Raw genomic sequence first — 72,089 nt, 5'->3', positions numbered from 1 at the left:
AATAATTATTTTTAATTATAATAATAAGAATATTTTAATTATAATTGTTATTTTTTAATAATATTATTATTTTTATTATTATATATTTATTAACATGAATATTAATTTTACGATTAATATTAGATTTATACCATTAACGCTTATTGGTTTTTTTCAACAACATTTAACAATGTGGTCAGGTTTATAATGTTAAAAATCCCTAGGTTTTTTAATCTCTTGGAGTTTATATACCTTGGGTTTATAATATTTGTCTCTTTGGTTTAATATTATTCCCTTGGGTTTATAATCTTTTTGGTTTATAGTATTAATCCTTTTGGTTTATAATATCAATCGCTTAGGTTTATTCATCTAAGCAAAGTTATTCCTTGGGTACAATACTATTCATAGGGTTTTCTAATATTAATCCTTTGGTCTAATATAAATCTCATTATTTTATAATCATGGTCATCAATGGTCAAATGTCACATCGTGACAAAGATTTTATCAATATAAAAATCAGCTATGGTCCAACATCGCATTGTCACAAAGATTGTCTCCATATGAAAATCATTCATGGTCAACCATGTTGAATTGTCACATTATGACAAAGATTGTCTCAACATGCAAATCAACTAGGTCAATCATTGCCCAATGTCACTTTCTCACAAAGATTGTCTCATTACGAAATATTATTCATATGGTTTATAATATTACTCTTACGGTTTAATATAAATCCCTTAGGTTTATAATCACCGTCAATCATGTTCAAATGTCACATTGTGACAATGATTGTCTCAATATGAAAATCAATCATTGTTAACCATGGTCAACCATGGCTCAACGTCGCATTGTGACATATATTGTTTTTATATGAAAATCAACCATGGTCAACCATGATAATTGTAGGGTTTGCATTATTTATCTTAGGGTTTATATACCTTGGGTTTATAATCCTTTGGCTTTTTAGTATTAGTGATTTTTGTTTATTATTCCCTTGGGTTTATAATATCAATCCCTTGGGTTTATTAATCTAAGGGTTCTTATTCCTAGGGTATAATATTAATCATTGGGTCTAATATAAATCCCCCTCATTTATAATCATGGTCAACCGTGGCACAACATCACATTGTGACAAATATTGTCTCAATATGAGAATCGACTATGGTCAACCATGGTCCAATATCATATTTTGATAAAGATTGTCTTAGTATGAAATATTATTCTTATGGTTTATAATATTACTCCTACAACATTAATCTCTTCGGTTTACTATTCTCATAGGTTTATATTATCAATCTCTTGGGTTTATTAATTTAAGGGCTTATATTCCTCGCGTTTTATATTATTCATAATGTTTATAATATTAATACTTGGGTTTAATATAAATCCCTTAAGTGTAGTTTATATATATATATATATATATATATATATATATATATATATATATATATATATATATATATATATATATATATATATATATATATATATATATATATAAATTATTGTTAATTAATTAGTTAATATTTAAATTATTGTTAATTAATTAGTTAATATTATTATTATTTATTAATTAATAATTACCAATAAAAATATTAATATTAACCAATAATAATATTATTAGTATTATTATTTAATTAATAATAATAAATAATTAGTAATAAAAATAATTATTTTAAAATGATTACAATAACAATTTATTAACATTGTCATTATAATTAGATATTAATATAAATTAATAATTATTTTTAATTATAATAATAGTAATATTTGTACATGATAGTTATTTTTTAATATTATTTTTATATAGTTATTAATATAAATATTAATTTTATGAATATTCAGCGATCATAATTCTAGAGTTTAAAATATTAATTCCTAGGTTTATAAATCTCTCGTTTTTTTAACATTGATGCTTTGGGTTTGTTGATCGCTAGGTTTATAATATGTATCCCTTGGGTTGACTAATTCTTTAGATTTATAATATTAACCTTTTGGGTTTATTAGTCTCATTGGTTTATATTATTAATAATTCATTTAATCTCTTTAGTTTATTAAATTGTTGGGTTTAAAATATTAATTCTTAAGGGTTATTAATATCTTGAGATCAATATTTAAAACACAAGGATTAATAAACTTCAAGAATTAATAAACCCTAGAGTTTAAATTTTACAATATATGATTACATATTATATTATTAATATTAAATATTATATATATATATATATATATATATATATATATATATATATATATATATATATATAGATATATAGATATAGATATAGATATATAAATATATATATATATTCAAGTAATAGTATAGTATATTCTAGTTTTATATATAGTCTATCTATAGTTAATATTCATAATATACTCCAAGTAAATATATAACAATTATTAACAATAAAACAATGATAATATGATGGTAATATAATATACTAATACTCCAAGTAATAGTATAATATAGTGGTCGATATAAATACACATTATTAATAATAACTAAGTGTTATTATTATGTTATATGTGAATTATATTTTAGTTTTAAATATAAATATTAATATATTAGCAATTTTTTATGTAATAACTAATATTATATTAATATACAAAATAATGTTAGTATAATTATATAAATAAAAAATAATATGGCTATTATTATTTATATAGTTATTAATATTGACAAATAGTTAGCCTTTAACAAATTACACATGTAACAATTATTAATGTGGTGGGTGGTGGATATATGCCTATTGGTGTATATCAACCACATTGATAAATGTGGTTGTAGATGTGTTTCATATACGCCTATCGGCATATATCAACCACATTAGTAAATGTCCACGCCAATTTCTATTTTATTTATTTATTATTACGTTTTTCTTATTATTTTATCTTTTCTTCTTTAATTGTTATTATTATTATTATTATTATTATTATTATTATTGGATATTACAAGATGTCACTTCTCCCAATATTGATGCAGCCTTGGCTTCAACAATTGACATGGTTGTTCCTCACTCGTAGGTATTTAAATGTCCTTATTTTGTTCAACTTCAATGATAACTTGGAAAGATTTAAAAAATTGTTGTTTTAAAAACTTATCTTAAATAAATTATTGTTAATTTTGTTGTGTTTCCATAGGTGTCCATGGGAGAGTCTCAACATAAATCTACATCTAGGATTACTAAACCACCTCCCACCAAGGTAGCATATTAGCATATATTAGATTATATCTACTTTTCATTTATACCAATCAAACATATTACAAATTCCTTTGTAGGTTCCACTATTCTTGATTCCATCCCTTCCATTCTAGTTAGTTTTCACTACATGCCAATTTCAACAACTCGGCTACCCCCCAAAACTTGGAATTTTGATTTCTTCCGAGAGAGTGCTACCTCCTATTGTATAGCAAGTGAGGGTGTATCACCTTCAATTATTGGTACATTTTCCTTTACACCCTTTGATGTTTGCCACAACCATTAACCCTACACCACTCCATCATCAAACCCCTCCTCTCATAGGAACCACTATTACAAAAAAAAGCATTGCATCTATTGTAGCTACACTTATATTGGTTTCATCTCCAATTGTTACAATTACATCCTCCCAAGCCCCATCATCTCCTCAAAGTAGGTTTTTTATCCGAGTTCTCCACCTACTATTAGTGAATACACTATTAGAGCAACAAGTATTACATTTATTATGGCTACATCTGTAGTGGTTGTATCTAATATTTTTATAACTATAAGCTCCCCAACCCTGATCATTCCCTCAAAGCAGGTTATTCAAAAATGTGTTATACTTGTAAGAAAGGAAGAGAAATCATCTCCATTTCCTTGGATCTTCATAATGAGACTAATTATCTCATGAAAATATCATTGAGAACATGAGTTAAACTCACATTCCACATATTTTGATTATTTTCAATCAATATATTATTGTAATTATTCCAAGGAGGCGTAGTTGAGTGTAACAACCTTGGGTTAAAATTTCATGTAATAAAGATTAATAAAGGTAAAATAAGAGCAATGTCATCTCACACGTGTTCCAAGATGAATGTTGGGAAAAAAATCCTAGTGGGTGTTCATTTTGGTTTATTATGGCGAAGGAAATTGGGAAAGGAAAGGAGCCATTTATTCATGTTTTATTTATGAAAATAAAAGAAAATAGGAAAAAAGGGAGGTGAAAGGTCACAAATTTGCATGAGAGGAAAATTGAAGGAAAATAGGGGAAAATTATGAAAATAGAGGCCTTAATGATAAAAATGATTTTGAGGATAAGTTCACAAACTTTTGTGAGTTCAAGCTTTTTGGGGGTTTAGCCTTTTGTCAGTTTGGCTTTGAATTGATTTCAAAGAGAGAAGAGCACCAAGAGGAGAAATCAAGCAAGCAGAGAAAGGAAGGAAAGGTATAACAAGGAATGTAATGGACAAGAAAGGAAACATTTGATTTAGTAGCTTGAGCAAGAATACTTTCAGGTAACATGTTGCATGTGTGATTTCCTATCTAGTTTGCGAATACTTGGTACATGCATGTATGTATTTGTTTCTATTATTGTCATTGGCATGGGTTTTTCCACGTGTGATAGTGGTTTCAGCCTTGCCTTGCCATTTCCAGATAACCATGGTGTGATGGGGTTCTATATTTGGTTTATCTTTGGATTATCGAATGGTTTTGGAATCGAGTGAGGTGGTCTCAAGAAAATTCCCAAAGCCCTAGGAATTCCTTGACAAGTTTTGGTAGGATTATGGAAAAGCCTGATGGTGGCGACGGAAAATTTGTCAAGGTATTGGTGAATAATTTCTGACACATCCAATCCTTTTTTGGGCCTAGTAATCCGTTAAATAGTTTTAACGGGATTATGATAAAGCTTGAGAGTGGGGGTGATTTAATCTCTAGGAAGTCTTTCTTGTTTATGTATTGGTTTGATTATGTCATTTGTTGACCAATTCTGGCAGGATTGCGGAAGCATGATGGTGGAGGTGGTTTAATATTCGGGAAGCCCTCATTGCCTTTGTCTTGAGTCCCACATTAATGCTTGGGATACGGCACGGGTGTGATTGGCTGAAAGAAGGATTTGGTTGAGATCATGGTTATGTCGTATGTCGAAGTCCCTGACTTGGTTGGCTTTTGAATATGTTAATAAGAGTTCTTTCCTCTTGTATCTCATGATTACTTGTACTTATTATTAGGTGGATTTGATGGTTGTTCTATCATGGTTATTATTCTAATTATAAGTTGGTTATTAGCATGGTTTCATAGTAGGTTCTAGTTATGGTATTTAACATGTTTTGATTAGATGATGAATGATTACTGAATGTATGAGATAATAGATTTTATTACAACAATTATGAGATGGTACTAGACCTTCTTGATGATTCTTAGATAACTAACCCCTGTGTTCAGATATGCATTCGTGACCTGTAGATTGCATGTTCTCATGCATGTCATGTTCTAGGAAGTATGGGTTAAGTTTATCTTTCAAATTTGTATGTCTTGCATGGCTTTCATGTCATTATTGATTCTAAGAAGTTACAAGAAGTTAAGGGAAGGGGTCTAGAGGCTGAACTAGAACGTAGGCTCAGATATCGAGATCACATGCTCCTAATTGGAAACATTAGGTTGTAACCACATGGATGTAAGCAGGTGCATGTGGTTGGAGGCTTCAACTACATCAAGGCCTTGATATGGGTGTGGTTGAGGGACTAGGGCAGAGAAGGAGGTGTCCAACTCAGGGTTTGGCCACCAAGGATGGTTTCTTAACCTCTAAGTGTCCTGTAGTCCCTATAGATTATTCTGAAATGTCAATTTGTCATTAGTAGTCAAACCTATTTCCTTATTGGTACCTAGGAGGTCTAGTCATGTCATAGTAGCCCTCAGCTCAAGTGTACCTTGGAATGCTGGTGAAAGTTGGTAAATGTGATAGGGATGGTTATAGGATGGTATGAGAGCTTCTAGGTTCAAGCACTTAGACTAGATGGGAAGAATGCATTTCTCAAGCATGTATGTTAGTTTTATATGTGTTTGTTATGCATGCATCATGGTGGCCATTATGCAATTTGTGTCATCATGATGTTGTTGGTATGTTATGATGTTTATATGTTTGTTGAGATGGAGCAAGAGATGTAGAGAATCAAAGAAAGGTTGCAACATAATACCTTATAGTAATATGAAATCGTCATTTAGGTATTGTATGTTGGGTATACAGGTATGTTGGTTAATAGTGGTTATAAGAATTATGGTTATGTACATGTATCTCATTCTATTATTGTTGTTTTCACATGCATGGTAGATGTTAGTTAATTAGTGCAGTCATATGCACATGCGTTAGATAGTCATGAATGGTAGTAACTTATTATTGTATGCATTATGGGCATATGCATGATGATGGTCATTGCATTTAAGATCTTCATGTTATATGTATCATGTTAATTTATATTGGTTTATGTAAATGGTTATGGTTATGATATGTAGGTTTGAGTCGATATACCTGTGATATTGTGTCAAACTAGTCTGAATTGACTTGTGTAGATATGATAGATTGTCCTAAGATACATTGAGGTATGAGGTTCACTATGTCATCTAGTTGGTTTATCTAACATGATATGTTCACAGGTTGTATTAATGTCTAATTGATTGCATGATATGAGTATGTTTCTATAAGATTTCATGAAGGAATGATCTTGTTTTGAGATGGTTGTGCTAACACAATATGTGACGAGACAACTGATATATACTTGAGTGCAAGTGGGTGTTAGTTGTAGCATTATGAATAGTGATTCTGAGTTGACTGTTGATTACGATATGAATGTTAGTCTTAGTAAAGGCGTATTTCAAATTAATAGACATGATGCCTTGATATTTGGAACATGTGACTAACATGTATGACTATTTGTAGGGTAATATGCTTGGTATTAGCATGACAAGGTAACAATTGATATCTTTATATAAATAGTAGATCGGTGGTGTGATAGTTCGTGATAATACTCGATTGTAGTAAGGAAAAAGTTAAGGGAAAGAAATTGGTAGAGAATTATTTTGGCTATGTTTGGAAACCACGATTCCAAATGGATGAGTGTTTTGCATGAATACATGAAGTCACTTAACCTTGATTTTATCTGACATTATGTGGATATGTGTTATATTCATGAAAATGCATTTGCCGAGTATAACAATTGGATCTCAGTATGGTAGGATTCGTCAAGGAACTAGAGTCCCTTGATAAATAATATATGTATGTGTTCAGCTATAGGGCATTGTGCCTGACACAACAAGGTAAGGTAACTCGTACATTGTTATGTTTATTTATGTACTGAAAATTGTGTGTTTATGGCGGTATGGTGCGGTGAATTGCATGGAAAAAGAGACGATGATGAAATATTGAAGAAGCTTGGGTTGAACTTTCATTTGGAAGCATTGGGAAGCGATGAGGTTGAGTCATGGTGTTTGTTGCTAGTTTTTTTCTTTCAATGTTTTGTGATTTATTTCTACTTGTTTTTTAGTTTTTCTTATGTCTAGTGCATGGCCATGCCACTTTGTTTTTGGTGTCATATTGTTATTGGTTTTCCATGGTTTTCTTCTTGTTTTCTTTTTTTTCTTTCCTTTTGGGCTTTAAGGGTCTTCGAAATTGGTTGGTGAAAGAGAAAGTTAACAGAGCTCGGGAAGAGTTGAAAGGAATCCTTACAAGTAATATGAGACCTAGTTGAATCTTGGTGCATGAGTAAAGAGAATCTAAATGCAAGATCATGAAATAGACGGTGGTAGGACAATCATGAGAAAGGTAATAAGGGTAAGGTGAATGGATTGAGGTGTCATATTCCTTGGTTATCTTGGGAACTATTTTTTTCATTGATGTGCATGCTTTGGATGGATGAAGGAAGTTCTTGCAACCTTGACCATATGATATCTCATAGTTGTATTGTGATTATTATTATGTTGATGTCTATATATGTATATATGTATGTACATATGTTTTTGTCTGAGAAGGTCGTCAAGGATTATGATTGTTTTATGCTATTTTTTACATGTCTATATATGTATGCATGTCATTGTCTCATAGGGTCATTAGGGATCATTCTTCTGGAGGAATTATTATTTATACAGGTGAATGTCATGAAGGGGTTCTTGGTTTATGAGGAATCAAGTGAGAAGACTAGTCCTAACATATCTATGAGTTCAGTGTCATGTGGATATGAATTGATATTGTGTTTTTATACTATACCTATGTCTATGTTATGGTAGGTAACACTGAAGGATACATCAACGAAATGAAAGCAATGTTCATTGTGGAACATTGTGACAAGCATGGATAGTGGAAAGACACTAGAAGCAAGGTTGCTTGATATAGAGAGTGTGGTCTTCGGATGTACATATGGTGCTATGCACAAGTTTCATATGTGGTGTTATCTACATATGTTGTTGTGTACATGTTGTATATGTTGTGTTGTGCACATGTTATATATGTGGTGTTGTGTGCATATGTTTCTATGTACATCTTTATGTCATGTTGTGTGCATCTCGTACTGTGTACGCGTTGTGCAAATGGTGTTGTGTACACATGGTGTTATGTACACACCTTGCACGTGGTAATGTGTACATGTGGTGTTGTGTACATTTTGTGTAGGTAGTCTTTTGTACATGTGGTGTTGTGTAAATATTCTGCAAGTCATGTTGTGTAAACGTTGTGCAAGTGGCATTGTGTAAACGTTGTGCAAGTGGTGTTGCATACATATGGTGTTATGTACACGTTGTGAAGGTGGTCATGTGTACATGTGGTGATGTGCACATGTTGTGTAGGTAGTGATGTGGACATTTGGCATTTTGTAAATGTCATACATGTTGTGTTGTGTATATGTGAACTGTGTCATAGGTATTGTGTAGTCATTGTGTCATGTCATATGTATTCATTGTATTCTACGGGTGTATATATATGTATTTTATTTTACATCCGGTGTAGGTGTATGTGGTGTGTTGTACACTATGAATTTGTATGCATTGTACAATGTGATGGGACAAGAAGTTATGGGATTGACTGGTCCCTTATTGTTTCTATTAATTTTTGAGGTGGTTTAATCTCTAGATGCTCTTGTTGTTAATATTGAGGGTTGAGGTGGTTAAGTTTGTGGATTCCCTTATTGTAGCTATTGAGGGTTGAGGCGATTTAGTCTCTGGATTCCATTGTTCTTGATACTAAGGGTTAAGGAAGTTTAGTCTCCAGATGCCCTTATTACTAATATTAAGGGTTGAGGAAATTTAGTCTCGGGATACCCTTGTTGGTGATATTGAGGGAGGAGGCGGTTTAGTCTCTAGATTCCCTTGTTGCTTGAAGAGAAGAGATGACAATCGGTGCTTACATGGTTTGGAAAACCAGACTTCTATGTCTACGAGATTGAAGAGAGGAGAAGACATTGGGTGCTTGTTAGGTTTGGGAAAACCAAACTAATGTGTATATGTGGTCAAAGAGAAAAGATGGTATTGGCAGCTTTTTGGGTTTGGCAACCGATTCAGTGTCGATACTGAAAGGAAAAAGAACAAAGGAAGAAGCAAAGAACCATTTGAAATATAAGTATCAGTATTTTATTTCACCTTTAATTGTGCATGGGATCTATGAATCTGATTTATGATGGTTACATGTGATCCATTATTTTGATTTATGATGGTTGTGTTTTAAGCTAACTGGGAGTGATATGGTTATACATGATTATTTGATCAAAGATCTAGTTTGACTTGTTGTGACAGGAAGTAAATAAAATTCCAAGTGTACCTTATTAATGTCTTGGGAAAATACTTGGGGGGGGGTGAATCATTATTTATACTTTCACGATAATAATTTTCCTTTTGAAACTATATACGTGATTTTTTAAAAACCAAATGGTGTATGTCTGCGACTTTAATGAATGAAATCTCCGTATAGATAATAAACTTGTAAAACAACTAATTCATTGTCTATTGAACTTAAATGAGAGTGTGATGCATTTACTAAGAAGTAAACAAATGCATTAAGAACATAATAAATTAACACACATAAGCAACACACATGAACACCAGGATTTTTTCAGGGGGAAACCCAATGTGGGAAAAAACCCACCATTGTTGTCATCTCAGTATTCAATCTTCTTATTATTAAAAGTGATTACAATTTTTGTACTTGTGTAAACCATTTCCAATACGTAAGCATATCCCTATTGAAGGCTACAACCTTCACTCGTTTTCCAGATTCTAATGGAAGGGAGCTCTAACCCCCTAGCTCTTGTACTGGCTAATATGATTACCAGTACGTAGGCATCAACTTACATAACACTACCACCTTCACTCATTCTCCAGGGACCACGTTTCATAAATTTTTTGACTCGATACTCCTAGTACACAACAATCACCACTGCAATACAACCATCAAACACAACTACATCAACCAAACACTAAAACCCATCAACTCTGAAGAAAAAACTCAATCAATAAATCTGAACAGTCACATCACTATCACCAGAACATAGAGCTGAACCCAGAACATTGCATCAACAACCAGAACCAACTACAACCTCAAAAATCATATGTCAAAATATATGTGCTACTTTCTATAACTCAACATGTGTATACCTCTAAATATATAGAATCATAAAACTTCTAAACCAAAAATTTCACTAACCAAAGTCATTTTGAAGATATGCTATCAAATTGTAGACTTCTAAATAGATAGCAGCAAAATATCATCCTTCTTACTCAATCAATTAGTCAGCCATACTCAATCTCCTTATACAATTAGTTTAACTTTAGAACTAATGAATACATCATTGAAAAACAATAGTAAAATAGTAGCACTAATAAGGTAGATCAGTCATTTCTGAACACCAAGCCCTTCCTCTTCATATGCTACTTGGAAGTGTTGGATCCACGTGTATACGTGTCTTCACTGACACTAACCTGTGTATAGATCTAAAAATAATGACTTATAACTTTGCAGCTTTTCAAGGCATTAGATATACCCAGATCATAGCATTGAAATGATAAAACATGCGTTAGCACTCAGATCTACCCTATCCATTATCAGATAATACAATGATAAGTCATTTAAGGTCTCATGATCTTGATCCAACATTGTATCCAGGGGTGCACAAGATGTTTTGGATCTATATCATAACCATAGACCTTACAATGCAAAACATACTTCAGATAGAAGTATTCATGAAAAACCCTTTCACATCACTTTTAGCCCTTTTATCTTCTCCTCCTTATATACTTTGAGCCTTTATCAACACCATACCCCAAAACAACACTTCGAACCTATGGTATTTGATTAGCCTCAATTTTTGGTACAATTTGGGCTCATTTGGCCTACTTGCTCTGCTCAAACCATTCATTTTTTATTGCTTATGCATTCATTTCTTGGTTTATTCATGTTGTTTGTAGGAAGAAGGGTAGGCATTCTATCCACGTGACTAATACATCATGATTTCAGGTTTTGGCATTAAAAGGGAGTAAAGATCACGAAAAAGGAGACAAGGAGACAATGAGGTGGCACTGCTGGTTTTTAGGAGAGGATGTCCACAGTCTTGGGGACCTTCCTCGTGATTCCCACCATAGCTCTAAGCTCCAATCCATCTCCCCACCGAGCTTAGAGGCAGCCAACTATTCTACAGGAACATCAGTTATAACTTTTCTACAGGAACAACAGTTATGACTGTCCTACAGGATCAGCAGTTTAAACTTCAGTTGGACAGCCGAGCTCCTCAAATCAAGGACACCTGTTGGATGATCATTTTGCATAAATACTGAGGCCATAGCCTTGGATAGAAGCTTTCTGAACTTTTGTATTGCTCTTGTAATTTGGGAAATACGAGCTACAACTCGGTTTTTGTTCCTTTTGTAAGCCAATTTTGGCATGTCATCAGACTTTCGTTTATGAATAAAGGTAGGCAGATTTTGATCTCATTCTGAGTTTCTAAGGGAGCTATAGCTCTCAGGTTAGGGCCCAAGATGAGAGCAATAGATCTCCTCGATGTTGTAATGTGTTTGCATTTCGTTCCAGCACTTTGAGTTTTTACTTTCACATGCAATTCGAATTTACAGTTTGTTAATTTAGTCTTTTTCATGAGCTTAGATAGGATTAGTTTATGGTGAATTTGTTTCAGTTGCTTAGATTTGATAGGAGGATAGTTATAAATTATTGGAGCTCCAGCAAAAGGTTGTTAAGGCTCACTGCCATCTCTCTTAGGGATTGGGGTGCAGTCCATAACCAACCACCAAAAAGAAACGCAGTTCTTCTCACTCCCGTGCAAGCTGCAACATAGACATTCTCGTTGAAGATCCATCCATGCATTTTTGACATTGAACCATACTTCTACATTCCACTTCCACGCATAAGTTTCATTCCTTGGTTTTCCATTGTTGTTCATAGGTTTCATGGCATAGTTATCATAGGTTAATGAATTTCTCGTTTTTGGTGCATAAGTCATTTGTTTCATTTACGCTGCTCCTTATCAATCCACTTTCTTCTTCTTCTTCTTGATCTCTCCTCAATCCACCTACTCAGCCTCTGTCCAACCCATTTACCCTCCAACTCATCCATTAATCACTTAGCTCCATTTACTCAAACTTTCGTTGATCCCATCCTTCCAACCATCAAACCACTGCATGCACTCTTCCTCCATCTGTTTTCTCTGCTCCTAAGCCATCACCAGCTCCATCTCCATCTCACCTATCCTTCCACACCACTCCAACACTCCACCATCTCCCAAAACTTCCACGGCCAAACATCCTGTAGAATTGCACAGACTTCCTGTAGAAACCCCTGAGTTTCCTGTAGGATCCCCTGCAGACTTCCTGTAGAAACCTGCAAACTCGGTTGCTGAGCATCCGAACGTGGTAGGCTTTTGTGGACTGATGTTGGAGACCCTCTGGGACCTCCCTTAGCCATCCTAACCTTGCCCATGCTTTCCTTCCATTCCAACCGCTCCTGCACAACCAAACCCTAATCAAAAGCATCATCACAATAAATCCAACCACTTAATGAAAAAATACAAAAACATGTCTTTTCAGATGCAAGTAGCTTAGATGCATGTATTTCAGTTCACTGCAAGTAATGGCATTATTGGTAGTTGTTTCATTCACAGTTTTGCATAGTTAGGGTCTAGCTAGTTAAATTAGGGTTTACTAGGGTTTTCATGCTTTATTGGTTTTCAGTTTCTTTCTGCAGTTAGACTAGTCTCCTTTGAGTTAGCTTTCGTCCATCATTCATAAAGCTTCTTCTGTGAGCATATAGAAGTTGGCTTGAGCCCTAGCGGACTTGTGCCAGCTGACCAAGTGACAGCTGCGACAAGAGCTAGTACTTGTGCATACAGCACCGTCGCTTCCATGTTTGTACGAACTACTGGGTTGATAAAATTAGAGATAGGAAGCTCCAGGAGTTGTAGCATTATTGCTACAATACTGGATCCCACCATCTTTTTGGCGCCGTTGTCGGGGAAGCATCAGAGTATTAGTAATTGTTGCTTTTCTTCTATTTTCTTACTCTTGCCTTCTGCTAAGTAGTTTACTTCATTTCCATTCTGCAAAAGTAGCATAGACATTTCCTGCTTTCATAGATTAGCATTTCCTGCTTTCCTAGATTAACATTTCCTTTATGCAAGCGTAGACTAGCATTTCCATTCTTGCAATTTCCTTTGAGCAACGTAGATTAGTTCTTTCCTGCTTTCAGTTTAATTTCGCATCTTTCATAGTTAGTTGTAGATCAATCTGTCTCAGTTTTGCAGGTACCAAAAGAAAAGCAAATCAAAAGCAATCAAAAGAAAAAGAAAGTCTTTTCCATTTCATGCCTCGTAGGAACCGAGATAGATCAGGCAAATTCCTACCAAACACCCCCACCACATCACTGAGTCACCCTTCTCTCTTCTTTGGTGACAGTGACCCAGAAGAACCTATAGGTGAACATCCTGAGATATCCAAAGACCCTATAGTAGAAGAAGAGTTAGAGACCACTCCATCTGAAGCTATGGCTAAAAATAGAAGAGAAGATGAGAGAATAGAAGGTGCCTTCCCCATCCGAGAGACCAATGGAGAGATGAAAATGAAAAACATTAGCCCCTCCACCTTACCTCACTTCCATGGGCTGACCACTGAAGATCCAGACACCTTCCTATTTGAGTTTGTTGTCCTTTGTAGAACCTATGACTATACTGAAGATGAGCAAAAGCTGAAACTTTTCCCTTCCACTCTCAAGGATGCAGCACTACGCTGGTTCATGGGCTTACCTGGGAATAGTATCACCACTTGGGCTCAGATGCAGCAAGATTTCAACACCAAGTACCCGGATTACTGTAGGTCCAAGGAAACAAAGGGGGAAATCTTTCGGATGTCCATGGGAAATGATGAGTCCTTAGAGGATTATGAGGAGAGGTTCCAACTAAGCTATAAGCGGGCCAGGTGCACACTTGACCCTGAATCCCTCAAGTTGGTCCTGCTCCGAGGAGTCCCTGAAGACCTCTTAGATACCCTTCACATGTTAGCTGGGGGGGACATTTACCAACTGCCTTATGAGGACATCAAGACGGTGTTTAGAAACCACTCCAGGGCAGCTCGGAAACGAGGTAGAGGAAACCACCTCTCAACTAGTGTCCCTTTCTCCAAACATGAGCTTGCAAATCAATTAGAAGATCTTAAGAGTGAGGTGAGACAAACCATTGCCATGCAGCTTGACACATTCAGGATTCAGCAAAAGAAAGAAGAGGCTGAGAGAGCCTTGGCTGTCCTCTGCCCTAGGTGCACAAGGAGGCACCCTAAGAACGAATGCCAATTGCATTCGGTTGAAGTGTGTTTCGTTTGTGAGGAGGACCATCCCACAAATCAATGTCCAACCTTACCTGGGTTTAAAGCCATGTACCAAGGGACAAAAGCTCCCGCAGAGCCTCTCTATTACCTCAACCAAAGGAGGCCACAGGGATCTAGACCTTATCAGTAGGGGATGCAAGGGGCATCTCAAGCTTATTACAACCCTAACCAATCGACTCCTATTCCTTCCTGGGGTCCCCCTGCTCATCCTTCATGGTCCATGCTTCCTCCATGGTCTTATCCACCTCAGTACCCCACTCAACCTACTTCTCATTCATATCACTCACATGCCCAGCCACAGCCTCAATGGAATGCACCTCAGTCGGGGTGGAGGCCCCAATACAACACTCCTCCTGCCATCTTGCCTCCACCACCAGCTCAACCTCAGCCATTACCTCTTGCTCCTCCAAGTCAACCTCAAATGCCTGCTCAACCGAACCCGAACCCCAACAATAGACAGGCCCAGCAGGTATACACTGGGGAAACCTCATGCCCTACCTATGCTGTGGAGATCCAGGAGATCAATCTTCGATCTGGAAAGACTCTACCAGATCGCCAACCTCCTCCCCCAGAGGATGAGGAAGATAAACAGGAAAGTGAACCAAGGGCTATTCCACCCTTTCTTGAGAGACTAACAGCCACCACACAACCCAACCCAGAGGAGGAAGAGCTTCTGGGTGAGCTCAAGCAGTTGTGTGTAAAAATACCACTTCTCCAAGCCATCAAGGATGTGCCAATATACAACAAACTGGTTAAGGAGAAGTGTTTCAAACACCCAGGCAGACGAAAGAAAGATGCCTCAACTATCAATGTCATAGGACAACTATCTGACCTTATGTTAGGACAAGTCATCTGCCCAAAGTACCTAGATCCTGGAAGTCCTGTAGTAGATGTTCACATCAATGGCACCATTATACCTCACACCTTGATTGATCTGGGGGCTGCCATTAATGTGATTACCATGGATACCATGCTTAAGCTTAATCTTCAGGGTTCCTTGAGGAAGACCTCGACAGTACTGCAATTAGCAGATCGCGCCACCGTGACTTCCGAAGGGATTGTGGAGGATGTCTTGGTCTCTATTGACTCTTGGGAATACCCTGCATACTTCCTGGTTCTGCAACCAAAGGCCAAGATTACTGGATATCCTCTCATTTTGGGAAGGCCTTGGTTAGCTACTGCAGATGCTTACATAAGTTGTCGTGCAGGAAACATGACCATCAAAAATGGTCCCATGTCCAAGCAGCTAGTCCTATACCCTCCTGCCCAACCCTCCTTGGAGCATGAATTACCACTCTGGTTGGAAGAAGGAGAGGAAGACGAGGTGTACTCAGCACCTCTGTGCACCTTAGATACCACTAGAAGAGACCCCCCAACCGAGGACGACTTGATCGAGACCTTGATCCAGAATCCACCTTCCAGTGCGCTACCCTTAGAGAAATTGGTGGAGGATGCCCAAGCCAACACCTTAGTGGATCTTTGTACAACAAACCCTGTTACTCCCAGAGTCAAGAATGTGGAGTTTGGCCCTGAGAAAGCATTGAAGATCAGCTCCTCCCTATCTCCTTCCCAGGAAAAGGAGCTGTGTAGTCTGTTGGCCAACCACCTTGATGCTTTCGCTTGGAGCTATAAGGAGATGAAAGGAGTCCATCCTTCGGTCTGTACCCATCATATATACATCAAAGAGGATTGTCAACTGGTTAGGCAACCTCAGAGGAGAATGAATCCAGCCCTTAAGGACATTGTCAAGGAAGAATTGCAAAAACTGTTGGATGTCGGATTCATCTACCCCATCTCAGATAGTGAATGGGTGTCCCCTCTAGTGTTGGTTCCCAAGAAAAATGGGAAATGGAGAATCTGTGTGGACTACCGAGAACTGAACAAAGCTACCAAGAAGGACCATTTCCCTCTACCTTTCATAGATCAAGTGTTGGATGGACTAGCAGGAAAGAAGTTCTTCTCTTTCCTGGATGGGTTTAGCGGGTACAACCAAATCCAAATCAGCCCGGAAGACCAAGATAAGACCACCTTCACTTGTCCTTGGGGTACCTTTGCCTATCGAGTCCTTCCCTTTGGGCTATGCAATGCTCCTGCTACCTTTCAGAGAGCTGTCTTGAGCATCTTCTCGGAGCTGGTCCATGATGCAGTAGAAATCTATATGGATGACTTTACTCCTTATGGGGCCAACTTCCAGGAAGCATTGTCCAACCTGGGAAAAGTCCTAACCAAATGCACCGAGATGAACTTGTCCCTTAGTCCTGAAAAATGTGAATTCCTAATGACTGAAGGGACCGTGCTAGGCCATACCATTTCTTGCCAAGGATTGCAGGTGGATCCTAACAAAATTGCTCTCATCAAGAGGGTTCCACCTCCTCAAAAGGTCAGGGATGTCCGGAGTTTCTTGGGATTATCAGGATACTACCGGAGATTCATTAAATATTTCAGCAAGCTAGCCTCGCCATTGTTTGGCCTGTTGGCAAAAGATGTGGAGTTTAATTGGACTGACGATTGTCAGAGGGCATTAAATGAATTAAAGGACAAGTTGGTGTCAGCCCCAATCCTGAGAGGTCCAAACTGGGCCCTACCTTTCCACATCCACACTGATGCCTCGAACAAAGCCATAGGTGCAACTTTAGGACAAGTTGAGCAGAAACTTCCATATGCCATTTACTTTGTTAGCAAAAACTTGTCCAAAGCTGAGCTGAATTACATTGTAACCGAGAAAGAATTCTTGGCTGTGGTCCATGCATTGAACAAGTTCCGACATTATATTACTGGTTACCAGACCTTTGTACATACTGACCATGCTGCTATTAGATATTTAATGAATAAACCAGATGTGAATGCTCGTATTATTAGATGGTTACTTTTATTGCAGCAGTTTGATTTGACCATTGTTGACAAACCAGGTAGAGAAAATGTTGTTGCTGACTTTTTATCTAGATTGGATTTGTCTGCAGATGAGGATGGAACAGTGGACGACCAGATGCCTGATGAACATCTGTTTTCTATTTCAGTACTCTCTCCATGGTTTGCTGATATAGCAAACTATCTTGTTTCATCACAGTTCCCTCCACACCTATCTTCCAGAGAGAACAATAGAATCATCAGAAAAAGTGCCTCATTCACTTGGATCGGGGGCAATCTGTTCAAGCTTGGCCCCGATCAGATCTTAAGGCGTTGTGTAAGGGAGGAGGAAGTCTTTGATATCCTCCTCACTTGTCATGATGGGCCTTGTGGAGGACATTTTGCAGCAAAGAGAACTGCCTTCAAGATCCTGCAGGCGGGCTACTATTGGCCCACACTTCATCAAGATGTCAGAAGATATGTCAGTCAGTGTGACCAATGCCAAAGAATGGGGAAACTGGCCCAAAGGGATGAGATGCCTCTCCAACCTCAAGTGACTCTGGAGCCATTTGAGAAGTGGGGCATGGACTTTGTGGGCCCAATCAACCCCTCTTCGAGGCAAAGGACTTACATCATTGTGTGTACTGACTATTTGACAAAGTGGGCAGAGACCAAAGCAATCAAAGCAGCAACAGAAGAAAAGGTGGCCGAGTTCCTAAGAGAGAACATCTTCTATAAGTTTGGCTATCCAAGAGAGCTGGTCACCGATCAAAGGAGCCAGTTCACCTCCAACCTAGTTGAAGATCTCCTAGCTCATCACAAGATCAAGCATAGGACTTCCACCCCTTATCACCCTCAAGAAAATGGGCAGGTGGAAGTCACCAATAGAGCATTAGAAGGGATCTTGACTAAAGTGGTGAGCAGCAGCAGAAAGGACTAGGCAGATCGCCTAGTTGAAGCCACATGGGCTTACAACACCACTTGGAAGACCACCACCGGCTTCACACCGTATGAGCTGGTCTATGGGAAGAGAGCTTTGCTGTCCATTGAGTTTGAATACAACATTTTGAGGATGGCAGCTCAGCTGGACCTAGATCTCAGCCATGCACAACAAGAAAGGCTACTGCAGCTGAATGGCCTGGATGAGCACTGAATGCAGGCCCTCCTTCACTCAGAAGTGGTTGAACTTCAGAGAAAGGTGTGGCATGACCAACATCTCCATGACAAGCAATTTCAGCCGGGAGATTGGGTTTTGTTGTATGACTCAAGATACAAAGATTTCAAGGGGAAGCTGAGAACCAGATGGCTAGGACCATATGTAGTGGAGAAATGCCATGACAATGGATCTGTCCTCATTCGAACCATTGATGAGGAGGCCATTCCCATGCTTGTCAATGGGCATCGTTTGAAGATCTACAAGAGACCTCTCTCAAGACAAGAGTTCATCAGAACTATAGAGAAATCTGTATTGGTCATAGAGAAGGGTTCTTCCTCTGCCTCTGGCATACCCTGAAGGATAAAAAAAATGAAAAAAAAAGAAAAAAGAAAAAAGAAAAAAAATTAAAATTAAAAAATAAATAAAGATCCTTGGGTGAAAAGCTCTCTGAGGCGCCCAAGGTAGGTAGTAGGGGTGAAAACCTCATTGAGGCGCCCCTATTGTCTTTCAAAGAAAAAAAAAAAAAAGAGAAAAGGTGAAAAAGATCCTTGAGTGAAAACCTCTCTGAGGCGCTCAGGGCAGTTGGCACGGGTGAAAACCTCTTTGAGGCGCCCCTGTTATCTTTCATAAAAAAAAGAGAAAAAAGAAAGAAAAAACAATAAGCAAAATATGGTAAAATTGCATGCAGGTTGCAGATGTTCTATGGAGGAGAGGAAGCCCTTCAACTCAAAGCCAAGGGTCCTTATCATGCTCACCAGCACCTCCTCCAAGAGTACCCATGTTTTTTTCAAGGTATGAGCAATTTTATCATGGTTTGAATCTTCTACAGGAAGATGCTATCTTTCTACAGGAAGATGCAGTCTTTCTACAGGAAGGCGCAGATTTTCTACAGGAAAGTACAAACTTTCTACAGGAAGGACGAACTTTCTACAGGAAGCTCTGTGTTCTACAGGAAACTACCTGTAGGAGTTTTGGACGGCCAGAATTCATCTTAAAAGGAGATTTGGCGACTATGGATTGGTTTGGATGCATGCAAGCCTCTGTTGGCACCCTTGCACATTGCTGTCACCTTGCTCCACCATCCTTGTCGACATGCGACCAAGTTCCCTGCACCAACAAAGAAGATCGATGAGTTCTCGTGGGAAAAGCCATTTTCAAAGTTAAAAAAATGCTGGGATCTCATACCGCAGGCATCAAGAGCTCCGGGAACGCGATTGAAAGGCCAGAACCTCTGTTGTGCAGCATGCACCCAAGGAGAAAGGACTGTTACGAGACACCTCGTGGGAATCCTGTAACAGTTCAACCTACTCGAGTGGAAACCATTCACAGCACCGCCATCTGAAATGAAACGCGGGTGCATGCAAGCAAAACATCCACTCCATCGTTGGCAGCCTGTAACCATGAGCCTCCGGGTCTGTGTAAGTCGCATGCAGCAGGTAGATCCACTCACCATCGTCCAAGAACTGGAAAAATCGTGTGCAGCCACGCAGGTAAGTGTCTCAACCCTGCCTTCCATCAAATCACATGAATCTTACTTTGAAATTGTTTGCAAAGCGTAAAATTGAATGGTTGAGCGGCCGTATGGCCAGTCGACTGGCCACGTCGGCTAGTTAAAGTGTAATTGGATGTTTGGGTGGTAGCCACGACAAGGAGAATGAACGGCACGCACGTGAGAACACTCTCGTCAGAGCATGAGTTTAACAGGAAGAGGCGGCGACAAATCTGTGGGAATGGATGCGGCGGCAAGTGAATACGTAGGTGGATGATGGATGACGTCACCCAATGGTCCGGCGGGGACAGCTCATCCCCCGCGCCATGGATTGCGCCGATTCAAAATCTAATCGGCTAGATCATGCGCATGCATTTATCATCCAACACTTCAAACTCGGGTGGCTATTCTGATCTCCTCTGCACTTTGATACGCCGAGCTGTTGGCTACCAGAACGCCGGTAAAGCACACCTCGAGCGCGGGCCAACTACAGTCCTCCCCGAGAATTGCGCACTGTTTCTATAGGAACGCAGTTCTACAGGAACGCAGTTCTACAGGAGCGCAGTCTATAGGAACGCAGTCTACAGGAACGCAGTCTCTACAGGAACGCAGTCTTCTACAGGGAAGCGGGTGCCTCACGAAAAAGGTAGCCAATTAAAGAGGTAACCCTGAACTCTTCATGCAACTGGTTAGTAGAAGTGGCAAGACCATCGTCCACAGTCGGGTCATAAACATATTGGTGGAATTGTTGTTTGCTGTGCCTATGCTGTCGTTCTACAGGATGTCGGTATAACTAGACTGTGTTGAATTTTGTGGATTATGTGCATGCTCTGTTTTAATAGACCAAATCTCTTTTGCATTTGCCACCTTTAATTAAAACGACCGTGTTCATCATGCCGGGTGGGTTTATAAGACGGGAACCCACTGATTCAACTAAACTAAGGAGAAACCCGGCAGTGGTAGAGCTCTTCACCAGAGCACAATGGATGCCTTTTTGTGATAAGCTGCAGGGTTACGATGATGAAGTGGCAGAAGAATTCTTGCAGGCTCTGAAGCCTAAATCCCAGACACTGGCCACAGTAAACTTCAGAGGTCTAAGCCTCAAGCTCACCCCAGAACATATCAGTCGGATCGCAGAACTTCCTATGGGTTTGCCGTGGGATAAGGAGGAAAGAAAGCTGAGCCAGCAGGCAAAGAAAGAATTCTTTCCACCTGAGGAAGAATTCTCGAAGGACAAAAATGCGGTGCGAAGAACGAGCCTGTTGCCACCATGGAATGAAGTCAGTTTGAAAATCATGAAATATATCACTTGTGAAGGCCGTTTTAGCATCATGTATGCATATCACTTTCGGCTGCTCACTGAATTGAGGCACTGAATTGACCTTCCTGTAGAAAAAAAACTGAGCATCCCTTATTACCTCCTACAGTCTCTAATGGAGTGTGCCACCAAGCTGAAAGAGGGCATACCAGATCAGATAGCCCACCATGGGTTGATCAAGCTTCTTGTGGAGGATGCATTGCATTCATATAAGGTTCCCCTCTCATGGGAATCCTTCCAGAATTTGACAAAAGATGGGGACATTAAAATGTTGATCGAAGAAACGGGTTCCTCCAGCAGTGAGGAACATGAAGCAGTGGCCGAGGAACAGAGGGAAGAAGGCCAAGAGACCCCGACATCAGTACAGAAGAGAGAAAAAAGGAAGAAGGATGAGGGAAGGGAGGACAAAGGAAAAGGTGGCACACCTATCTTGTCAGCAAGGGAAAAGAGGATGAAGAGCAGAATGGGCAAAGCTGAGGTGCTCCACGTCAGCCCAAGTACCTCAACAGCACCTGCAACTAAAGCAAAAAGAAAAACTCAGGCAGGCAAGCAAGCAGAGGTGGAGACACCTGTGTCTACAGGAAAGCAAAAATAGGCTTCTATAGGAAGCCCAAAAGCAAAAACAAAGGCTTCTACAGGAAGCCCAAAAATCATTGAGAAAAAGGCTTCTACAGGAAGCCCAAAAACAAAGACAAAGGCTTCTACAGGAAGCCCAAAAATCATCGAGAAGCAGGCTTCTACAGGAAGCCCAAAATCAAAGACCAAGGCTTCTACAGGAAGCCCGAAAATCATTGGAGAACAGGCTTCTACAGGAAGCCCAAAAACGGAGACAAGGGCTTCTACAGGAAGCCCGAAATTGGAAAAAGGGGCTTCCACAAGAAGCCCGAAAGTCATTGAGAAACAGCCTCCTACAGGAAGCCTGAAGACAGAGAGAGGGCCTTCTACAGGAAGCCTGGGAGTGGCTAAAGCCGGGTCTTCTACAGGAAGCCCAAAATCGGGAAAGAAAGAATCTCCTACAGGAGGCCCGGAAGTGGGCAAAGCAGGGTCTTCCACAGGAAGCCCGAAATCTGAAAAGGAGGGGCCCTCTACAAGGAGCTCTGAGAGAGAAAAACGCAAGAAAGAGAAGGCTGGCATTCTCGAAAAGGAGGCAGCAGCGGCGCTGGCCGCCCTCAATACACCTCCAAAACCGAAGGAGAAAAGGGAGAGGGAGACCCCTCTACCATCTGAAGCCAGGAGAAGCAAGAGGATGACCACAGGCAAGCCACAGCCTCCACCTAGCAGCCAAACCATTTTAGGGGATGTCCCTACTTCACCCAGTGCAAGAACCTCCTCTAAAACATCAGCCACCTCTAAGAAGGGAAGCCCAAAAATAACTTCCTGGACACGAAAAATAGGCCAGTCGCCTTCTGAAGCCCGGCTCAAGGAAATAGGAAAGGGGGAAGAAGCATCACCTTCGTCACCACCAGGGGCAGCAAAGGCAGGGCCACCAAAAACGGGAAAGGAAGAAGCGCCACCCTCGGTAGAAAAGGCAAGGCCACCAAAAACAGGAAAGGAAAAGCATGCTCCGGGCTCTAGTTCTCGGCCAAAGACGAGGAGCCAGGGAAAAGTTGCTCAAGGATGAGCAAATAGTTTAGCTGGGGGGTGATGATGAGCGTCAATTTTTGGTACAATTTGGGCTCATTTGACCTACTTGCTCTGCTCAAACCATTCATTTTTTATTGCTTATGCATTCATTTCTTGGTTTATTCATGTTGTTTGTAGGAAGAAGGGTAGGCATTCTATCCACGTGACTAATACATGATGATTTCAGGTTTTGGCATTAAAAGGGAGCAAAAATCACGAAAAAGGAGACAAGGAGACAATGAGGTGGCACTGCTGGTTTTTAGGAGAGGATGTCCACAGTCTTGGGGACCTTCCTCGTGATTCCCACCATAGCTCCAAGCTCCAATCCATCTCCCCACCAAGCTTAGAGGCAGCCAACTGTTCTACAGGAACAGCAGTTATAACTGTTCTACAGGAACAACAGTTATGACTGTCCTACAGGATCAGCAGTTTAAACTTCAGTTGGACAGCCGAGCTCCTCAAATCAAGGACACCTGTTGGATGATAATTTTGCATAAATACTGAGGCCGTAGCCTTGGATAGAAGCTTTTTGAACTTTTGTATTGCTCTTGTAATTTGGGAAATACGAGCTACAGCTCGGTTTTTGTTCCTTTTGTAAGCCAATTTTGGCATGTCATCAGACTTTCGTTTATGAATAAAGGCAGGCAGATTTTGATCTCATTCTGAGTTTCTAAGGGAGCTATAGCTCTCAGGTTAGGGCCCAAGATGAGAGCAATATATCTCCTCGGTGTTGTAATGTGTTTGCATTTCGTTCCAGCACTTTGAGTTTTTACTTTCACATGCAATTCGAATTTACAGTTTGTTAATTTAGTCTTTTTCATGAGCTTAGATAGGATTAGTTTATGGTGAATTTGTTTCAGTTGCTTAGATTCAATAGGAGGATAGTTATAAATTATTGGAGCTCCAGCAAAAGGTTGTTAAGGCTCACTGCCATCTCTCTTAGGGATTGGGGTGCAGTCCATAACCAACCACCAAAAAGAAACACAGTTCTTCTCACTCCCGTGCAAGCTGCAACATAGACATTCTCGTTGAAGATCCATCCATGCATTTTTGACATTGAACCATACTTCTACATTCCACTTCCATGCATAAGTTTCATTCCTTGGTTTTCCATTGCTGTTCATAGGTTTCATGGCATAGTTATCATAGGTTAATGAATTTCTCGTTTTTGGTGCATAAGTCATTTGTTTCATTTACACTGCTCCTTATCAATCCACTTTCTTCTTCTTCTTCTTGATCTCTCCTCAATCCACCTACTCAGCCTCTGTCCAACCCATTTACCCTCCAACTCATCCTTTAATCACTTAGCTCCATTTACTCAAACTTTCGTTGATCCCATCCTTCCAGCCATCAAACCACTGCATGCACTCTTCCTCCATCTGCTTTCTCTACTCCTGAGCCATCACCAGCTCCATCTCCATCTCACCTATCCTTCCACACCACTCCAACACTCTACCATCTCCCAAAACTTCCACGGCCAAAACATCCTGTAGAATTGCACAGACTTCCTGTAGAAACCCCTGAGTTTCCTGTAGGATCCCCTGCAGACTTCCTGTAGAAACCTGCAAACTCGGTTGCTGAGCATCCGAATGTGGTAGGCTTCTGTGGACTAATGTTGGAGACCCTCTGGGACCTCCCTTAGCCATCTTGACCTTGCCCATGCTTTCCTTCCATTCCAACCGCTCCTGCACAACCAAACCCTAATCAAAAGCATCATCACAATAAATCCAACCACTTAATGAAAAAATACAAAAACATGTCTTTTCAGATGCAAGTAGCTTAGATGCATGTATTTTAGTTCACTGCAAGTAATGGCATTATTGGTAGTTGTTTCATTCACAGTTTTGCATAGTTAGGGTCTAGCTAGTTAAATTAGGGTTTACTAGGGTTTTCATGCTTTATTGGTTTTCAGTTTCTTTCTGCAGTTAGACTAGTCTCCTTTGAGTTATCTTTCATCCATCATTCATAAAGCTTCTTCTGTGAGCATATAGAAGTTTGTTTGAGCCCTAGCAGACTTGTGCCAGCTGACCAAGTGACAGCTGCGACAAGAGCTAGTACTTGTGCATACAACACCATCGCTTCCAAGTTTGTATGAACTACCGGGTTGATAAAATTAGAGATAGGAAGCTCCAGGAGTTGTAGCATTATTTCTACAATACTGGAGCCCACCAGTATTCTTAGACGGGATCAAGTAATCGTTATTCTGCTCAATATTGTGGGCTAATACCATGGTATGGACCCTTGGTATTCTTTAACCTTAATTCTCCATCCCATACTCTCTTTTCCTTCTATCAAATTATGTGCATATGTATACGCGCCTTTTATTCTATGAACATGCATGTATACGTGACTTGGACTAGGTTAAACAATGTATACAACTTAAAAATTTATCTTTCCTCAATTTCTTGATTCTAATCTATAATCCTTTGTCGCATCATCCCGTTCTTCTCTGCCATTACTCTGTTACCTCTGAATTAACCTCTTACAATGTGAGTTTCCATTATACATCACTTTCATTTTTGAACTGGCCTGTGGAACATTTGGTTATCGCATATGTGAGTTTCCATCAAGTACAATACATGTACCATAATTCCAACAATGTCCCCCTTTGGACTTGATGAAAACCATATTATTGTTTATCACCTCAAGCTATAGAAATTGTTAGATATATCAAACAACACCAAGATACTCTCCCCCTTTGAAATCAAGGGCAAAGGGCAGACCAAGTTATTCTCCCCCTTAGTACATGCTGAGATGAACTATATTGTCCATACTCCCTGTGAGCAGATGCAAAGTCTGTAGATTTTTTTTTCAAAAGAATAACATGACTCTATAACTCAACTATGGAAGTATGACCTTCCTATCACCAATGACTCATACATACATTAATCACCCTACCAAGTGGGGATACAAATTATAATTGCATCAACAATTATTACATCATCCTTCCTATGCATAATGGGGGTACAAATTACATCATGCGCCAAAAAGGACTCGTCCATAATAGAATATGAAAGAAAGAGACATATTATTACACCATAGGTCTTTACATGACCTTTTTTGTCAAATGACATTAATAACTAAGACCATAGCTTAATTTCGCAACCATAATGCCAATAATGCATAATATTTTGGAGGCTATTGCTCCCCATGAACCTGTGCTACCTGTGTATTGTCAACAATTCATTCATCAAGGTATATTCATCAACCAAATAAACATCAATGAGAAAAGAATATTAGAAAACTGTATCCATAAAAAACATGCATGTCAGAAACTGATTTTGAGTCCCACCTATTGTTCTTTTGTCAGAAAAACACACACTATTGTCGGCACAAAGCCTCACATACGTACATGACTTTACTTCATGAAATTTGAGTATAGAAAACAATCCTCTAAGTTTGTACATGTAGATTGAACAAAGTGGTTTTAACAACAGGATGAGGTAGAATCAACTCCCAGCTTTTGTCTGGGATATTCAAATGCTTCTCTAGGAAGAGGTTTGGTAAATATATCAACAACCTGATATTTGGAAGGAATATACTCTAATTTAACCTTTTGTTCAAGCACTTGTTCCCGTAGAAAGTGGTACTTAATGGGTATGTTGTTGGTCTTAGATTCCGTAACAGGATTTTTCGAAATACTAATGACACTTGTATTGTCACATCATATGGAGATGGGTGGAGAACATTTAATTTGAATGTCCTGTAATTTTTGCATCATCGAAAGAAGGTATGTGCAGCAAGATGCATCAGCCACATATTCTGATTCCACTGTAGATAAGGCAATCAAACTATGTTTCTTGTTGAACCAACATACTAATCGTGATCCCATATAAAATGCACCTCCACTAGTGCTTTTTCAATCATCAGCATTTCCAACCAAATCCACATATATATATGCATGAAGGGTGAGAGTTGTATAACATAGACCACATTATTGAGTTCCTTGGAGATATTTGAATATTCTCTTTACTGCCTGAAGATGTGATTTCTTTGGATTGGCTTGGAATCTTCCAACAATTCCTACCGCATGCATGATATATGGTCTGGTACCTGTTAGATAAAGTAGAGTTCCAATCATAGATTTGTACTCTGGTTGATTCACTATAAGAGAACCATCATTATAACTTAGACTACATCATGTTACCATTGGAGTACATACTAGTTTGGAATCTTCCATTTTGTACTTCCTCAAAATCTACTTAAGATATTTAGTTTGTGAGAGAAAGATACCATCTTTTTTTTGTTTCACTTCTAGGCAAAGAAAATAGGTTAGTTCTCCAAGTAAGGACATTTCAAATTCTTGCTGCATAACATTAGCAAAGTTTTGACTCATAGATTCTTCATTACTGCCAAAGATGATATCATCAACATAAACAACAATAATTAGCAATTTATCATTCTCAATTTTTGTATATAATTTGTTGTTTGCGGATCCTTTTGTGAAGCCTTGTTGTTGAAGATAGTTGTAAAGATGATAATACCATGCCCTTAGAGCTTGTTTCAGTCCATATAAAGCATTTTTGAGTTTGCATACAAGTTTTGCTTCATTTTTTAGAATGAATCCTTCTAGTTGTTAAACGTATACTTTTTCTTCTAGATCTCTATTTAGAAATGCAGATTTTACATCCATTTGATAAACTTTGAATTTTCGAAAACTTGAAAGAGTAAGAAACATTCTTAAGGCTTCAAGTCTAGCTACAGGTGAAAATTTTTCTTCAAATTCTATACCTTCTTGTTGTGGATACCCTTTACGAAAAAGCCTTGCTTTATTCCTAATTACCTTGCCATTTTCATTCAACTTATTCCTCAATATCCATTTTGTACCTATAACATTTTTATCATGAGTTCTAGGAACTAATTCCTAGGTATCACTCCTTTCAATTTGGTCAAGTTCTTCATCCATGGCCTTAACCCAACATTCATCTTTGACGGCTTCATTTACATTTTTTGGTCCTATGGAGGTGTTGTGGCCACAAAAACCACCCTATTAAAATTTGCCCTGGTAGCAATTTTGAATGGGTCCCCTAGAAGTTGATCTTGCACCCCTCTAAATTATTTGTTTTATCCCAGGGATTTTAACTCTTTGCCAAGTCAAATCTTCAATTTTTAAATGGTTAAGGCCCACTTAATAAATCCCTGCTACATGACTAATCTATAACCCTCTCTAAGCCCTTCATTCATATCCTCATCGGGACTTTTTTAACCCACGAAACCTTCTATCGCATCATTATTTCCATCATAACTCTTTATAGCGGAAATACTTTGTAAAACATGCACAAATCACCCCTTTTCATCTATCGGAATCGACATTAAGGCATGATGTTCACTATTACACTCCAGACCTGATGGCATTATTAACCATATTTTATATATATATTGGGTCTGGAGCTATATCGAATACTGTAATCGGAGAGGTCTGGGGCTTTTATATAAGGCACATCAGTGTCTTCCGGACCCGATGGCATTATTAACCATATTTCATATATATCGGGTCCGGAACCATATCGTAATCGGTGGGAATCAAAGTCGAACAATAAGGCCGATGCGATATAGTGGACTCGACAAGACTATCAACTACAATACATACATTATCGGGCCTGCTTCCCCAATCGCTTATCGCAATCGGCGGAACCCAGGGGTTATATATATGTTTCACTATGATATACTGGACCCATCAATAACTATGAATTCAGGTATATATTATTTCAAGTCCGGCCTTGTGGTTGGATGCGGTTTTCCCATGTATTCCCTTGTATTTTTGATAAAACGTTCCAAACCTGGTTTTCAAAGTGATTTGTGATACAGCAAACCCGCCAATAATTATAGGCTCATGTATATAAGATTTGAAGTCCGGCCATACAGCCCAGCCACGGGTTTTTTCATATTTTCATGTGTATTTGATAAAATGTTGTGGTCATGGTTTTTAATGGAAAATCACATATGGCAGACCTGATAGGGTATAGGTTCCCGCCTATAATATTTCAAGTCCAGATTTCGGATCCGATTATGTGTTATGAAACAATTTTCAATGTAAATCAGATTTACGCTTGCGAGACTCAATCAGCGAATGAATTAGTAAACCACGGGATGATTCTTTTACACTTATTCCTTTTGATGTTATAAACATTTAATGAAGGAAATATATGTGTTTTTAAAGCATTCTTATCATATTTGCATAATCATAGCTAATATGAATTATTTCTACAGGCAAATTCGAGCAGACCTGGGAATGGATAAATGTAAGTTATATCAAGATGACACCTCTACACCACCGGTGTCAGTATTGAAAAACACACTCTGCAAAAGGGAATACAGACTGCCATAGTGCGTAATGGAGGCACTCCCTGAGTTCAATAGAAGCATTCATGACAATGCTAATCCATCAAGATGTCATCACTTCCAAACACACCTTCAATCATGCCAGATGTGGGATGATAGGCACAGTGTTTTCAGTTTCCTTCAGGAAATAATAGGGGATAATGTCTGCTTTATACATGTGTGAAGAGATGACTCACAATTGTTCTCTTTCAATCAAAATCTATTCATTCCCCATGAAATGAAGCACTCCAGCAGATATACCCTTTACGTGTTAGCAGTTACACTGGCTGTGCTACATCAACACATTCTAATTTGTATATTGAAAAGAAAAGGGGAATTGAAGAGATTAGGGGAAGATGAAGGGTCATTGCTTGAGGCATAAGAATTTCTTCCAGATATGAGAGGGAGGAGTTTTGTTTAGAAAGAACAACTTTGATTTATTATGAATAATGAAGACTGTTTGGTTGAATGAGGAGCCTTTTGTTTCAGATTTAGGGTCCTTTGCTTTTATATGTTCTGAAACAGGGTTTTGTGCCTGGTATAAATACAAATGTGTTTTGTTTTTGTGCATATTGATAACAATACAGCCTATGATTAGACTTGGTTGTTTGAATGCAATTCTTCATCATAGTTAATTCATAGGAAGTCCATGATTTGAAACTATGTTAGACATCAATTGCAAGCTTTATTTGTATAAAAAGGAAAGTGTATTCTTGTATGACTGATTGGATTGAAATTTAGATTTGATGCAGCCTTGTTCTTATGTGAACCATTAATTGATTCGTTTGGACTTGGAATTTACCGATGATGTTTAACCTCTCTTTTGTTATGCTCCTGCAGGATAGATTAGGATAGTTAGGACTAGATTAGAGTAGTTAATGGTAGTGTAGATAGGATTTCATGCATATAGGTTAGTTGTTTCTTTTGTTGATTTAATTGAAGTCTTTCTCCATGAGGCAATCTCCCAACACCTATAATAGTTCACAAGGTCCTTTAAAACCCGTTGGAACTGGCCACTCCAAATGAAAGCAGATATAATTGGGGTCTGTGATCGCGCTATTTCCTCTTGTTGTTATAGCGAAAATTCGCCATGTCAACAAATTGGTGCTAGAAGGAGGGCCTGAACCATCATCCACAACTTTTTATGATTTCATCTATAAATGTCATGGATTCGAAAAGATTAATGCATGGATTGTAAAGGTCAAAAAGATACTTCCTCCCATTTGGAAAAGCCTCATTTTGAAGAAGAGACACTGTGGGAGTATTCTATCACTTAGGAACAACCAGTCATAGTACTTACTTTGGCTTACCCTCGTTCCCTCTCTCAGCTCCCCATCTTTCACTCTTTACCTCTAACAACTAAAAGAAAGCCAAGGATCTACTCCATAAATGAAGAGACCTCTGGAGCCCCGTCTCTTGAAGATATTGTGCTAGAGTCCTTGCAAAGTATCGACATTCCTTGGGAAGAAGATCTTGATGATCCACTCTCTGAAGGTAATCCCTGGCCCGGTTTGGGAAATCCTAATAAATAACACCTCGAAGAAACCTTCAACCAGAACATCCATGTCCATAATATGGCTAACCTTCCTCTTCTAGGTGGGAACCAGCTTCAACCGGGTGGGAACCAACTCCCACCTCCTCTGGGAGTACTCCCTCCCTAGCTCGCTTAGGATGTCGTAGTGGTACCTGAAAAGTAGCATCCCTTACCCAAGAATGCAGAAAGGTAACAGCCTAAAATCGACCCTGAGAAGGGAGACACCACTGATAACCATATTCACTCTTTCTTCCTAGCCATGCACATGTTGGGGGTAGCCGATAAAGATATAGTATGTCGTCTATTCCCTTTTACCCTGACTGGTGCAGGTTCCACATGGTACTTTAGCTTGAGAACTGGATCGATCACCTCATGGGTTTCCTTTCAAGATGCCTTTTTAGACAAGTATGGTAATGAAAAAACACCTATGGCCTTAGTTTTAAAACTATCCTATTTGAAAATGAAAACCAAGGAAAAGGTCAAGGATTTTAACACCTGGTTCAACACTTTGTTTAGCAAAATCCCGGCTAACGCTAGACCTACTGAGGAGGTTCTCATGGAATTCTACATCACTGGTCTCCCTGTCCTTACTATGATGTGGGTCAAAAGGAGTAACACACAAACATTATAGGGTGTTATCGATGAAGTAGTAAAAGTCAAGAATGAAATGATCAGCCTCACAACATGCCAGCATACAACCGAAGAAAAGATAGCCTCTCAAGCATCTCAAAAGAATATTGGGAGTGATAAAAAAGGGGCTGAAATCAAAGAAAATGATACCACAGATGTAGAAGGTTTGCATCGAATCATTAAGAAATTGAAAAGCATAGTCATCGATATGAAAAGGAATTCTGGAGAGAGTACAAGCAGGAGTGGAGGAGAGTATAACAACAAAAAATCTTTCAAACCTTTCTATCGTAAGAAGACAAAAGGTGGTCATGGTCAACTTGCACTTCCTACTCCACCCAATGATGGGAATTTAAATATGGAAGAGCTGGCTCTTATCAGATCACTTCTTAAAAAAGAAGAACCTGTAGTGGAGCTAGAGCTAGAACAAGAAAATGAGGAAGAATACCAAGTATAAGAGCCCTTGGATGAAGAATCTCAATTCAATGTATTATGGGATTTCTACACAAATGAGAACGATGATGATGAAGAAGATAGTACGATAGAAATCCACATAAATGAAATCCACACATGAAGTAAAGGGCCACTTGCAGGTGTGATGAAGTCTGTAGACCAGACAAAGAAAGATGTTCACACTTTGAAGGCACCCGCTCCCAAAGTTCCTATTGAGAAGGGTAGACCTAGTGGTTAGTCCAAGAATAGCCCAATTGCAAACCATCCAGAGAAAGATAATACAGCTCCCACCGCAACGAAGGCAACTCAAAATGGTAAAATCCCACCTAAGAATGGAAAGACCAGTATGTTTATTATCCCCTACCCTTTTTATAACATTGATTACAAGATTGTGGATGATATTAAGAAATCTAGGGCTAATATCACATACTTTGATTTGCTAAAATTAACGCAGCAAAGAGATTTTCTCTTGAAAGTTATGAATGAGCAAAACTGCAAAGCTCCCACCATCCCAAGCAGCCAAACCAAGAAGTCGGTGCCTAGACCTGTTAGTACCCCCACTACAGCCCAAATACCATCAGCTATGGAAGCCACTCTATCTAAAATGAATCGAAACCCCCAAGATGTCAGTGCAACCATGATAGGGAGGAAATCAAAATCCATGATTCCACCTTTCCTTATCACATTTGAAATCCTCAAGGTGAATGTACTCAATTGCTTGGTAGATTCTGGTGCCTCGTCCATTGTGATGCCTTACGCTTTTGCTAAAAGACTGCATGCGATACTCGAGAAAACTAGGACTCGAATTATGCAATTGGACAGGACAAATGTAAAAGTAATTGGGGAATTGAAAGATGTGCTAATTCGAACGGCTGCTAAACCACAATACACACAAGTCATCAATATAGTGGTAGTCAATATACCTGAGGCTTATGGAATGCTGCTTAGTAGGGACTAGTCAGCAAAACTGAATGGATACTTCTCAATTGATTGGTCCCATCTCTTGCTACCTCAAAATGGAAAAGGTGATATGCTGAGAGTTGATCAAGAAATATACATGAAGTATGTAGTGATGGAGTTAAATGGTCCCAATGGACCTATAATGTTCACCAACTCTATCCTTGGGAATTATGGTTTCAATGTTTGTGCCATAGAAACCTATTTTGGAGAATTCCATGTAGAAATAATTGAAGAAACTGCAATAAACACAGAGTTGGAAGCTCTCCCCTGTAATCCAATTGATGAACCACCTTGTAATATAGTAGATGATAGGACTAGTTTCATAGTAAGAAATTCAATTGATGTAACACTAGACTCTATATTGTGGACACTCTATTTTGATGGCTTTAACTGCCTTGAAGGTGCAGGTGGTGGCAGCATTCTCATTGATCCACAAGGGAACCAACATCTGATGGCTAGCTGGTTGGAGTTTACATGCACCAACAACACGGAAGAATATGAAGGTTTGCTACAGGGCCTAAAAAAGGCCATTGATATGAAGGTAAAAAATCTTAATGTTTTTGGTGACGCACAGATAATTGTGTACTAGGTAAGGAAGAGGATACACTGCAATTCGCCATAACTGGTAAGGTACCAGCATGAGGTATGGAACTTAATTGACAATTTTTATTCTTTTAATATCACATACATACCTCAAGGACGAAACCAAGATGCTTATCAGATGGCTGGTATGGCTGCAAAATGTTTGCTTGATTTTAGATTAAAGAATAATAAATGTTATGTTGAATTGATTTTCAAACCATCTATGCCTAATAACATCTCAAATTGGTAGGTGTTTGAAGATGACGAGTAAATCCTTGAGTTCTTTCAGTGCGAGAAGACATTCAAGAATGCAATCATTGATTAAAAAGAGCACGACATGCTTATAAATGAGAGGGAAGATGAGGAAAAGGATCAGTCCAATATGATTCCCAAGTCAGTTGTCAAGATGGAGCACTTGTATGACCTGCATGGTAAATTCAAGAAGCCAACTAACTACAAAATGCATAGCTCATCCATGAAGTATAAATTGGTCAACCTTGGAACCAAAGAAGACCCAAAAAATGTCAATTTTACTTGGGGTGCTCTCCATAAGAGAAGGTTGCATTTGTCAAGCAATTTAAAGAATACAAGGATGTCTTTACATGGACATATGGTGACCTAAAAACATTTGATACCAGTGTTATGCAACATGTAATTCCTCTAGAAAAGGAGGCTAAGCCCTACCAACAAAAGCTTCGCAAGATGCATCTAAGCCTAGAACCGTTGGTGAAGAAAGAATTAAATGAAATGATGGATGCTAAAATCATATTTTTGGTCAGACACACCCACTGGGTAGCCAATCTCATGCCAGTAAGAAAGGAAAATGGAGATATCAGGCTATATATCAATTTTAGAAACCTGAACAAAGCATAACAAAAGGATAACTATCCAATCCCTTCTATGGAACACATTCTTCAGTGCATTTCTGGGTCTGAAATATTGTCCCTATTAGATGGGTTTTCAGTATATAATCAAGTGCTGGTATCTAATGTGGATCAACTTAAGACAACCTTTGACACTAAATGGGGCACCTACACGTATCATAAAATGGCCTTTGGACTTATTGATGTGGGTGCCACATTCGAGAGAGCTATGGACATAGCTTTCCAAGGGTTTATTAACAGATCAGTAGTGGTTTACATGGACGACATCACTGTGTATTTATATCACAGAAGGGATCATATTTATCACCTGAAACAGATTTTCGAAAGATGTCGAAGGTATGTAATATCGTTGAATCCCAAGAAGAGCGTCTTTGCAGTGATAGAAGGGAAACTATTGGGTCATATCCTCTCTAAAGAAGGGGTTGTTATTGATCCTAAAATAATATAGACCATCCTGAGAATACAACCCCCAGCAAATAAAAGGGCAATGCAATCTTTCTTCAGGAAGATAAATTTCATTAGGAAATTTGTCTCAGGCTTCACAGAAATAGTGTGTCCTATGCAGCTAATCATGAAAAAGGACATTGTGTATAAGTGGAGCGATGAAGCTAAGAAATCATTTCAACGAATCAAGGAGGCCATCACAGAAGCTCCTGCATTGGTCAGCCCCAATTTTAGCAAGGAATTCTTCTTGTACACTTTTGCTTCTAATGTTTCATATGACGCAATTCTCACTCAAAAAAATGATGATGGCAACAAAGTCCCTATTTCTTATATGAGCTCTAACCTTCAGGGAGCAGAACTAAACTACCTAGACGTGGAGAAACAAGGATTTGCGGTTTTCACAGCCGTAAAACACTTCCGCCCTTATTTATTACAGGCCCGGACTAAAGTAATTGTTCCCCATATTGCTGTTAGAGCCCTCTTTATGCAGAAGGAAATGGATGAACAGAGAGGGAATTGGATCACTGAACTTCAACAATTTGACCTCGAGATTAAGTCAGTTAAGATAGTTCAAGGGTAGGGATTGTGTAGGCTAGCAGTAAAAGCCTTGGCAGATAGAGAAGGGGCATCCGAGGAACCCGAAGTGTAGAGCATGCAAAATGAACAAGTAAAATTCAGGGAGGAGCCCCTATGGATTAATGAGATGCTGATGTGTGAGCATGAAACATCGGAAGCCCTTTTGGATCCTGAGTCATGGTATTATGACATACACTTTTGTCTCAGATGGGGAGCATGCCATAAAGACATGGATGCATCATAGAGTAGAGCGCTCAGATTGAAATCTAATCAGTATCACTTGGTCAATGACACATTATACAGAAAAAATTATGATGGAATCTGGCTAAGGTGTTTGGAAAAGGATGATGTCGACCATGTCTTGAAAGAAATGCACGATGATCTAGTACGTGGTCATTATGGCATAGAGACCACTACTCATAAAATATTAAGAGCCAAATATTATTGGCCTACAGTGTTTAGAGACTCGCATGCTTACACTCAGAAATGCAAGGTATGTCAAAGTGCCGCAGGGCAAGAAAGAAAGCTAGTCGTTCCCCTCAGGTCCATTATGATTTATCGCCCATTCCAACAATGGGGCCTGGATGTCATAGGCGAGATCACTCCAAACTCTTCATAACTCCTATACTCACAGTGACCGACTACTTCACCAAATGGACCAAAGCCATCTCGCTTTGGAGGGTGAACGAAGATGAGGTAATATCATTTATTGAGAAATTCATTATCAATAGGTATGGCATTCCTGACACTCTCATATTTGATAATGATTCTTACTTTTCATCACTAAAATGAATCGAATTTGCTATTGATAATCAATTCACATAAGGTATGCATCGAACTATTACCCCCAGGGAAATGGAGTTGAAGAGTCCTCAAACAATAACCTCATATGCATAATCTGTAAATCTGTTGTTGAAAACCAAAGGAACTAGCACAATGCTCTAACAAATGCCCTTCAGGCCGATAGGGTCACCCCAAAAGTGGCCTTGGGAAACTCCCCATACTTCCTCGTCTATGGACAGGAAGCCATCTTGCCTCCCAACATTACCCTTCCCTCTCTATAGCTCTCCCAAGCTTCAAGAGGAACCCCTTTAGCCTTACTTCAAGAGAGGATCAACCAACTGATGAGGTTGGAGGAATTGAGAGATAAAGCCAAAAATAAATTCAGAAATCACCAAATGATTGTGAAGAGATGGTTTGATCACCATCTGGTAGGAGATAAAGATTACCAAGTAGGAGAGCTAGTCCTGAAATGGGACAAGTTGAATGAGCCAAAGGGTAGACACACAAAATTTCAACACTTATGGTTGGGCCCATTCCAAGTTGTGGAAAAAATTGGTCAAGGAACTTACAGGTTGAAAACGTTATAGGGAGAAACTGAAAAACTCCCTGTTAATGGCCAACATCTAAAGATATACTTCCAGTAGCCACCACATGGTGGTTACCTCCTGAATAGGTTAGTATTCATTTTATTTTTGTTGTTAGTTTAGTTACATTTCCATCTTTTCCTTTCTTGTTTTTCTCCAAAGTTTATTTTCCTTTTGTTTTGAATTGCAATCCTTTTCAGCCAACTGATTTTGGTCCTCCAGTCTCGTTTTTACCTTTTCAGATTGCCCTCATTCGCCATCTTAATCTTTCACCTCCTTCATTAACATGCTGATGAGTCTGTTGATCCTAAATCTGTCATTACCTTGAAAATAAAGCAAATTTTCAATGAGCCCATGAGAAATGGAAAATAAGAGGTGGAATTCTAACCGAAACCACTCATTAGCATCTATTGGGAACTAGGCAAGATCTGTTGATAACTTGGATACCTGGAGCATGTAGGGGCATATTTATAAAACAAAAAATGTGTAACTACAGTTGGAATGGCATGGAGGAACACTGCATTTTAAATAAATACCACTTAAACCTAGCCTATGCTTGCCTCCAACGATTGCAATTATTCTCCATTGGTCCCATCCACCACACTAAATTCTCCAATACCTGTCATCTACAAGTAAATCTCCTTTCATGGGCTAAACTCACTGTCATATACCATGTGGCAAATCCAGTTTTTCTCTATTCCTTGTGCGTGAAACTGGAAGGACTTATTTAAAAGAAAAATGAAATGTAAAGTCCTTGTGTCGATCTAGAAGGACAGGTTGTTTGGGAAGCCGGTTAGAGTAAGGACTGTTGCTGGGCTCAGAGTACCTGTTGACACAGCAATCCCAACCTTGCTTAAGCGGTTTAAAAATATGGCATAATCCATGACTGTGCCCCATTCAATCATATGAAAATATAGCACTAAAATTCTCATATAAAGTGTAGATAAACATATCTACCTCAAGTATGATGAGCAATAAAGAGCTGAGGTACACACCTAAATAGGTATTGACAAACAAGTGATGGCCCTAAAAGGATTTTTGGAAGTATGAAATAGGTAAAGGAAGGTCAATAAATTCCATAATATTACCATTAGAGAATGCCTGTCAAAACCCTATCAGTAAGTATAAGTTGTTTGTCTTTATCCCACCTGGATCAATTAATGTTGAAGTTGTACCCACGCCTATCCATCTGTACAGTTTGCATTTCAATTTTATCTTAACACCCTAATGTTCTATTGATCCAAGGTTTATTTGGAAACAGAGCTAACTAGTTCGCCCAATGGTTCACAATTTGTTGTGGCCACAACAACCACCCTATTAAAATTTTCCCTGGTAGCAATTTTGAATGGGTCCCCTAGAAGTTGATCTTGTACCCCTCCGAACGATTTGTTTTATCCTATGGATTTTAACTCTTTGCCAAGTGAAATCTTCAATTTTTAAATGGTTAAGGCCCCCTTAATAAATCCCTGCTACATGATTAATCTATAACCCTCTCTAAGCCCTTCATTCATATCCTCATCGGGACTTTTTCAACCCATGAAACCTTCTATTGCATCATTATTTCCATCATAACTCTTTAAAGTGGAAATACTTCGCAAAACATGCACAAATCACCCCTTTTCTCCTATCGGAATCAACACTAAGGCATGATGTTCACCATTATACTCCAGACTCGATGACATTATTAACCATATTTTATATATATCAGGTCTGGAACCATATCGCATATCACAATCGGTGGGGTCCAGGGCTTTTATTTAAGGCGCACTACTGTCTTCTAGACTCGACGGCATTATTAACCATATTTCATATATATCAGGTCTGGAAACATATCGCAATCGATAGGAGTCAAAGCCAAGCCATAAGGCCGATGCGATATAGCGGACCCAACAGGACTATCAACTACAATACATGCATTATCGGGTCTGCTTCCCCAATCGCTTATCGCAATCGGCAGAATCTAGGGGTTATATATATGGTGCGCTATGATATACCGGACCCGCCGATAACTATGAAAAGATGAACACCGTGGAATATCCGATTTCAGTCTCTCAGAAACCACTCCACAAAAATCTACAAACCGATAACTATGAATTTGGATATACATTATTTCAAGTCTGCCCTTGTGGTCGGATGTGGTTTTCCCATGTATTCCCCTGTATTTTCAATAAAACATTCTGAATGCAGTTTTCAAAGCAATTTTTGATACGGCAGACCCGTCAATAATTATAGGATTGGGTATATAAGATTTGAAGTCCAACTGTACAGCCCGACCGCGGGTTTTTCTGTGTTTTCCTGTGTATTCCATAAAATGTTGTGATCATGGTTTTTAATGGAAAATCACATATGGTAGACCTGATTGTGTATAGGTTACCACCTATAATATTTCAAGTCCGGATTTTGGATCCGATTATGTGTTATGCCACGATTTTCAATGTAAATCAGATTTATGCTTGCGGGACTCAATCAATGCATGAATTAATAAACCATCGGGCTATTCTTTCACACTTTTTCCTTTTGATGTTATAAATGTTTAATGAAGGCAAGATCTGTGTTTTTTAAGCATTTTTATCATATTTGCATAATCACACCTGATATAAAGTATTTATGCAGGCAAATTTGAGCAGACCCGGTAATGGACAAATGTAAGTTATATCAAGGTGATAGTTGTGCACCATTAGTGTCATTATTGCAAAACACACTCTGCAAAAGGGAATACGAACTTCCATAGTGCATAATGGAGGCAGTCTCTGAGTTCAATAGAAGCACTCATGACAGTGTTGATCCATCAAGATGTCATCACTTCCAAACACACCTTCAATCATGCCAGATGTGGGATGATAGGCGTAGTGTTTTCAGTTTCCCTCAAGAAATAATAGAGGATAATGTCCAATCTATACAAGTGTGAAGAGATGACACGCAGTCGTTCTCATTCAATGAACATCTATTCATTCCCTAGGAAACGAAGCACTCCAGTAGATATACACTTTACGTGTCAGCGGTTACATTGACTGTGCTACGTTGGCACATTCTAATTCGTATATTGAAAAGAAAAGGGGAATTGAAGAGATCAGGGGAAGACGAAGGGTCATGGCCTGAGGGATAAATATTACTTCCAGATAGGAGAGGGAGGATTTTTTTGGAAATAACTACTTTGATTTATTATGAATAAAGAAGATTGTTTGGTTGAATGAGAAGCCTTTTGTTTCAGATTTAAGGTCCTTTTCTTTTATATGTTTTGAAATAGGGTGTTGTGACTGGTATAAATACAAATGTGTTTTGTTTTGTGCATATTGATAACAATACAACTTATGATTAGCCTTGGTTGTTTGAACGTAATTCTTCAGCATAGTTAATTCATAGGCAATGCCTGACTTAAAACTATGTTAGACATCAGTTGCAAGCTTTATTTGTATAAAAAGGAATGTGTATTCATGTATGAGTGATTGGATTGCAATTTAGCTTTGATGCAGCCTTATTCTTAAGTGAACCATTAATTGATTCGTTTGGACTGGGAATTTACCTATGATGTTTAACCTCTCTTTTGTTATGCTCCAACAAGATAGATTAGGATAGTTAGGACAATATTAGAGTAGTTAACAATAGTGTAGATAGGATTTGCTGCATAAGCTATTTCTTTTGTTGATTTAATTGAAGTCTTCCTCCAGGAAGCAATCTCTCAACACCTATAACAGTTCATGGGGTCCTTTAAAACCCATTGGAACTAGCCACTCCAAACGAAAGCAGATCTAATTGGGGTCTGTGATCGGGTTAGTTCCCCTTGTTGGTATAGCGAAAATTCGCCATGTCAACCGGAGAATAATAAGGCTAGATAACTAGAAGATCCTACAAGAGTTCTTCTTGTTTGTACTCCAAATCCTTTTTCTCCTAGAATTTGAGATTATGGATGATTCTTTTGAACATACTTGGATGGAGCCTTTTCCTTGTTAGATGTATCTTATTTTGATTCTTGATTGGTTTCTTCCTCTATATCATTTTGATTTGACACGGGAAATCATTCACCATCTTCATTATTATCATCTTCTTTTGTTGATGTCACCTATTTCATATTTATGAATGCTTCATCAATTACAACATCAGTGCATTCAACAATTTTCCAAAGTATATTATTATAACATTTGTATCCTTTACTTCTAGATGAATAACCAAGAAATATTCCTTCTTCTGCTCTGGGTTCAAACATACCAAATTTTTCATCAATCATTTTGATGAAACATTTGCTTCCAAAAACTCTAATGTATTTTATAGTCGGAAGCTTACCATAACAAATTTCATATGGATTTTTATCACTATTTACATGTACATGAGATTTGTTGAGAATATTTACTGCAGTATGTGCAACTTCACCCCAGAAGGTGTCAGAAGTTCTAGACTCATCAAGCATAGCTCAAGCCATTTGCTGAACCATTCTATTTATTCTTCCCATCATGCCATTTTGTTGAAGGGTTATGGAAACATACAACTATCTCTTTATTCTTTGTTGTTCAAAAAATTGAAGAATTCAACTGATATGAATTCTCCTCCCTGATAAAACTGGAGACATTTGATTTTTAGATCTAATTCATTTTCCACTAAAGCTTTGAAGACCTCAAAATTTTCAAATGCTTCATCTTTATGTTTTAGTAACCCAATCTAGCACATTCTTGAAAACTCATCAATGAATAAAATGTAGTACTCTTCTACATGACGTGACCTTTTCCTTGTTCGTCCACACAAATCCATATGAATGAGTTAAAGAGGCTTACTTGATGATCCTTCTTTCGCATTGAATTGAAATGTGGTTTGCTTATCGAATTGACATTGTTTGCAAATGGTACTTTTTGGGATGATGATATCTGGAAGATCACGAACAATCTTGAGCTTGCATGATTTTCTTATTTGGGAAAATCTTAGATGCCCCAATCTTCTGTGCCATAACCAATTCTCTTCTATTCTTCTTAGATAACATTGTTCTTGACCACCTTGTAGTATATATAGATTGCTTGGAGTTCTTGCACCTTTGATTATCGTCTTTCCTATGTCAAGCTCACGAACCACACATATTTTTTATCAAAACACAACTTCATATACTTGATCACACATTTGAGTAACACTCAATAAGTTATGCTTTAATCCATCAACATACATAACATTTCCATCTTTAACCTTTTCTTTTATAAAACAAAGCCTTTACCCTTAATGATAGCTCATGTGTCATTTCCAAAAGAGACATTCTTTTCCTTTTCTAAAGCATTATATGAAATCAGTGTCTGTTTATCACTTGTCATGTGTTTCGAGGATCCGCTATCAATGTACCACTGATTTTCTTATCCTTCTACAAATAGAGCTATGCCACAAATTTTTTACTGTAATTCCTTCTTTTTCCATACCCTGGAGTTTGATGATTTTTTCTCCTTTTGATATGTTGATCGAAATTTTCTCCTTCATTCAAATTCTTGATGACAAAACTTATTGCAAAATGAAAATTCAATTTCATCTTAAAGAAGTGAAAATTTATTATAAGAGCTCTTCGTGATTCCTGTCACTCTTTGTTTTCTTTCTTCTCTACTCATGGTAGTTTTGTAAGAAGCAAATTGAGTAGCCTTATGACCAAATTTATGGCTTGAAAAGCATTCTCCATTAAAGAACAAGTTTTTGTGATCATAAAATCCTTTTGTATTGTTCACCTTTTGGTTAGTTCTTCTGTTGATGTTCACCCTTGGAGTAAAATGAGCATGATTTACCTAGGGAGTACCTTTAGGCTTTTGTTGAGGATTGACGCATTGTTGACTGGTTTTTGCAGCATTAAGATAGCTTTTGGTGATGGCTGAAGACTTTTATGGTTCAGATGTTTCTCCAGTGTATCCAAGGCCAATCTTTATAAGAGGAGAATGTTGAACATTGATGATTTCATCTAAGGTTAATGATCCTCTATAAAATCTAAGATCTAGATAATTTGTCTTCTCAGGTTCGTTTCTTAGACTCACTACTTCACACTCAAATTGTTTACTGTGCTTTTCCCTTTCTATGAGTTGATGTGTCAAAGTGTCTATGACTATATTCTTTTCTGCCAAGCAGATTTTGAGTTGAGTGATTTCTTCAAGAAAATCTTCTTCTTCTAAGGCATCCATAAAATTATTATTTTCATAAGCCATGACTATTTTTATATCTTGATCAGATTCACCTCCATCGCTACTAGATAAGCCATCACTACCCTCATGAGTATAATAAATTCTTCTATTAATATATTGTTTCCTATTACCTTTTTCAAAATCCTTTCCTTTATCATGGTTAACATTGTGAGGACATTTAGCAGCATAATGACCAACTCTACCACAAGAAAAACATTTGAAGGGAAGCTTACCTTTAAATTTTTTGGAACCTAGTTGAAGTTTCTTCACAAATTTTACCTCATCTTCTTCTGATATATATCTTGATTCCTTTAGATATTCCTTTTATTTTCCCTTTGTAGAGGCTTTGAAAGCAGCTTCTTTGATTTTTGATGGACCTCCTTTCCTCATTTCAAAGGTAGTTAAAATTCCATGAAGTTGAACAACAATAACAGATTGTAGATCCTGCTTCTCTTCAATGGAAGATACTTTTGACTCAAATTTAGAAGATAGAGATCTTAAAATTTTCTCTACTATAGTAGCCTCCTCTATTTCTTCACCCAAATTCTTCATACAATTTATAATATCATCTACTCATAAAAATTAACTAGCAATACTTTCATCACTATGCATCTTGACAGTTTCATATTGAATTCTAAGAGTTTGGAGTTTAGTATGCTTTACTTGAGAGTCTCCTTCATAGCTCTGAATGATTTTGTCCCATATTGCTTTGGTTGTGTTGAGATGCATGACTTTGACGAGCTCTGATTCTCATAGAATTCCGAATAATGCATTTCCGGCTTTGCCGTTGGTTTCATATTTCTTTTACGCAAGATCTGTGGGGACTGCTACTAGATATTGGTATCCTCCTTCCACAACTCCCAAACTTCAACTTCAAGTGACTGAAGATAAGCTCTGGTTCTTATCTTCCAATATGCTAAGTTATTTCCTTTGAAGATTGGTGGTTTGATAGATGCCATTCCATCTTGATTGCTCATCTTGAGAGATCTTCCTTCAAGCGATCAAGCTTCTTTCGAAGGACCTTCTCTCATACCAATTGTTGGGAAAAATAATTAGCGGGGGGGTGAATCTGTATTTTAACTTTCACAATAATAATTTTCCATTTTAAATTGTATACACGATTTTACAAAAACCAAATAGCATATGTCCACGACTATAATGAATGAAACTAACGTATAGATAATAAACTTGTAAAACAACTAATTCATTGTTTGTTGAACTTAAATCAAAGTGTGATGCATTTAGTAAGGAGTAAAAAAATGCAGTAAGAAGATAATACATCAACACACATAAGAAACACACATGAACACTAGGATTTTTAGGTGGAAACCCAACGTGGGAAAAAAACCACCATTGTTGTTGTCTCCATCTTCAATCTTCTTCTTATTAAAAGTGATTACAATTTTTGTATTGGTGCAGACTCTTTCGAGTACATAAGCATCTACCTGCTGAAGGTTGCAACCTTCACTAGTTTTCCAAATTCCACTCGAAAGGAGCTCCAAGCCCCTAGCTCTTTTACTGGCTGATATGATTACCAATACATAGGAACCAACCTATGGAAGGCTACCACCTTCACTCATTCTCCTGCGACCATGTTTTATAAATATTAAGACTAGATACTCCCGGTACACATCAATCACCACTACAATACAAACATCAATCACAATTGCATCAATGAATCACTAGAGGCCATCAACTCTGAAGAAAACATGAGATCAATCAATCTATATAGTCACTTCACTATCACCATAACAAGTGCTGCATTAACAACCAGAACCAACTGCAACCTCAAAAATCATACGTCAGAATGTACGCTCTACTTTTTGTAACTCAACCTGCATATACCTCTAAAGATACTGAATCATAAAAATTCTAAACCAAAAATTATACTAACCAAAGTCATTCTGAAGATCTACTGTTAAATTATAGAGTTCTAAATAGATAGCAGCAAAAGATCATCCTTCTTACTCAACCAATTAGTCACCCAGATTCAATGTCCTTATACAATTAGTTTAACTACAGAACTAGTGAATACATTATTAACAAACAACAGTAAAACAACAACACTGATTAGATAGATCAGCCATTTCTAAATAACAAGCCCTTCCTCTGCATACACTACTTGGAAGTGTTGAATCCGTGTGTATATGCATCTTCACGGAGGCTAACCTATGTACAGATCTGCAAATAATGACTTATAACTTCACGGCTTTTCAAGACTTTAGATATACCAAGATCATAGCATTTAAATTATAAAATATGTGTTAGGACTGAGATCTAGCCTATCCATTATCAGATTGTACAATGATAAGTCATTTTAGGTCTCATGATCCTGATCCAACATTGTATCCAAGGGTGCATAAGATGTTTGAGATCTATATCACAACCATAAGCCTTACAACACAAAATATACTTCAAATAGAAGTATCAATGAAAAACTCTTTCGCTTCACTTTTAGCCCTTTAGTCTTCTCCTCCTTATATACTTAGAATTTGTCAATGCAATGCACCAAAAAAACACTTAAAACCTATGGTATCCTTAGATGAGATCAAGTAACTGTTATTCCGCTCAATATTGTGGGCCAATACCATGGTATGGACCCTTGGTATTCTTTAACCTTAATTTTCCATCCCATACATGCTTTTCCTTCCATGAAACTGTGTGCATACATATACGTTCCTTTTATTCTGTGAACCCACGTGTATATGTGACTTGGACTAGGTTAAACAATGTATAAAGCTTAAAGCATTCTCTTTCCTCAATTTCTTGATTCTGATATGTAATTTGTTGTCCCATCATCTTGTTCTTTTGTTCCATTACTTCGTTACCTCTGAAATGGCCTGTTACAATGTGAGTTTCCATCATAGATCACTTTCATTTTTGACCTGACCTGTGGATACATATGGTTACCATATATGTGAGTTGCCATCAAGGACAATACATGTACCATAATGGCAACATGATGGCCCACCAATGTGGCATGATTTGAATTTATTTCAATTCTTTTTTAGTCTAACGAAAATTATGTGCTTGGTACAAGAAATCAGGGAAATGCACAGGTTTGGGTCACTAAAAATGCCAAATTTGGGTGGTTGGAACTCACTACAAGAATTAAAAGCAATAGTAAAAAGGAATTGGAATAGGCATTAGTATGTTGGTAAAAGTATTCATGAGCAAGGTTGTTGTGGGACATTAGAACCCAACAATGTCCATTGATTTCCATGAGCATGCTATGACAAACATGATGGTTTTGCGATAGGGGTATGCCTTGTTTTTTTTACCTCCCGATGCGAGTAAATATTTACAAGGGATGGATCATCAAGGAAAGGGGATGTCGAGGAACTTGGAAGGTGAGTGACTGCATGGAAGGGGGTGATTGGATTTCCCGAGGGACTATGTAGTAGTAAACAAAAGGTCGAGTATGGATATGCTTTGGTCATTAGAATTTCTAGATGGAATAAAAATAACATTAGGAGTGTTCCCCATAACAATGAGCCAGTAACTGTGATGAGCCTCATAAATAGGTAATTATATGGGCTCATTTTAACTCCTAACCTAGTCAAATAAACCATTCCCTTAGCTTATTGTATGATTTTCTGATTATATTTATGCTTATAGAGTGATTTGAGTTAGTTGTGATGCCATGTGGTCTAACATGTGTTTAATGCAGATTATTGTTGAATTTCGAGGTCAAAGTCAAGGATCCAGTGGACAAATGGAAGCAATAACTGAAAGTGGAAAAAGGAGATGAATTTTAGGAGGGAATCTCCCTCATTTATTACTCCTCACATTGAATTCCCCTTCATTCAACTCAGAGTACAAGCAGCCGAATCATGCACTACAAGGCAGTCGAGCAAGTGGATGATGAATGATGATTATCTCGAGTTTTGGGAGCCAAGGCTCCCTAATTTTAAGGAAGTTGTTGGTAGCTTAATTTGTATAAGTAGAGAGGCCTGGGGCCTCACTAGAGTCGGATTTTCATTGGATTTTTGCTTATGTAAACTCTGCTCCAACTTCGAGCCTATTATTTTGTGACAGTTTCATATAATCTTGCTATTGTTTTGAAAATAAAGATGGAATATTTTTGAGCTAGCATTGAGTTACCTTAGAGGGCTAAAGCTCTTGGGTTAGGCCCAATCCAAGCAGACAAGCTCCTCTTTACTTGTATTTGTATGTTTTATTTCAGTTTGTAGATTAGGTTGTTGTTAGATGTATTTCTTTTATGGTTAAGAATAGGTTGCTTTTGATTATTCAGTAGTTTTCTTCCACTTGTGCTTTCTGTAGCAGGTTAAATGGTGATCAACAAATATTCAAAGGCTAGCAACATTGCCTTGGCCTCTCTTCCTCCATTTGGGACCATGATTTGAGGCAAAGACCCTCTTTCTACACCAAAAACATAGATTTTCCTCCTCCATAGGACTTCTAATGTTTGCAACTTTTTAGTAGGTTAATAGTCCAGTTTTTCTTTCCTTTAGATATTCTTCATCATTCTCACTTCCTAATTTGCAATATTCTTCTTTCATGCTTTCCTTTCCTACAGCATTTCTCAACATTTCCTTTCATAAATCATAGTTTAGACCATTTTTATGCAAAACTCTGTTTTTCCTAAATGCATTCATTTCACTTGTTGCTTGATTTCCTTGGTTGACTATTTGTTTCTATGCAGTAGATCTCTTCCAGTAGTGGGCCAGATTATCATCAATCACACCCTCCATCTGATCTATGCCCTATAGGTCTCCCAAATCTCACCTCAATCCTGCCCTAGTTTGCTACATTTTTCCATAGAACTTCTTCCTCTCTCCTTGAGCAAGCCCAACCATCTTTTTCTCCCTTGGTGATTCATGGTAGACCCTAGGCACACTAACACCTCATTTCAACCTTCATCCACCTTTTCCACCCACTCTCACACCCTCAAAATATTGAAACCTGCTCTCGGCCTCCTCCTATAGGCCTCCTGTAGAGTCCCTATTTTCCTCCTATAGATTTCCTGTGTCTTCATATAGATTTTATTGTAGGCTCTCTTTTGAAGGCCGAGTGTGGAAAGGCCTCCAGAAGGCCACCTGAGACCTCCTAGGACCCATCGACAACATCCTACATCCTCTCATGTCCCAAAACTACCCTTCAACACCACCTATTCACTGCCACACTGACACACAATAAATTACATGCATGTCAAATTCATATAAAAATACATAAAAATCCATAAATATGTTTTTTTCTTATTTACATCCCAAAATAGCATTGCTAGATGTTGTTTACTTCCTTGAATAGGTAATGGCATTCCTTTCATGGTTTTCATAGTTCTTTATGGAAAATTAGAATTAGTTGGTTAATTAGGGTTTACTAGGTTTGCTTTACATTCCAGTCTTTCTCCTTTATGCAGTTAGAATAACATCTATCTTATTTCTTTTCATCACATATAGAGCTTCTTCTAGAATCCATAAAAGTTGGCTCAAGCTCCTAGTGATCTTGCACCAGTTGATCAAGTGACAACCTGTAGTGAGAACTAGTACTTGTGCATATAGCACCGATGCTTCTAAGTTTGTTACGAAATATCAGGTTGATAAGAGTAAAGTAGGCAGCGCAGGAGTTGCAACATTATTGTTGCAATACTGGTGCTCACCACCTTTTGGCATCATTGCTAGGGAAGCGTCAGGGTACTCTATGATTATTCCTTTCTTCTATTTTCCATTGCAACATTCTACTAATAGTTTATTTCAGCAAAAGTAGACTACTCCTTTCTTTTCCTTCAGTTCTGCATTTCCTTGCTTTCATTTTCAATTCTGCAAGTTTCATTTAAGCAAAAGTAGACTAGTCATTTCTTTTCCTTTCAACCTCTACATTTTCTTGCTTTCCTTTTCAATTTTGCAAATTTCCATTTCAGCAAGTTCATTTTAGTTAGTTGCAATTTGTTTTGTTCAATCAATTTCAGTTTTTGCAGGTACTATTAGTGTGGAAAAAGAAAAGAAAAAACCACTCAAAAAGATTTCCTTTCATGCCTCTTAGGAATAGAGATAACTTAGGAAATTTTTTGCCCAACACCCCCACTATTTCACACAGCCAACCTTCTCTCTTCGTCAGTGGCTGCGATCAAGAAGAACCCTTAGGTGAACAACCAGACATATTTGAAGAGCCTATTGGGGAAGAAGAAGAAGAAAACATTCCTCTGGAGCTGATGGCAGAAAACATAAATGCTAGGGGAAATGGAAAAATAATAGAGGGTACCTTTCCCATTTGGGAGACCAATGGGGACACCAAAATGAAAAATAAGTCCTTCAGCCCTACCTCACTTCCATAGCCTGACTACAGAAGATCCTGACACCTTCTTGCTTGAGTTCGATGTCATCTGTCAAACTTATGACTATGCAGAAGATGACCAAAAGTTGAAAATGTTACCTTCTACTCTCAAGGACACAACATTGCTCAGGTTCATGGGGTTACTTGGCAATAGCATCACAACTTTGGCTCAGATGCAGCAAGCCTTTAACAACAAGTATCGCGACTATTGTATGACAAAATATACTAAAGAAGAAATCTTTCGAATGACCATGGGAAGTGATGAGTCCTTGGAAGACTACGAAGAGAGGTTCCATCTCAATTACAAAAGGGTCAGGTGTACACTTGACCCTGAGTCTTTGAAGTTGGTCCTACTCAGAGGAATTAGAGAAGATCTTTTAGACACCCTCCATCTATTTGTTGGGGGAGACATCTACCAACTATCCTATGAGGACATAAAGCCTGTTTTTAGAAACCATTCTATAGTAGCCATAAAGAAATTTAGGGGGAGTCAACCCATAGCCAATGCTTCTTCTTCCAACTCATCCATTAAAGGTGAAACTGGAAGCATGTTGGAAGACTTCAAGAGTGTCAGATGTTGTAGACTCTTGCCATGAAAATGCATACTTTACATATAAAAAGAAAACAAGAGGAAGCAGAGAGGGCTTTGGCCATATTTTGCCCTAGATGCAACATGAGGCATCTTAGGAATGAATGCCCATTGAACTCTATAGACGTTTGTTTATTCTGTGAAGAAAATAATTCTACAGATAACTGCCCTTCCTTGCCCAGTCTTAAAGCTATATATCAAAGGGCTGAGGAAGTCACTAAACAACTCTATTACATAAACCAAAGGAGGCCACATGGACCTAGACCATACCAGCAGGGGATGTAAGGAACATCTCAGGCATACTAAAACCCCAACCAAGTCACATGCATACCTTCTTAGGGCCCCCCTGCTCCTCCTTCCTGGTCCACACCTTCTCCATAGTCCTTCACATCTCAATATCATGCCCAACCAGCCACTCTCAACCCTATGCTCAACCATAACCTCAGTGGAATGCATCTCATCAAGGGTGGAGGCCCCAATACAACTCTCCTCCCGCTCTTTTGCCTCCACCACCTACCCAACCACAATTGTTATCTCCTGCTCCACCCAAGCAACCCCAAATGCATGCCCAGCCAAATCTGGACCTGAACAACAAACAAGCTCAGCAAGTGTATTGTGGGGAACCATCATACCCAACTTATGTTGTGAAGATTCAGGAAATTAACTTGCGATCTAGGAAAGTTCTCCCAGATAGCTAGCCTCCACCCAGGGAGGTTTAAGAAGATAAAGAGGAAAGTCAACCTAAAGAAAATCCACCCTTTCCTGAGAGACTATCCGTAACAATCTAGCCTACTGCAGAAGAGACTGAACTCCTGGGATAATTGAAACATTTATGTGTAAAGATACCACTTCTCTAAGCCATAAAAGATGTGCCTATCTAAAATAGGTTGATCAAAGAGAAGTTCTTTAGGCATCCAGGAAGGTGCAAGAGAGATGCCCCAACCATTAATGTCATAGGACAATTGTCCGACCTGATGTTGGGGCAAGTAATCTGTCCAAAATATCTTGACCCTAGTAGCCCACTAGTTGATGTCCACATCAATGGCACCATGATCCCACATACCTTGATTGATCTGGGAGTTGCCATTAATGTGATTATGAAGGACACAATGCTCAAACTTAACCTCTAGGGCTCCTTGAGGAAGACCATGACCGTGCTACAGCTAGCAGACCGCTCCACCATGACCCCTGAGGGTATGGTGGAAGATGTGATGGTCTCCATTGATTCTTGAGAGTACCTTGCTGATTTCTTAGTTCTCCAGCCAAAGGCAAAGATCACAGGTATCCTCTCATTCTAGGAAGACCCTGGTTGGCTACAACCGATGCCTACATTAGCTATCGAGCTGGGAACATGACCATAAAGAACGGGCACATGTCCAAGCAGCTAATCCTATATCCTCCTACCCAACCATTTATGGAACATGATCTACCTCTCTAGTTGGAGGAGGAAGATGAGGATGAAGTTTATTCTACACGGCTTTGTGCATTAGAAATCTCCATGGGGGGAAAACAACAAGATGAGGATGATATGATTGAAAATTTTATTCAGAATCCACCTCCCAGTGTATCACCATTAGAGGACATAGTAAGAGAAGCCCAAAACAACCCCTCAATTGATCTCTGTGCGGTTGACTCCACTTCTCTTCGTGTTAAGAATATAGAGTTCGACCCAAAAAGAACCTTGAAAATCATTCCATCCCTATCCACTTCCTAGGAGAATGAACTATGTAGCCTAATGAGAAAACATCTAGATGCCTTCACCTGGAGTCATAAGGAGATGAATGGATTGCACCCTTCAGTATGTACTCATCATATATACATCAAGGGAGATTTCAAACCAGTTAGGCAGCCTCAAAGGAGGATGAATCCAGCACTTAAAAATATTGTTAAGGATGAACTACAGAAATTGCTTGATGTAGGATTCATCTATCCCATCTCTTACAGTGAATGGGTCTCTCCTTTGGTGCTAGTGCCAAAGAAAAATGGTAAGTGGAGAATATGTGTCGACTATCGGGAATTAAACAAAGGCACTAAAAAGGACCATTTTCCTTTACCTTTCATGGATCAATTGTTGGAAGGTCTGGCAAGGAAAAAGTTTTTCTCTTTCCTAGATGGGATTAGCGGGTATAATCAGATTCAAATCAGCCTGGAAGACCAAGATAAGACCACCTTCACTTGTCCTTGGGGTACTTTTACATACCGGGTCCTTCCTTTTGGTTTGTGCAATGCTCCAGCCACTTTCCAAAGAGCGGTATTGAGTATATTTTCTCAATTAGTTCATGATGTAGTAGATATATACATGTATGCCTTTACTACTTATGGTTTTGACTTTCAGGAAGCTTTATCTAACCTAGGAAAAGTTCTAGACAAGTATTGAGATGAACCTATCCCTTAGTTCGGAAAAATGTGAATTTTTTATGACTGAAGGGACATTGTTAGGTCATGTAATATCTCAACAAGGACTGTAGGTGGAGCCCAACAAAATTTCCATCATCCAAAGGGTCCCACCTCCTCAAAAGCTGAGAGATGTCAGAAGTTTCCTAGGCTTAGCTAGATATTACAGGAGATTCATTAAAGATTTTAACAAGCTAGCCTCTCCTTTTTTTGGCCTCTCAGGCAAAGATGTTGTGTTCATATGGTCGGAAAACTATCAAGAAGCCTTAAATACCTTCAAGAGCAACCTAGTGACTGCCCCAGTTCTCAGAGGCCCAAAGTGGGCCCTACACTTCCACATTCACACAGATGCCTCGAACAAAGCAATAGGAGCAGCCTTAGGACAAGTTGATGAAAAGTTACCTTATGCCATATACTTTATAAGAAAAAATTTGTCAGAGTCAGAGTTAAATTATACAGTAACTGAAAAGGAACTCCTAGCTGTCGTACATTCCTTAAACAAATTCAAACATTATATCACCAGCTATCAAACCTTTGTGCACACTGATCATGCTGCAATTAGATATTTAATGAACAAAGCATATGTAAATGCTCGTACTATTAGATCATTAATTTTACTGCAGCAATTTGATTTGACAATTATTGATATGCCTGGTAAAGAGAATGTTGTTGCTGACTTTTCATCTAGAGTGAATTTGCCTGTAGGCGGAGAAGGAATGGTGGATGACCAAATGCTATATGAACACCTATTTGCTATATTAGTACTATCTCTATAGTTTGTTGATATAGCAAACTACTTGGTTTCAATATAGTTCCCACCACACCTGTCCTCAAAAGACAAAAGCAAGATAGTAAGTAAAAGCACCCCTTTCACATGGATTGGGGGAAATCTCTTCAAACTTAGCCCAGATCAGATCTTAAGAAGATGTGTCAGGGAGGAGGAAGTCTTTGACATCCTCCTAACTTGTCCTGACGGGTCCTGTGGAGGTCATTTTGTATCAAAAAGAATTACCTTCAAGATATTTCAAGCAGGCTACTACTGGCCCACTCTTCATCAAGATGTGACGAGATACACCAGCCAGTGTGATCAGTGTCACAGGATGGGGAAACCTAATCCAAAGGATGAGATGCCCATGCAACCTCAAGTGACCTTTAAGCCATTTCACAAGTGGGGCATGGACTTTGTGGTGCTGATAAATCCCCCTTAAAGCAGAAGCAGTACATCATTGTGTGCATCAACTACCTGACAAAGTGGGTAGGGAAAAAAGCAATCAAAGTAGCGACAAAGGAAAAGGTAGCTGACTTTTTGAGAGAAAACATATTTTACAAGTTCGGGTACCCAAGAGAGTTTGTCACAGATCAATGTAGTCAGTTCACTTCCGATTTGATTGAAGACCTGCTCACACATCAAAAATTCAAGCACAGGACTTCCACTCCTTACCATCCACAAGCCAATGGGCAGGTGGAGGTCACTAATAGAGCATTCGAAGGGATCCTGACGAAGGTAGTGAGAAGCAATAGAAAAGACTAGGTGGATAGATTAGTTGAGGCCACTTGGGCCTACAACACAACATGGAAAAATACCACCACAAGGTTCACACCCTATGAACTAGTCTATGCGAAGAAGGATTTGCTTTCAATAGAATTTGAGTTCAATACACTAAGGATGGTAGCTCAGCTAGACCTAGACCTCATCCATGCACGAAAGGAGAGATTACTTCAGCTCAATGGATTGGATGAATACGGATTGCAATCCCTTATCCATACAGAGGTAGTTATACTTCAGAGAAAGATATGGCATGACAAAAATATCAAGGAGAAGCAATTCCAAGAGGGAGATTGGGTACTACTCTATGATTCAAGATACAAAGATTTCAAAGGCAAACTGAGGACAAGATGGTTGGGACCCTACACTGTGCAGAAATATAATGACAATGGTTCAGTTCTGATCAGAACCATTGATGATGAAGCCATCCCCATGGTTGTAAATGGACATCGGTTGAAAGTCTACAAGGAATCCCTCTCCAAGCAAGAGTTTATTAAAGGTGTAAATAAAATAGTGATGGTAGTGGAGTGTGTCTTAGCTTCCACTTCACCCACTCACTAAAGAAAAGAAAAATTAATAGGGACTCAAGTGAAAACCTCCATGAGGCACTTGAGTCCCATTATTGGGTTGAAAACCTCTTCTAAGGCGACCTAGTGATGTCAAAAAGAAAAGGAGAAAAAAGAATAAGATGCCTGGGTGAAAACCTCCCTTGGAAGTGCCCAGGGTAGGAAATTGGGGTTAAAACCTCTCTAAGGTACCCTAGTTGTTTTTCAAATAAAAAGACAAAAAACAAAAAAAAAAGAGAAAAGAAATGAGTTTTTGTTGCATTGCAAGTTTGCAGGGGGACTACAGGGAGCATAAGAAGGTGCCAAGGGGACCCTAACATTCATACCATCACCCATCTCATCTTCTCCACTCTTTCTCCATCACTTTTGGCATTTCTTTCATCCCACTGTGCTTCTTTTTAAAAAAACTGTGTTTTCTACAGGAGGCTCCTATAGGAATTACAAAGGGCCAGAAATGGATACAAAAGGCAGTTTGAGGGACAGGGAAGCTTCATGAAGGACCTATAATCCCTCCTACAATATTTAAACCTCCTTTCCATCATTCCCAAACCTACATCACACCCCAAGCATCATTTTTCTTCATGTCCAAGAAAAACACAAAAAAATAGTTTTGCAATTTTTTTGACAAAAACAAAAAAAATAAGAGGAAAAAGCACCATCAACCTCACCTGAAGCCTACCTACTACCTATCCATCTTTATCTACACCTCTGGCATCATTTTCAAAGATCCAAGCATAGAAAGAAGCTAAAGTTTCAAGGGGAGAAGCAGCTGTAGGAGCTCCTGTAGGAATTCATGTAGCAGTCGATCCCATTAAAATCCAACACCAACAACAAGAGAGTGAAGACATGAAGGATGAGAAGGCACCTGAAACTCATATCTAGCCAGAGAAGAACCTACACAAGCACACAACCACACATTAGCAAGCAGACAACATGCATCAAAATAAATAAAGGCATGCAGCAGAGAGAGCCAAAACACCTCACAGCAAATACATTCAGATCACAGGTAAGTAACTAAATCGCTCCTCTATTTGCATTTTGTAATTGGAAGTCATGAAAAATCAACGAGATGGTTGAGTTTGAACGAAGCAAATTTTCCATTTAACTTGGCCACCTTCCTCTAGTTGACTCCACTCATCCGAGATGTCACCCACACGTGCACACAGTCAACTCCACCACAAGATGCCAAGGACAGGTAGCGGAGGAAGTGTGAACTCCGATGCAATGATGGGAGATGATTACGAGGAGAAGCCATGAAGACCAAGTAGGTGGGGACCAACTTATACCTTGGCAGCTCACCCCCCATCACTGGAAATATCCATAAAGGGTAATAAGTACTCCTCCCCGAGCATTCTCACCACCCTTTCCTTCATTCTCTCCTTGTAACTCAGCTACAGCAGTCTCCTTGTGCCCCCACAGCGTCGTAACCATCATCCTCCATCGATCTCTCATATATTCCTACTCTCAACGTTTTCTATAGGAGCACCTACAGGTTCTATAGGAGCACCTACGGGAATTCTACAGGAGGGACAACGGGCTTCTACAGGAGGGGCAGTGAGCAATTTTGAGGGGAGAAAACATGGTTTTTGGCATGAATTGCAATCTGATGATGTAGGTTCCATGCATGCCCCTATTGAATATCAATACATGAAAGGAGTAGTCTCAATTTGAGGGTGAAATTAGTTTTTAGAAGGGTAGGGAAATACATAAAAAAATTCCTGTGTATTTTGAAAAAAAACACAGTCTCCTTTGTTTTGTAGTTTTTTCCAAAAAATCTCTGTCTCCACCTTCATATTTGTTTAAAAAAAAAAAGAAAAAGCACAAGAAGTATGACAAGAGGGTTTATGAAAAAGGAGCCCACTAACTCCACTAGGCTCCATGAACATCCCCAAGTTGTGGACATATTCACAAGAGCAAATTGGATGAATGTTTTTGAGAAATTCCAAGGGTTTGATGAGTAGATTGCCCAAGAATTTACCCTCTCTTTGGTCCCTCACACAAAAAATAAAGCCACTGTCACCTTTAGAGGTCTTTCCATGGAGATAACCCCTAAATGTATCAGTAGGGTCACTACCCTTCCTCTTGGACTACCTTTGAGTAAGGATGAGAAACTAATTGGCCAAGCTGCCAAGAAAAACTTTTTCCAAAACAATGAAACCCATGTAGAGGATAAAAATGGCAATAGAAGGGCTAGCATACCATATCCTTGGGATGATGTTAGCTATCAAATAATCAAATACATTTCCTATGAGGGGAGATATAACATTGTCTGTGGTTATCACTTTAGAATCCTCCACGAATTAAGGTATGGCATGGACACTCCAGCACCTCAGAAGCTCAGTATACCTTACTTCCTCCTGCAGTCCCTCATTGACTCCAACACTAAAGTACAAGCAGGAAATTCTGAAAAACTATTGCACCATGGCTTAATCAAAATCCTAGTAGAGGAAGCCCCCCATACCTTTACACTCCCTATAGCATGGGAAGTTTTCCAAAACATGAAAGCTAAGGATGAAATAAAGGCCTTAAACTATGATGTCAGTCCTACAGGTAGTGAGGAGGAAGAGTGGCAAGTGAGAGAAGGTGAAGCCACTGGTGACTTAGCAGAACAAGAAAGGAAGTAGGAAGAAACTAAAATAGAGGAGGGGAGAGCTGAAGAAACAGAGCAGGAAGAGACAGAAAAAGAGACAGAAGGGGGAGAAAAAGAGGCAGAAAAGGAAGAACAACGAGAAGATTCCCTTGAGACTCTAGCAAAGGAGGTAGTAGCTCCCCTTAGTGCCCTCAGTACACCAATCAAGCCAAAGCAAAAGAGGAAAAGACAAGCCTCCATGTATTTCAAGGCTAGGAAGAACACAAGAATCAAAACAGGAAAACGTCAGCCCTCTTCAAAAATGCCAATTACCATTGAAGATTCACCCTCTGCCAAGGGAAAGAATCTCCCTCTAAGAGACCTATAACATATGAAAGGGGGACTCCTAGATCTTCCACATGGAAGGAAAAGGTAGTACTACAGGACCCAAAAATAGTCCTACAGGAGGCTCACGCAGTTCTACAGGAGACACTGTCAAAACCACAGGAGACCCAAAAGCTTAAGAAAAGGATAGAAGGACAGCCACATGTAAAGGAGAAAGCAACAAAAATTTGCAATAACACTATTCTTTGAATTGGAGAAAGAAAGAGTAAGAACACATAGGTGGATGCAAATAGTCAAATTCAAAGGAGTTGAGGATGTTGACCATATCAAAAACAAACTCAGAGAAATGGGCAGAGAGTTGAGTGCTCTAAGAGACAGGGAAGCAATTACAAGAAACCATCTTGAAACTGAAAATGAATTGCTAAGGAGGCAGCTGCAAGAGAAAGAGACTCAGCTAGCATGCATGGCTAGCTTATTCATGGATGCATTGCAATGTAGAACACCAACAAAATCCTATGGCCTCTATCTCAATGGCCAATGGTTACAATTCCATATAAAGACACTGGCACAAAGAGGCACAATGCCTTTCCAAGATTACAAGAAGTTTATGGATCTGTGTGACCAAAGCACATCAGAGGATAAGGCAAGGATGGTAGAATTCTACCTACATAACATGGCCCTCACAGACATGAATGTGTGGGACCCCAATGCTAAGCTAGGGGACCTGCAATTAATGGCCATGGCCTCATGGATGATCCATGAAAAATTGAGGGCAACAGAAAAAAAGAATATTGAAGAATGAGCCACTAATGATAAGAGCTGAGCCATCAGATACTATGGCACTCATCAGCACACACAACCTGCTTGCTAATGACCCTCAAATTGCCCCTAGATATCTCACCAATCAGGCACAAGCCATTGCACACTTTGAGGATATGCAAAGGCTACTTGGGGATGACTGTGTGCATGCATGCATGAGGAGATGGAACACCTTACCACTCAGTTTGCAAATCAGGGAATATCATTCCCCCATGAGGTTGAAGGAGGCATTAAGAAGAGTGCCACTATACAAGCGCTCCATGCAGAGGCTGAAGGTCAATTGGATCGGCCTCAAACTGAGTCCCCCATTATTGTTAGGCATGCTGGAAGGAAGAAGAGAAGAAGAGGAGGAGGAGCAATGGAAGGACATAGACAGGAATGAAGGATTCTATGGCGAAGAAGAGCAGAACACATCAAAAGCCTGGGATGCTAGGGAGGCCACCAAGGCCATAAAAGATGAGGAGATTGAATAGGTTGCTCAGAGGATGAGAAACACCTTCAGTAGGGGGGTGATGATAAGCCTCATAAATGGGTAATCGTATGCGCTCATTTTACCTCCTAACCTAGTCAAATCAACCATTCTCTTAGCTTATTGCATGATTTTCTGATTATATTTATGCTTATAGAGTGAATTGAGTTAGTTATGATGCCATGTGGTCTAACATGTGTTTAATGCAAATTATTGTTGAATTTTGAGGTCAAATTCAAGGATCCAGTGCACAAATGGTAGAAATAACTCGAAGTTGACAAAGGAGAGAACTTATAGGAGGGAGTCCCCCTCATTTATTACTCCTCACTTCGAATTCCCCTTCATTCAGCTCAAAGTACAAGCAGTCGAATCATGCACTAGAAGGCAACCGTGAAAGTGCAAGATGAATGATGATTAACTCGAGTTTTGGGATCCAAGCCTCCCTGATTTTAAGGAAGCTGTTGGTAGCTTCATTTTTCATAAGTGGAGAGGCCTAGGGTCAGATTTTTGTTTGATTTTTGCTTATGTAAACTCTGCTCCAACTTTGAGCTTATTATTTTGTAAGAGTTTCATGTAATCTTGCTATTGTTTTGAAAATAAAGATAGAATCCTTTTTGAGCTAGCATTGAGTTACCTCATAGGGCTAAAGCTCTTAGGTTAGGTCCCAATCCAAGTAGCCAAGCTCCTCTTTACTTTTATTTGTATGTTTTATTTCAGTTTGTGGATTAGGTTGCTATTAGATATATTTCTTTTATGGTTAAGAATAGGTTTCTTTTGATGATTCAGTAGTTTGCTTCCATTTGTGCTTTTTGTAGCAGGTTAAACAATGATCAAAAAAGATTCAAAAGGCTAGCAATAGTGCCTTTTCCTCTCTTCCTCCCTTTGGGACCATGATTTGAGGCAAATACCCTCTTTCTACCCCAAAAACACAGATTTTCCTCCTCCATAGGACATCTAGTGTTTGCAGCTTTTTAGTAAGTTAATAGTCCAAATTTGCTTTCCTTTAGATATTCTTCATCATGCTCACTTCCTGATTTGCAATATTCTTCTTTCATGCTTTCCTTTCCTACAACATTTCTTAGCATTTCCTTTCATAGATCATAGTTTAGACCATTTTTATGCAAAACTCTATTTTTCCTAAATGCATTCATTTCACTTGTTGCTTGATTTCCTTGGTTGACTGTCTATTTCTATACAACAGATCTCTTCCAACAGTAGGCCATCTTATCAGCAATTACCCTCCATCTGATCCATGCCCTATAGGTCTCCCAAATTTCAACTCAATTCTGCCCTAGTTTCCTACATTTTTCAATAGAACTTCTTCCTCTCTCCTTGAGCAAACCCAATCATATTTTTCTCTCTTGGTGATTCATGGTAGAGCCTAGGTACCCTAACACCTCATTACAACATTCATACACCTCTTCCACCCACTCTAACACCCTCAAAACAGTGAAAACTACTCTCAGCCTCCTCCTGTAGGCCTCTTGTAGATTCCTTGTGTTCCTCCTATAGATTTCCTGCGTCCTCTTGTAGATTCTCTTGTAGGCTCTCTTTTGGAGGTCGGGTGTGGAAAAGCCTCTAGAAGGCCACCTGAGACCTCCTAGGACCCATCCATAGCATCCTACATCCTCTCAAGTCCCAAAACCACCCTTCAACACTACCTATTCGTTGCCACACTCACACACAATAAATTACATGCATGTCAAATTCACATAAAAATACATAAAAATCCAAAAATATGTTTTTTGCTTATTTACGTCCCAAAATAGCATAGTTAGATGTTGTTTACTTCCTTGAATAGGTAATGGCATTCCTTTCATGGTTTTCATAGTGATTTCTGCAAAAGTATAATTAGTTGGTTAATTAGGGTTTACTAGGTTTGCTTTACATTTCAGTCTTTCTCCTTTCTGCAGTTAGAATAGAATCTATCTTTCTTTCCTTTCATCACATATAGAGCTTCTTCTAGAATCCATAGAACTTGGCTTGAGCTCCTAGTGAGCTTGCACCGGCTGACCAAGTGACAACCTGCAGTGATAACTAGTACTTGAGCATATAGAACTGACGTTTCCAAGTTTGTTATGAACTACCGGGTTGATAAGAGTAAAGTAGGCAACCCAGGATTTGCCGCATTATTGCTGCAATACTAGTGCTCACCAAACTGTTCACTAAGGGAACAAGTAGCGAACGGATCATGGCATGGGACATTACACTCAGGTTTCACTTTGGAAGTGGATTTTGGACTTCCTCAAAAGGAGGTGAATCTTGGTAATACTTTGAGGATGGAGGTGTGAGCCAATGGATTCCCTTGTTGTGGATGCAGGCCTTGTATCCTTCTATTTGTTGGTTAAAGAAAATGAGCATATGTATATATGTGTATTTTCTTATGCTTACTGTATCGAGATGGATTTACTAAGCTCCATAGACAATATTATTATTTGTTGGTCGAAGTAAATGTTCACAATAATATGTGATTTTTATTATAAATAACATAATATGTTGTTTCATAAAGTTCCAGTAAATGATATGATTGTCATTTTTTCAACAACGTTTATTGTGAATATTGTAGTGAGCTAAGCTATAAAGCCCCATGGGCAGTATGTTTTGGTTTTCAGTAGTGTTGTGGGTTATAGGTGTCATAGAACTTCGAGGACAGTGTTCCCCTAAGGGGGAGGGTTTTGTAACAACCTGGGTTAAAAGTTCATGTAATAAAGGAGAATAAAAGAAAAATAATAACAAGGTCATGGGACACATATTCCAAGTTGAAAGTTGGGAAAAAAATTATAGTGGGTGTTCATTTCAGATTATTATGGCTAGGGAAATTGCCAAAGGAAAGGATGCATTAAATTGCATTTATCTATTAACATAAAGGAAAATAGGAGAAAAGGAAGGTGACAGGTCACACATTTTCATGAGAGGAAAATGAAAGAAAATAGAGGAAAATAAATAAAATAGACTCCTCAAAGATAAAAAATGGCTTTTGAGGATTAGTTCACAGAATTTTGTCAGTTCTAACTTTTTTTGGGTTTCACCTTTTGTGAGTTTGGCTTTGGAATTGGTTTCATAGAGAGAAGAGAGCTAAGAGGAGAAAGCAAGCAAGCAAGCAAAGGAAGGAAAAGAAGGACAATGAAATTAAGGGACACGCAATGAAAAGTTGGATGAAGGAACTTCAGCAGGAATACTTGTAGGTAACAGGTTTCATGTGTCATTTCCTAGTTTGTTTGTGAGTACATAGTTTGTGCATGTATGTATTTGGTTCTCTTGCTATCATTGGCATGGGTTTTCTACGTGTGATAGTGGTTTCAACCTTTCCTTTCCATTTTCACATATCGATTGTGTGATGAGTCCAACTTAGGGTTTGGCCACCTAGGATGGTTTCTCAACCTCTAAGTGTCTTATAGGCCCTATAGAATGTTGTGAAATGTAAATTTGTCATTAGTAGTTAGCACCACTTCCTTAATGGGACCTAGGAGGTCGATGCACGTCATAGTATCCCTCAGCTCATGTTTACCCCAGCAAGATGGTGAAAGTGGGTAAATGTGGGAGGAGTTGGTACATTGAGAGCCTTATAAAATGGAGGACAACCCATCTAACCATGTACATTCATTTGTAAGGTGATTTTTGTGTGAATTATAAAATTATATTTACTAATTACATTAACTAAATGAATTATTGGAAAATGAATAGATATGTTGTTATTTCCTTTTAAGAGATTGGAGAGGGATACTACTCGAACACAAAACAAGATTCAAGGTTCCTCCTTGTCGAAGAGGAAGATGATTAATTTTCGAGATTCATCGAGGAGTTGCAATGGGGGAAATGGTGATTAAGAGAGAGAATAAGTAGGCTAGCTAGGATGTGGAATTTTTTTACAAAATATGTCATTGTGTGTCCATGGAAATAGTTTCCATTCTCTCATTTTCAAGAACAATTTTCAATTCCAAATGTTCACAACAATGTTACAATATATACGTGTGTTGTAGCGGCTGCAACAACCCTCGAACCACCCTCCAAAATTTTGGCCTGCACCAATTTCAGAGCCTCCCTTGAAGAGTTTCACTTGATGACTGCACACACTCAGGTTCAGTCCATGAGCTCGTATGCATCCTTAAATCCACCTTGCTTGTTCATTGCATTCAGGCCTCTGCATGCTTATGTCTAAATCATGCTTGCGACCATGTTCTGGTTGTGCTCAAAGTCTTCGCTTCGTATGTGCTTGTTGTATTCACTATGAAAGCATTTGTCACACTCACACACAGAGTCACATTCACTGTTGTGCAAGAATCATCTCAATCAATGAATGATCAATTATGAGTGTCATGCTTTTGACCTACACCATTGGTCAGTTTTGTTGAACATATGTGTCTGGATGGTTTGGTCGTTTTATCGTCAAGTCATGCAAGTGTGTGTTCGTATGATCACCTATGCATCTTTCTACTGTTCACACACTTAGCCATTTTTGCTGAAGGTTTTAACAACCTGAATCCCATATGACAGCATGACCATCACCCTGCCATCGACTTGATCAACTGTCAACCAAAACGACCCAGAAGCACCAAGCTAACATTTTCAAGTTGCACTGCCCACAAGCAATCCAATCAACTCTCATGCTAGAAACCCAGAAAGATGGACGAGACAGTCACCCGGGGACTAACTCCCCTCAAAAATTGCACAGAGGCCATTAAATTCAGCCTGTCAACTGACTTTGGAAATTGTGCAGACAGGCCGAATAGACACCATGTGCCTGTCCTTGTCTCCCTCAGAAAATTGCGTAGTTTTCCCAGTCAATCATCCCAACAGTCGACCAACTGTTCATCTTAGAAATTACATAATGTTCATGAGCAGACCTTCTATTGCCTACCAGTCAGCTCATCTCAGAAATTACATAGATATTATCAGTAGGTCATTCTCCCAGTCTCAGTACAGTTTTCCTTGTAAGTAGCCCCTAGTAGCAAATTGCCAATTCCTTCTTGGAGTTGCACAGTTTTTGTTGTGAGTCTCTGGGGTAGCTAACTAGCAGTTCCCTAAGGGAATTGTGTAGTTCTGGCTGTCGGTGACCCCAACAGCCAACTGGCATTCCCCTATGGGAATTGCACAATTTTGGCTCTTAGTGACCCTGGCAGTTCCCCAAAAAAACTGCGCAAACCATGCCTGCAGACCCTTCATGTAGCCCGGCCCATTCCTCTAGAAAATTGTACAAGTCTAGTTTTCCAGCCCTACTACCCATTCATTTTGAAAAATGCACAGAGCATGCCTACCTTTCCTTCCAGCAACCCAGACCGTTCCTCCCAAAATTTATAAAATTTTTCCTCCAAGTCGTGCTAGACCTTTCACACTATCATTGTCGACTCAGATTTCCTATCTCCATCTCTCACTGACTCTTGCACTGTTTTCAACAGTAATTGGTCAGAGCCATCATTTCAGATCATAGCCTTGCTACCTCTCTCAGTCACCTGCACCCCAATGATCATGTATCATGGTAGACTAGGATGTTTTGGATTTGATGTCGTCTCATCATGAGTGACTGCAGGTACAGGTACACCAATGAACATGGCAAGATGACGAATGTGATGAACGAAGAGAGCACATGCAGAATGAGAGGTTCACCAATGTATGAATGAACGAAGCATGCGATGTGGCCAAATGTGATGAACAATCACCTTTGCAAATAAATGAGCCTGTCAGACCTTCTAACATGAAAGAAAGGAACAACATGCTAATGCTTCATCGAGAGAAAGAAGGACCATCGAAGACTTCGCGCAGCGGAGGTGAAGCTATGATACACCATGAAGACATCCATCACCTAGCAACACTATAGCTCGACATGCACTCCAATAGCAGCACGAATGTACCAACATTGTCATATCAATTCATGTCAAGTCATGTCATGAGTCATGTCGCCCACTCCTCACTATGGGCTTTTCCTCAATCAATGTGATGTAACATGGATGTCCAAGAGACCCACTTGTTGAACATAGAGTCATGTAAGTCGAAGAGTCATGGAAGTCAAATGGTCATGAGGGTAATCGAATAGCCACAAGGGTCAGTTTCACCCTTGGCTATAAATACCCAATCATTTGTACATGTAAAGGAATTTTCACCTCAGCTTCTCCCACATAGCAAAGAGAGTTTGTAATCTTTTCTTTGAGGAGTAAGTAGTGGCTCCAATTCCCCACTGACGGGGTTAGTGATGTATCATGTAACAATATGTCTTGGAACTTTCGCTTAATTTAGAAGCCTGTTAACATGCCAACACGTTTTCACACATGTATTGTATTTGTTGTAAGACTGCTTTTTAAGACATGTAATGCTTTTTTCTTTAGCATGTGTTCTACATGTGAACTACTTCATTTGTTGTAATACATAATATGTTAATGGAAATATGTTGTACATTTCTTAATGTTGTCCCATCCGTGTCGACTACTCTGTCAGACATCAAACAGACCTTTCACTTGAACCTTGTTGTAACAACCGTTGCACTCGTTTGGAATGTTCCGTGAGTGTTGTACATGTTATCTTACCTTGTATGTTGTGACTGTTGCATCTAAGTGGAATTCTCCACTGAAAGGTTCATATGTCCTTTTGTATTATTTGTTCCTAACTGAGTTGGGACTGATCCTTTTTAACATGGAACTCACCTTCACCTTCTTCCCCTTGCAGTGAAAGAACCATTGACACAAGTACACTTACACTCACTAAGCATGCAAACCTCACTTCTCAAAGACAAAGCAAACCACTCTCGTGTGCTGACAAGCAAGAGTTGAGGCAAACCATTAAGACAATGGGAACCGGGCCATCATATAGGATGGGACTCCCACACCAAGCGGTGTGAGGTCTAGGTGGGACTTCATACCGGGATTATCCCCTGAATGTTGGTAGGTCCAGCACCATCAACATTTCTGACACTAGAAGGAGGGCACCCGTTTTACATGGCTGAAATTCCCCTCACACTTGCTTATCAATCATATGGTCAAGGCAGTAACTCGTACTCCCTCTCGCATGACTCTGCAGTTGGTTATTCCTCACCTCCCAGAATTAAACACGAGATTTCATATCAACATGTTCGCTCTGTCTATCTCGTCACTCGCCAGTTCGCGAAAGCCTAGGTGTACAAAATCTTCCATACACATCTAGGAACTTGACAAAATCCACTCTCACAGGAGTTGTTGTATCATTGGTGGAAGAAGCAGTCGTTTCCAAGCTTGAAGGTCTAGACAAAACTATTGAAGACAGATAGGAACCTCCAATCTTCCTAGAATACGAACAAGGCACTCTTGTGATCTTGGGATCAAACTCCAGTATAGGAGGTGGAGGGGAAGGCAGCAAAGGAGGTGGAGATAGAGACGAACTGACACACTTAGATCCTGAACCATCAGACTCTGAAGGGGAGGAATATGATGAAGAAGACAAATATATGGCTGACTGAAATATTGAATGGATGACTCCGGGACCATTGGATCTCTCATTTGTTCTGCATAAGATGCCCTAGTGAGCAGAGAGAATGAACATCAAGTTCAACCCTAACAACACGGTGAAGGCAGAAGACCACTTAGACAACTTCTACCTATAACTGCAGACCCTTGAGGTACGTTATGACAACGTAGCATGTAGATTGTTCCCATGTACCTTGGACGGTCACATAGGTGTGTGGTATCACAACCTTCCACCAAATTTCATACAGAACTCGGGCACTTTCAAATGCATGTTCCTTGAAAATTTTGTTGATGACAAGACCCCAGCTATGTTACTAAAAGAATTGGGTAGCCTAGAGATGGAGGGGAAAGAAAAGGTAAAACATTTCAACCAGAGATTTACACACATATTGGAAAAATTTGCAGCGGACACCAAACCTCATGACTCCATCACTGTTGATTACTACACATCCACACTGCCGATTAACATTATGCAGTTTGTCAAGCAAGCTGAGGATCCAACACTCTTGGAAAACTGTGAAGAGGCTATTATCGTCGAAAAATACCTATGCGTGATTGGACTCATCAAGGATGATGAACCAACAAAGGACTCCAAAGATGCAAGGAGGAAGTCCCAAGCATTGGCAAGCAAGGGTAGACACAAGGAAGAAAATGATATTTAAACCCTCACTCGCCTCATCAAGAACTTAACAACTGAAGTGTCTGAGCTTAAACAATAGAAAATAGACACATTTGTAAGGAGCTATCCACCTAGACAAGGACAGGAAAGCAACGCATCAGGCAGCCCGCTTAAGAAAATGAATAGAGCTCTGTGTTCAATGTCAATCAGTGTGCAGATCGTGAGTTATGTTCATTCCACAAAGAACATCACCCTGAGAACTTATGCTTGGACTGGAAGCCAGTCAACTACTTGGTATACATTCATACACTCGATGCAGAGAGCGATATGCAGAAGTGGGCGGATGATAGAGATTATGACAAAGGTATTGCACATATTGAAGCATCAAGTTCTAGGCATGTGGTGAACGCATACCAGTGCTTGTAAGTAGTGCCGAAGACAAACACCGAGAAGCATCCCCCAAGATAAAATGACCGTTACTGTCTTAGGAGTAAATGGGCTCCCCCTACACATGGGGAAATGCAAGAGAATATAAAACTACTAATAAGGAAGGCTAATCCGCCAGCCGCCCCAAAGTAGAAAACACAAGATAAATATGGGAAGACAACGGCGAGCAAGAGTACTTCCATGAGCAGCAAACTACAAAACACCCCGCCAGACAACACGAACATCTCTTCTACCCTGGATACCTCGGTAAGTCTACCACCTCTAAACTACAACATTGTTGATGACATGAAGAAAACTCGCACAAACATCAGTTTGTTCGAGTTGGTTAAGATCCAGAGCTAGTGAGATATCCTGCTGCATGCACTAGGACAAACAACAACAGGCATTATAGCCTCTACCAACAAGGGAGAAAGCACACCTCCTGGATCACTTTCCACTGTGCTCAATACACTCCAGATGGAAGAAGCCCACTCAAGTTTCCCCCCATTCCTACTATATTTTAAAATTTTCAATTGCAAGTTCACAACTATCTGGTTGATTTCGGCGTGGAATCCAATGTCATGCTACTCTCCATTGCGAAAAAGACCGATGCACGATGGAGTGAAACATCCATGCAAATCATCCAACTTGAGTGAACATCGGTACAAGCCATTGGTGAACTACGAGACGTGATCATCCGACTATCTCATGATGGTCGAGTCTACCAATGCATCAACACAGTTGTTGTGGACCTACCAGAATCATATGACCTTCTACTCCGAAGAGACTGGTCTAGCAAGATAGATGGATATTTTGCAATAGACTGGTCTCACATGTGGCTTCTGTACAAGCACAAATGCAACCAAATCTGGGTGTTATCCGAGAGGTATATTAAACACAATTTCACTCCCCTTAATGATGAGAATAAATTGTTGGCCTTTGCAAAACTCATGTTTGGCAACTGCCTCCTGGAAAAAACATTGGAGTGTTATCCTGCATGGCCAACTCCAACCTCATTAGACACATAGTTGGGACTCCTTCCTTGCCCAACTGATGGTAATGAAACTTGTACAATTTATTTTTCCAATAGTAGTAGTAGTAGGAGCAACAATAGCAGCAATAGTACTAGCATGCCAAATGGTCCTTGTATAGACGAGTTGTGGGCCATGAGTCCTAACAAATCGAAACACATGATGTCTCAAGGACCAAGTGTACCTTAGTTTTCCACAACAATAGACAATGCATGATTTTGAGCTATGTGAAGTTCAAAGGCACAAACAACAATGCTGAGTATGAAGCACTCATGTTGAACACACAAAGGACCAACACTACAAAGAAACAAAGCATCATGGGAACCTATCATGATCCAAAGATAGCTAATCTCGGTACAAGATATAAACCACAAAAGTGACAAAACTTGTATCGCTTAACCAAATAGTACCAGGATGGGTCTACACAGGTAGATGATGACCTCAGTACACAGTACCTGCAAGCAATCCAACATGAGATTCCAGGTAAAGGAGGAGATAAGACGTTGCAACAAAGACAAGGTAACATATGCATGTTGTTTGCACTCCCTATGCAGAAAAACTTGACTAACATTTTGGATGATTGGATTACTTGCAAGGATCATCATCATACTTGGCTTTCTAATTTGAATCCCGCACGTAAGAAATTTGGGAAAATCCTCTTACCCATCGACTTCAGAAACTTGAACCCTTCCCAGAATAAAAACAACTACCCTGTGCCATCATCCAAGCCCATGTTGGTCACAGTACCTGAAATAATGGTGTTGTGTTCACTTGAAGGTCTTTTAGAATTCTAATAGGTTCCGGTAGCAGAGTCTGGTGGACTTGCATTGGTCTGCAAGAAGCTTAGACCACACATGTACCATTTGCAATCACTAGGAAGGACGATTAACAACCTTCTTGCCAATGACCAAGATCTCAAACATTATTTTCAGTAGGTTGGGCCGCGCCCGTGCCATGTACATAGTCTACTTGCTGCTTGTTGTTTCATTTGGTTTGTTTTTCTTTTTATTTTTGCTTTCGCCTTGTTTGATTTTTGTTACTATTTTCATTCACATTCATTTTTTTTGTTTGATATATTACTATTTTTGTTTTTGGAGATAAGTGCTGCCAACTATTGTGTCCTGGCTTTTGAATAGATTATGTGGCTGACATCTTAGGGAACTCGTGACACTGCAACACTTGGCCAATCTTGTGTCTTCCTTCTCTATGCTTGGTTGTAACTTTTGGCTGATGAAGTCCTAACCCAAAATAAAAACCACCTGCAAGGGAAGTTTCAATTCAACCATGAACCTATGTCCACACTGGGAAGCCCCATGCGTGTACTCAGCCTTCTGCTCTATGTGTTCAAGCTCATCCAACTAGTAGAAATGGAGAAGGGGAAATCTAAATGAGAAAACTTATGTCAGAGGTCTTGCATGCTCCTCTAAAGGAACAAAATCTTCTTCTCTTAATAAGTCACAATCCCTCTTCCACTCCAAAAATAAATAAGTGCCTATGCACAATCCTCTTGAAAAATACAAAGGTGAATGAAGAGAAAGACTTCCTACGCAAAGAGGTGAAGCATGAAACTCCACCGAGGTACTGATCAGGCTCTCTGGTAGTGGAGAAATGTATGTGTTGCTACGTGACTCCGTCGGGGTACTGTCCAGGCATGCTGGTGGTAGAGAAACACCAGGGATGAAAACTTATACTTTGAAAACCTTCAACTCACGAGCTAAACTAACCTTCCCATCTTCAAAACCCTGAGATCTAAGGTGAACTTTTGATTGTGTTTGACTGAGTTTGTAAAAGGTGAACCATGTATGTCCGTGGGCTAAGTGGGGAACTAAAGTAACCTGCACAATGATTAAATACTCCCCAAAAGACCAAGGCCTTGTGCTAGAAATAAACTGAAATAGAGAAGCAGGAGTCCTGCCAATGTGTCACCAAGTGTTTCAGCGGCTACAACCACCGTCTAGAATTTTGGCCTGCACTAATTTCGGATCCTCCCTTGAAGAGCTTCACTTGATTACCGCACACACTCGTGTTCACTCCATGAACTCGTGTGAGTCCTTACATCTGTCTTGCTTGTTCATTGAATTCAAGTCTCTACATGTTGATGTTTAAATCTTGCTTGTGACCATGTTTTGGTTGTGCTAAAAATCTTCACTTCGTATGTGCTTTATGTATTTGCTATGAAAGTATTTGTCACACTCACACAAAAGTCACATTCACTATTGCACAAGCATCATCTCGATCAATGAGTGATCAATCATGACTATCGTGCTTGTTGCTTACACGATCAATCAGTCTTGTTGAACATATGTGTCTCGATGGTTTGGTTGTTTTTCATCAAGTCATGCGAGTGTGTGTTCGTATGATCACCTATGCATCTTTCAATTGTTCAAACACTTAGCTAATTTTTCTGAAGGTTCTGACGACCTGAATCCCCTATGATAGCCGAACCATCACCCTGCCATTGACTGTCCACCAGAACAATGCAGAAATACCAAGCTAGTATTTTCAAGCTGCACTGCTCGCAAGCAATCCAATCAACTCTCATGCTGGCCACCTCGACAATCGAACCTAGTAGTCACCCTGGGATTGAATCCCTTCAAAAATTGCATATAGGCCACTGACTTCACCCACTCAACTGACAGAGGAAATTTCATAGGCAGGCAAGATAGACACCAAGTGCCCGTCCCTATCTCCCTCCGAAAAGTGCGCAGTTTTCCGAGTCAGTCATCCCAACATTCGACAAACTATTCATCTAAGAAATTGTGCAATGTTCATGAGGAGGCCTTGTGCTTCCCATGAGTCAGCTTAGTTCTGAAACTGTGTAGAGATGATCAGCAGGTCAGCCTCCCGACCTCAGTGCAGTTTTCCTTGCGAGCAACCCCTAATAGAAGACTTCCAATTCCCTATGGGAATCGTGTAGTTTCTGCTGCTAGTCTCCTGGGAAACCAACTTGCAATTCCCTATGGGAATTGCTTACTTCTAGCTGCCAGTGATTCCAGTAGCCAACTAACAATTCCATCTAGGAATTACACAGTTTTGGCTGCTAGTGACCCAGGAAGTTCCTGAGAAAAACTGTGCAATCCTTACCTGCTGACCCTTCATGTAACCCAGCCCGTTCCTCTCAAAAATTGTACAAATCTAGTTGTCCAACCCCGCTCCTTGTTCGTTCTCAAAAATGCATAGAGCATGCTTGCCTTACCTTCCAATAGCCTGAACTGTTCCTCCCAAAATTTGCGCAATTTTTCATCCTAGCCAACCTAAACCTTGTAGATAGTCATTGTCGACTCATATTTCCTGTCTCCATCTCTCAGTGACTCTTTCATAGTTTTCAACAACAGTTTCCCTGAGCCATCATCTTGCATCTCCTCCTTGCTACCTCTCTTGGTCACCTACACCTGAATGATCATGTGTCATGGTAGACTAGGAGGTTTTGGATTTGATGTCATCTCTTCATGAGTGAATGCAGGTACACATACACCAATGGACATAGCAAGATGATGAATGGGATGAATGAATAGAGCACATGCAAAATGATAGGTTTAGCAATAGACAAACGCACGGAGCATGCGAAGCGGATGAATGTGACAAACAAGCACCTTCACAAACATATGAGCCTATCAAACCTTCCAACATGAAAGCAAGGAACAACATGCCAAAGCTTCACCAAGCAAACGAAGGACCATTGAAGACTTTGCGTACTTTGCGATGTGGAGGTGAAGCTCTGATACACCACAAAGACATCCATCACCTAGCAACACTATAGCTCGACATGCACTCCAACAACAACACGAATGTACTAGCATTGCCATGTCAAGTCACGTCATGAGTCATGTCTCCCACATCCTCACTATGGGCTTGTTATCAATCAATGTCATG

Source organism: Pinus tabuliformis, chromosome 4_2 (genome assembly GCF_031772625.1).
Source record: "Pinus tabuliformis cultivar Carrire ecotype Pingquan chromosome 4_2, CPIR1, whole genome shotgun sequence".
In the NCBI taxonomy this organism is placed as follows: Eukaryota; Viridiplantae; Streptophyta; class Pinopsida; order Pinales; family Pinaceae; genus Pinus; species Pinus tabuliformis.
The sequence above is the reverse complement of the archived record's forward strand: the minus strand, read 5'-3'. Positions refer to the sequence as shown.